The sequence below is a fragment of the Ischnura elegans genome, chromosome 4 (genome assembly GCF_921293095.1).
Source record: "Ischnura elegans chromosome 4, ioIscEleg1.1, whole genome shotgun sequence".
Lineage (NCBI taxonomy): Eukaryota > Metazoa > Arthropoda > Insecta > Odonata > Coenagrionidae > Ischnura > Ischnura elegans.
The window spans coordinates 30,212,222-30,284,310 of NC_060249.1; the positions used below are offsets into that span (position 1 = coordinate 30,212,222).

The 72,089-nt window shown below is 39.7% G+C and overlaps 2 protein-coding genes across 5 annotated transcripts; both read right to left on the reverse strand.

Moving 5' to 3' along the window:
* Positions 1 to 9,849: 9,849 nt before the first annotated feature.
* Positions 9,850 to 36,542, reverse strand: LOC124157225 (signaling mucin HKR1-like). Of its 4 annotated transcripts, XM_046531778.1 has the most exons (9): positions 36,316 to 36,542; positions 21,260 to 21,796; positions 19,635 to 20,342; positions 16,471 to 18,876; positions 15,739 to 16,290; positions 14,106 to 14,474; positions 12,776 to 13,270; positions 11,840 to 12,118; positions 9,850 to 11,309 (listed from the first exon to the last, which is right to left on the reverse strand). In XM_046531778.1, the coding sequence occupies exons 2-9, from the start codon at positions 21,743 to 21,745 to the stop codon at positions 10,770 to 10,772; spliced, it is 5,835 nt and encodes a 1,944-aa protein (XP_046387734.1). In that variant the 5' UTR covers positions 21,746 to 21,796; positions 36,316 to 36,542; the 3' UTR covers positions 9,850 to 10,769. The 4 variants fall into 4 exon arrangements, with proteins under 4 accessions (XP_046387734.1, XP_046387732.1, XP_046387733.1 ...); XM_046531776.1 differs by having other exon boundaries at positions 15,739 to 18,876; XM_046531777.1 differs by having other exon boundaries at positions 15,739 to 18,876; positions 36,312 to 36,542.
* A 2,817-nt stretch (positions 36,543 to 39,359) lies between these two features.
* LOC124157226 lies at positions 39,360 to 44,907 on the reverse strand. Its single transcript, XM_046531781.1, has 4 exons — positions 43,947 to 44,907; positions 43,672 to 43,861; positions 40,517 to 42,121; positions 39,360 to 40,409 (listed from the first exon to the last, which is right to left on the reverse strand). The coding sequence occupies exons 1-3, from the start codon at positions 44,314 to 44,316 to the stop codon at positions 40,522 to 40,524; spliced, it is 2,160 nt and encodes a 719-aa protein (XP_046387737.1). The 5' UTR covers positions 44,317 to 44,907; the 3' UTR covers positions 39,360 to 40,409; positions 40,517 to 40,521.
* Positions 44,908 to 72,089: the final 27,182 nt, after the last annotated feature.

A 72,089-nucleotide genomic window follows, 5' to 3' on the forward strand; every position in this document is an offset into this window, starting at 1 on the left:
CCACCCACCGCCGATTGACATCAGACATCAAATTTCTTTACTGCGTCATGAATGGGTCCTTCAGATGCATTGACCTCCTAACATTCTTTTCCCTCCGCATTCCAGCTCGCAAAACCCGCAATACTGAAGCTGTACAATAGCCCAATTTCCGTCTGGCAATATCTCATAGATCCTTCTTTTACCGCTTACATTCTATTTTCAATTCCATCTCAAATACTTATTATTCTCTTGACCGTTTTGCCTCCCGCACTAATTGTAATAACCCATTGAAAAGACTATCTTTTTGATACCCACCTTTTGTATGTATTGCATATGTTGAAAATGGTTGTTATTTATGAGATTATTTTTATACACGTTTTTTAATTATATTTACATAATCTATTTTGTTTATAAGCCCATTGTAAAGGCCTTAGTGCTGTTTTTGTTGTTAAATTAATAAATTACCCTTTATTTCCTCGTGAAACTCTGATCACTTTGTCCGTCAGCGACGCAAGTGGCGACTTTTGTAAACCCATTTAAATGCGCGGTGGTTAACAACACATTTAGAGGCTTGGGGATCTTCTTCTGTAATATTCGTGTCCCACCCGAAATTTTTCGTTAATCTAAAATCGACCAAAACCCGCCCTTACATTGGATTTAAACAATTAAATTGTTAATTTAAGGAATGAATGCATCAACTGACGTGAGGGCATTGGAATTTCAAATTCTTTGTTTAGACCTGGTTACCCGATGAATTAACTTGTACGAGTTAATGTTTAGTTACGTGAAGGATATTGGTGGACCAGAACGGAACATGATGGATATGAATGCTTGAACCAACTTGGAACAGATTCAATTTTTTGTAAATGCGTTCGCACATGCTACGTGGTTACACAGTGCATTTTGGCGTTCTTTCACGTTCATACATTTAGACATAAACTCATACGTGTTAATAAATCGTGTAACCAGGACTTCACACTTAGTCGAACTTCGCACCCGATAACGCCTCTCTCTTTGTTCATCTAATATGCAACATATTAATTCTTTTTCTTTCATCCCATCTACACAAGTATTTTCTACGATAGAATTATTAGCAGAATAATGTTTTCCCGGGTTTCAAGCCGGGTGATAGTGTCCACTTTCTCCGACGTTTCGAGGTCCGATATGTTCTTCGTGATCAGGAAAATATGACGAGGAACGTGCGAATCATCACTCTCTTAAGACGTGGAACTTGTCGGACATTGAAAATTCGGAGAAATTGGACATTATCACCCGGATGGAAACGCGAGAAAACCTTAATATGCCACTGACCTGAAGATATCCTGAAGCAGTGGAACAAGTTGTACTCCTTCTTAAAATGTTATGGACAATATCGAAGAGTGTGACACTCACTCACTCAGTGATTCAACCCGAAGGTTGGCTTGCATGTATGAAGGAAGAGCTCACCCCGAGCTTACCCACAGGAGTTGGAATTTTACACATTCAGGGTAGGATGGGGAGCCTGTTCCTTTCCCTGGGCCACCTCACACTTTGAGGATATTGTTCGTGGGGTGTCCAAAGGCTTAGCCAAGCATGTACAATACAGGGGCATATACATTTCCGCAGGGTGCATGATAATTTATATTAATGAGTACACTTTCCAATGTTTGAGATGCAAACGAGAAGCTTGAGCACGAATATTACGGAAAAGGATCCCTCAAGTCGGCCTCTTAAATGTGTTGTCACCCACCGCGCTTTTAAATAGATTTACAAAAGTCGCCACTTGTGTCGCTCACGGACAAATTGGTCCGAGTTTCAAGGGGAAATTACTTATAATTTAGGGGTTCCAACCGAAATGTACATTCATGATAATGTGATTTATCAAATTCATAACTTTTCACTGCTACTCCTGGCAATTACAAACATTATATTGGGTGCTTTCCATTCATGCTAATCACGAGTCGACTAGTGTCGACTCACGGTAACTGTTTATAACTCTCCAATTCCTGTGCGTAACCGTGTGTTGACTTGTGTCACAACAGTCGGCGACACATATAGAATGGAACACGAAAACCGCGACGCAAGTCGACTTGTGTTGACGTGTGTCGATGAATGGAAAGCACCCAATGCAAAATACTGGAAAAAATGGATCGCATTGCACTCATCACAGCGCCGCGGAAATTTTTGAAAACCGATTAAAATGCGACCGAAGTGGCAACAGCAATCAGCCGTCTGTGGGTTGTGACGTTAGTTTTGACCGTGAATGACGAATATTACAAAAGAGGATCCTCGAGTTGGCCTCTGAACGTGTTGTAAAATCTGCGCGCATTTAAATGGGTTTAAAATAATCGCCACTCGCGTCGCTGACGGACAAAATCATCCGAGTTTCTCGGGGAAACAAGTTATAATTATGGGTATTAACCGAAATTCATGTACATAATCATATGATCCATAACTTTTCAATGCTATTCCTCGCAATTTCAAACTTAATACGGCATAATTTGGAAAAAAAATTGGATCGAGGAGGGTGGTTTCCTATTTTTTTTTTTTGCCTAAATCAAAAGATTTTTACTCCTGAAGTACGAATTTCACGCTTTCAGATTTTTTAATGACGATAAATATTTGTCACGATTAAATGAAAAGTGAAAATTTTCAAGCGCGCGAAAACGCGACGGCTAAGTAAATGCTGGGAAAAGCCCGTATGACGTCATTCTGGTTTCAGATGCCGCCGTGTGAGGTGACCTTGGGGCGAGGATATATGCGACGTTGCGATGCAGGCTGCTAGCAGATAGCAGAGTACCCTGATAGCAGGTAGCGCTTGGCTTAAATTAGGATTGTCAACACCCTATCAAACGAAGGAAAATTTCCGATCATAGGGAGTTTTAATAGGTGATTAATAAGAGATGTTTCCCTGAGCTCTGTGTCTTATGCATGCATTGGTAATCTCAGACGATGTAAAACTCGTATCTACTCGTATAGCATCTGGTTCCCTGTGACGTCACGTGGAGTGGCATCGCATGGGCGCCAATATGGCATTTTTCAAATGCGGTAAAAATTGACCATTGCCATTCGTCTACACTGGAATTTCTAAAACCGAATAGTTTTTATATTATGAATACAGCAATGGTGGTTAGCGAATCGCAATCAATGCCTTTCGTTTTCTTTGATGAAGGAAACTACCCTATTGCACTCATCATCGCGCCGCGGACATTTTCTAAAACCGATTAAAATGCGACCGAAGTGGCAACAGAAATCAGCCTCCGGTGGTATGGAATTGGGCCTCCTCTATGCAGTCCCCTTGGGCTTGAATTAAAGTAACGGAAACGCGTGAAGGGTAATGTCGGCGGATGTAAATGAGGTAGGTATGTGTCAGCGTGGGAGAGGCGTCTCCTTCGGATCTTCGGATGCGCCGGGTGTTAATGGATGCATCCTGTGAATGGCCTTTCGTGTCGATGGATGAATGAATGGGGGGTTGCTCTATGGGGGTAGGGGGGAGTGAGGGGGGAGTGAGGGGAAAGGGGCTTTTAGACAGGGTTGAGGGTGTTCAAAGTGGCGGCACGTGAAAAATGGGGGGTTGTTGCTGGTGCTGGCAGCGTGGGTGTCCGCTCACAGACAAAAGCCGACCATCCTCCCACTCACGCGTTTCCAAGGCACGGCAGGTCCAGTGGTGGGCGTGATGCGAATGCATACACAGACGTGCATTCGTCTTGCAAATCATCTGGCCCTGAGAAACGCCGGACTCCAGACCTTAATGCTCCTTATAGCCTGTCTAAACACGGAAGGCGGGTAAGAGATTAAGGCACCGCTCGATAGCCCAAAACTAGCGGCTTACCCGAGGTCCGTCAAACAATACCCGGGGTCTGGGGCTCGATTGTGGTTCTTTCTGGCTATAGCCAACGAAATTTGTCTCGTTTTTGTCTTTTTTTCGTTAAAAATTTCGAAATTTCAGGACAAAATGGCGAACAGAAGATATTAACCGATTTTGAAAAAAAAAAATCATATCTGTAATACCCACCCAGGTACGCAACTTTTGCCGGGTATTACGATTCGCGCCTAAAAAAAAGTGGCAAAACGAGGCACCCTAATGAACAACAAAGGCGGAATAACAGCGTACTACATAACCTATGCTGCCTAGAGCTCTGGCGGACATGAACTTAAAGCCTAACAGTGAAATTCAGTGAGTCTTCATAAGAGCTGGGACATGATTTTAGTTCTTTCTGGATATAGCCAATGCGATTTGTCGAATAGATTGGCGAACGGTGACTGAATTCATATTCTCATTTTCATTCGCTAGCTATTTCGCCAGAAAAGCTTCACTTCGTCCATCTGGCGACGAAAAAGTAATTCTTGTTCTGTCTGCCGAGCATATAGCGGATGTAAACATTCGCCAAGCGAATTTCGCTCTAGCGGCTTGGCGAAAGAATTTATGAGAGAATGACTCGTGATTTAATTACAGCTATATACCATTATTATATCATATTTTTGATCCCAATGAGTTAATGATTATTAAAATGCTTGGCATACAGCCTGTGTGCTGTTTTACTCGTCTTGTCGTTCTATATAATTAAATAGATGGGATTAATAGTGGGTTTGCATTTGAATTAACCGGGAAGCTTTTGTCTGGCAAGCGTATTGTGTTATCGTGGGAGTGCTGTTATTCTGAGCATATAAATGTGTTGGATTGCTTGAGAAAACTTGTTGTTTCGGTTCTTATGCTCGTGAACGTCTCATCGGAAACAATAAGAAAGAGAATTACCGAAGTTTTGTGATACAAGAGCATGTCGTACATAATTCGAAGGAGTGGTTTAGTGGATAGAATGGCTCTCAACCAACATTAAGGTTATAAGGTCGATTCCTGCCATAGTCACTTCTTCTCTCCACATCAAGAAATAGGTTCGTATTCTATGCTTTTCATCTTCAGAGGCAAGTCACTTGAAGTTGTCCAAATATTTTCTATGAACCTATAGGGAAAACTCATCAGTTGTTCAGCTTTTATAAAAAACCACTAATTAGGCTTTACATTTATGTCCGGCAGAGCTCTAGGTGGCATATGATTTGTAGTACGCTGTTATACCGCCTATGGTATTCATCCAATATCAGCAAATTATGTTAATATGAGAATATTTGACTGTATTCCTTCCCTAAAATCTTATTATTGCCTAACAAAAGTTCCTTAGCGTACGATAAGCTGCTTGTCATATTCGTCCGTAATAAAAACACAAGAAACAGAAAAGTATCTCATTTTGTACTATCTGTGTTAGGTTAAAATTGAAAATGCCATCCCATAAGTGTCACTGGAGTGACGTTTGGACTCATTGTTTACATCTACGAAAAATATGAAAAACAAAGAGAATGGTTTTATGTTCAACTACGGATAACTAATAATGAATAAGCAATATTGTACAACAATACTTAATGTAGGAATTTGATAGTCTCACGCAATAAACAAAACGTAGCATAATACATTTAAGAAGTATGATTTGAACTTACGAACGTGCTTCGCGCTCTTCAATTGTTTCTGACTGCGGAGGCAGTGTGTTGATCGCTGAAATTATCTTGTGCCCATTGACTTATGAGTAGTTTGTCATTGCTTACGTCACAGTATTTCGCCAAGATAACGAAGTTATTCGAACTGAAACGATAGGCGGGGCGAAAAGAACGAGAATAATCGCGGAGAAAATTTGCGCTTCGCTTCGAGTTGCCGTGGCGAAGCGAAGACCCGGGCGAAAGAAGATGGAAAATCTCTCATCAGTACGGCATTGGCCTTGTTAAATAAGCAAAATATTAAAAGAAAAGACCAGTCGAGGAGGAGGTATGCCTCCTCTTAAACTTTATCCGGGCACCTTAAATTACTTACGTATTCAGGCAAACTGGGTCCCTCGGGCTCAAACTCCTTATTGCCATTTTCACCCTGAAATGTGGAGCCATTAATCGTTTTCTGATAATAAAGAATGCTAGTTTTTAATAAATAACTAAGTGGAGATGGTGGTGGTATTTGGAGGAGGAGGCCAATAGCTTATGTCATTTGCACCATAAGGGAAGGGTAAAGGAAGGGAGGGTGGCTAGAAAACCGGCGTCGGCATTAGCCTGCTCTTAAACGAAAGGCGCCAAGGGGACCACTGCTTAGCGTCCCATCCGACGGAAGGAGTGTTGCGCTTGAAATGCCCTCCACACAACATTCAAGCAAGAATCGGGCAGTCTCGAAAAATTCTCTGCCATCGCCGCGATTTGAACCCAAGCCCGCCGGGTGGGAAGCCAACACTCTGACCACCACATCAAATACGATACCCACTGACTAACTTTAAACAATGCGAGTTGTATGAAGGCCGTTTAACACGAGGCGCGTCATTGCGCAGGTTAGCCCTGAAAACATGAAGAAATTGCGAGAATTAGAGCTTGGAAATGGAGCAGGGGCTATTTTGCCGTCTCGCGTCCACGTATTCTCACATGCGTTCTAGCGATTCACCGCTTTACACGACGCACCTTTTTTGATTGCACCTTCGCACATACGTCGAATTGCGAAATGATGTACCCCGTGTAAAACGGTTTTGAGAGAATTAGCAATAGGCGCCTTTGTGATTGTTTTTCGCAGAAAAGTAGCAACTCTGGATACATGTTGCAGGAGTATTAGCGTCCATTAATTACATACGGTGATTTTTGGTATACCCCTACCCCTTGGTGAGATATTGTGAGATTTGGCTGGACCCCCTGTCCCCCTCCCTCTAATATCACGTAATATAGTTCAAAATGCGGATTTTCAGTGTAAATACGTTGATATATGCTTCATTGCGTTGGATTTGTTACAAAAATAAATTTATTTAATTATTTTTATTTTATATTAGCTAAGATTAGTATTTAAGATTACTGAGATCGCAATTCTATATTGTTTTTTGAGGAAAATAATTGCGTGATATTTGTCAGGACCTCAACGTGAGAGTGGGTGAGAATCGGCTCGCCCCACCCCCTAAAAGCCTCGCGTAATTAATGGATGCCTCCTTATGTGTTAGAAGAGGCTTGGAGGAAGGAAGTGGTGTTTTTTTTTTTGGAGTTCCGAAGGGCCGCCTGGTGTGAGGCTGTGAGTAGGGGTTGGGGGAAAGTACATGGAAAGGGCGTGGAAGGGAGGCGTGGAGGAGGTGGGGTCGCTCGACACCCACCGCGGGGGATGCCGGGAGGAAGAACAAAAGAGGGGCGCGCCCCGAAAGGGGAGGGTGGGGTGGCGGCGGTGGTTGGCGTGGAAAAAAATCGGAGGGGGAGAGATTGAGGGCGTGGTTATAAGCGTCCAACGTGCCGCTACTCGTCTGCGTGAACACCCGCCCCGCTAAATGATCGTAATGCGCCACCTGACAACGCTTCTATCCCCTCGGTTAATCAGTCAAACCGACCTATCTCCACCCATTGAAATCCATAGCTCCTCGATTCCTAATTAGAGGGATATCTTAGGGGTGCTTGGGGGTTTCAGCTCCCCCGAAATCTTTTGCGGTCACTTGTGGCGACTGCTTGCGATATATATAGTCTGTGGAGTCCCCTAGCCCAATGGAACCTTTCTTCTGAGAGTCAGTTTTTAAATACAGTTTATTTTTTGTAATGAATAAATTTTATATTTCCTGACACCTGATCTTTTAGAAGAAACATATCGAATACTATGGTCATAAAGAAAGGTTTTCGAAAAATGAGGCGGGATTGAACGACTATAGGGACTTCCATGATAACTACGCCCGTTCTAGAAATAAAAGCAACAGTAACCATAAACTTATGCACTATAAAAACGAATATTCATATCTTTTTTTAACGGAATGTATTCCGATGTGTGCAAATGGACAACAAATTATCAGCGTAGGTAAATCCCATACCACCCAAGCACCCTAAGAAGTTAATTTAAAACTACGTGCCGAAGTTATTCTCTCCGATTCACCGCGTTAACCAAGTATCTACTTGTTAATACCGTGTGTCTTGCTGTTAAAACCGCTTTTATTTACTGTCTATCGGTTCACCGATTTTTTTCAATGTTCCATCTTCCTTTATTTCCCTTTTTTATGGCTACCCCGGCCTATATTTGTAAACAGAACTCTGTCGTTGTATGTTTGTCCCAAATACTAGTTTTTGTTGTTGCTAAATTTTTGATTGCTATTTCGTCATTATTTTTTAGTTTTTCATAGAATGTTTTACAGTGCTCCCTTATTAGTAATTGCATGTTTTGAATCACAGCTTTTTTTATATATTCTTTCGTTGTCATTATCCTCTGTCCCCCATCTTATATCCAGTATTGAACGTAAGCATTTTCTTTCTGTTTTATGTATTTTTTCCCTGTCGAGTTTATTGGCTGATCCAATCCATGATGGCGTTGCGTATGTCATTGTAGGTCTTATATATAGGTCTACTTGTTAATGAATGGAATGGTATGGTATTTGGGGACGGCGACCGACAGCTGAGGTCATTTGCAACATGCGGGAATAATATAGAAGGAAGCCCGGCCTAGCTGCCGAGTTTATCTCCGCCCTTTCTTCTATATTCCCTAGCCTGCCCTAAATGAAAAGCGCCATGAGGAATACGACTTAACATCCGATCCGACGGACGGAGTGTTGTACTTGAAATTTTCTTAACCAAACATTTAAGCAGGGATCGGTAATACTCTGAAAATTCTGCGCCACCTTCGGGGATTGAATTCGAACCCACGGGGTGGGAAGCCAACACTCAAGATACCAGTGGTGTAACTTGGAATATGCTTTAGGGGGGGATGGGATGGCCTGAGATGGCGACCCCCCTCCAGGGTCCGGGAATTTTTTTGAAAAATTACACGCCCGAAATGCATTTTACATCATTTTGTCACTTAAAATTTGACTTAAAGCAGATGTAGTTATTATAAGTAAAAACTAGACAATATCTTTAAATATTTTTTTGTTTATCTGAGGCTTTGGGGGGGATCTATCCCCTTCATCCCCCCATAGTTACGCCACTGCAAGATACCACGTCTACCCTTCGGCAGTCAGTGATGGCTAAGTTAATGTAACTTAGCCTACTACTTTGCGGTTACGAATTACTTAGGGATTAACTCTTTCTTTCAAATTTTCAGATACTACCGTCGGGATTAGGGTTCACTTCCTTGCTAGGACCTTCGAACTCTCCTACAAAATTCCTTAGCCAAACTCTTGAAAATTTCTCAAGGTAAGTCTGAGGTTGGGGTCCACACTCGTGCATTGCAGATTATCTTCGGGTGAGAGCGCTAAGTGACTATTACTTAATTACTAAGTACCTAAGTTCTAATTACTTCGTGATAAAGTAATGCTGACCTAGTACATCCTGCTGCATATGTGAGGGGTTCTTTGCCGTAATTGGGTACCAATCGTGCTCCGCAATAATTACTGCGGAAATTAAGAAATCAGCAGTACTGCATCATCAAGTCAGTTGAATTTGTTTTTTTTTTATGGGTAGGAAAATTATAATTTGAGCCAATACGTTATTATGTATCACAGCTATTCATGCCTCAGCTCATCATTTTCGAACCTAAGAATCAAGCTGGCAACAATATTAATCAATTGCAACAACACGAAGCGCATTTGCTGCTGTAATGTGATGGGTCGCAAGGATTTTAAGTACAGGGATTGTGAGGTACTGAAAACGTGACGAATCATGTAATGGAAAACATGGATGATAACTATCATAATTTCCTCTCTGCCAAAACGTAATGATTTTTGAGAGCAATCATTTGAGATAGCTGTAAGTACTTGCCACAATCTCTGAATTTGTATGTTGAAAATAATCCTCGGGTGTTACATTGTCGTATCAGCAGCTGCTCAATGCATGCTAAGCTAAAAATCAATCTTTTAGGGTACATTAATCCTTGGAATAATTTTTCCATTGAAATTATGTCACTTTGTACTCAAATTACTTATTTATTATTTCAAAATTACTACAATTTTTTGTTGAATAAGGAAAGAAATAAATAAACAATTAAATTGAAACAAATACATATTTACACACTCGTTTCCTACCGAGTAACACATTGGTAACATATATTTTTAATTAAAATATAAACGATGAGCTCCATTGTGCGATTCAAGCTTTCACTCCTGCTTATGTGTTATATTTTGTATTAATGACTTTTTCCATAGGTTGACAAGAAGCCTTTGTAGCGACGGAGCATATTGCCTCTTTGGTGATGTAGTATTGAGACACTGCAGACCTGCTCTTGTGTCGGAAAGATTCGTAACGACCTTTGAATTACAAATTTTGTCGTTTTAAGGGTTGACGAACGCATGGTTGTCGCTTTGAGCTAATTTTCTAATTTCCTTTGTAGTAGACTCTTCACAATGGAAAAGCTATTTTTAATCTTATGTGGACGTAATGGGGTCACGCTCAACTAACTCTCATTAACAAATCCACTTGGAATGCGATTTGAAATCTGAACACCGTGAAAAACTTCGTCATTAATGCGGAAGGTGCTTAAAATTTAATCTGTTTACATTTTTATGTTGTATGGAGTGGAAAGAAAAACCAGAAAATGTGACCAACGATCAGATGATATTTAAAATTGAGTAGGTAAAATTCTCCCTCAGTCTACGATTCACTCACCGCTGATTTATAACGGAAGTGGAATGGCAAACCGTCGTTGGTGTCATTGGAAAAAGCTCAAAATATTTTTTCACCACCGATTGAAATTATTTCCGAGTTTGGCTAATCGGTTCCTCTGATTATGCGACAATTATTGACGCCGACGAGTTTGAAATTCTGAGCTGGAGTGCGCCGGATTAAAATAGCAGCACTAATAGCCCTTCTTTATGTAGCTAATTTTTTCTGCCACGCTTTGATCTGAATTAGAGGTGAGATATGAAATAAGGATATGAATTTGTGGGGGGACCAGGGGGTATTAGCCAGATCGGCCTTGGGCATAAGCTAAGAAGGGGTGGAGGATGTATTGGCAGGTGATTCACTGGTCCATTAGGCAGGAATATCGCTCTTGGGACTCCTCTCTTCTTCTTATTGCCACCTTTCTTACTTCGGTTGTGACTTAAGCGATTCAACTCGTTGGGCGTGGGGACTTTACGATTAGCGCTTGGATTCTTCCCCGTTGTCTGGTTTGAAGGAGACTCCGTCGGTGAGGATGGCGTTTCGGGAAGCTCTTGAGTAAGGCGGGAGACACTTGCGTAATTTCTTGATCCCGCCGAATCCCTCGGATCTCCAGCGCGAAGTCCGGGCGATTGCTTTGCCGGTGTAGGGAGCAGGGGTACCTTTGATACCTGGACAACTTGGCTCCTTTTCGAACTAAGAGGTCTGCCGGCGTTTGGATCTTCAACCTGATGATTTTTCTCCACCCCATTTCCAGAATCGGAAAATTCCATTTTAACGGTTACACCCTGTTTAAAAAAAACCGGAATAATATGGATTAGCAATAAGTTCCGTTCTCCGTCAATCAAATAATATTTCCGGAATTTCCAATTTATCAAATTTTCCAAATCCTCTCAAATAATATTTATTCCCCACATGTTATGCAAAATTTTTTGCGATAAATTGTTAATTTCATTATGAAGGAATATGTTAGGGTATATGTATTTTCATTCGGCATGGTGGGCTAGTCATTGTTATTTCTCCGATGGAATTAGCGCGAAAATAACATTTATGATGAAAATATACAAATTGTATTTAAATCACCAGCAATAGAAATGGCAATTAGATTTGTGATGCCGCTGTAAGGCTATTAAGTCTATGATTGTTTGATGAGAAATCGAGACATTTCATTTTCATAGTGTTTGATCGGTATCAGGCCATGGAAAGCGAGAAACAAAAAACCTCGGCATATCCTCCGGGCATGAACATAAGATGGTGGCATATTTTTTTGTTGAGAATTACCTGAGAATGAAATATATTAAAAGTGAGAGAAATTTACCTTTAGGGAATGTGAGTTTGCCTCTGGAACGACCAGTTTCTGATTCGGAAGGGAACCACTGTCTTCATTCGTGGAGCCCTCCACGTCTTTCTGATCCCTGGTACGAAGCAATGGCGTTTCCTCTGTTTTAATGAGTGCTAGTGATGGTTGTCCTGATTTATCTGTGCTGCTTCCCGAAGATGGAAGTCTGCCGTCGGCAAATTGCGAGTCCTCAGCTAGCGGATTATCATCCAAAACTTCCTCAGGAGTTGGGGGTGCCTCTATTTTGATGATGGGGTCCTATAAAAAATAATTATGACTATAAATTGTTACCCATTTTGCATTTTTCACATGAAGTGACATTTATATGGATTTAAATTACATTAAAATACCAAAACCATATCCAATGATATTTAGGTTTATTCATACGTGGCCTGTAGAGCCCTCTCTAGTAAACAAAAGGAGGTTTACATTGATCCGTTGCTCTGGAAACTGGAGAATTTGAAAAATTACGTAAACACCTTTATAACCGGAATATACCTGTATCAGTGGCGTAACTATGGGGGGATGAGGGGACAAAACCCCCCCAAAACCTCAGACAAATAAAAAATCTTAAAAACTATTGTCTAGCTTTCACATGTAATAACTACATCTGCTTGAAGTTAAATTTTAGGCGCCAAAATGATGTAAAATGTATTTCCAGGCATGTCATTTTTTTCCGGGACCACCTCAGCATCGGGGGGTGGGTTGCCCTCCAGGCCCCTCCTTACCCCCCTTCCCTCAAAAGCATATTCCTAGTTACGCCACCGCCTGGTATAATCACCCAAAAAGGTCTGGATTAGTACTGGCGTTGGCCTCTTACGGGAGTTACAGTATTTCATTCATATATCTGTATTGAGAAAAATTTTTTCAGCCCCAATTGAACGTCTTCACATATCGAATATGCATTGAAAATACCTTATGGAAATGTTGCATCGTCTCTTGAAACCTTGGTATTTTGGGGGACTCTGAACCCGCTTCCCTCTCATTGCCGCTTATAGAAGCTCTTCTTTCTTCAAGCGGGCAACTACTCATGCTGGTGTCTTCGAGTTGTTTGTATCCATGGATCTCTTCCATGAGGGATTCCAACGGCTCAACATGAGGATTGGAGTTTGGATTTTGCCCGCTTGTCTCATTTGGAGATGGCTCCTTCGACTGGGATGCAGAGGAAGAAGGTTCTTGGGCCATAAGGCAATCGTTTTTTCTCTTGGTTGAGCAAATCAGGTCTCTCGGATAAAAAGGGCGACGTGCTGACATTTGCTTTGTGGTACTGATAGTTAAAGATGATTGCATATCTGTTTGACTTGTGTCGCCGCTTTCCGGTGATGGTCCAGCGGCGATATGTTTTGGGTCTTGATCACTGTCCAAGCAATCTTCTGACGTTGAGAATTTCTCCAGTTTAACAGCGGGCCCCTAAAAATATTAATGGTGAAAATGAAATGATCCCAGGTCTTTGCAGGTAAATTTTGAAATCTTCTTATTAAGAATTGTATCCATTAAAATGTTTGCACTTTTTATTCTTGGTCTGGAGATTGTTATATGTGAATCATCAAAAATTTTGGATGGCCGAAAAAAATTGCCTTTTTATCAAAAGCGATACTACAGCTTTCAAAGTTATGGTGCTCATGTCATCATAGCACGATAGTGAAAGGTATAGTCAATGTCGTTTATTACTGATATAACTACTGAATTTTAAAGGAATTCATCTCTATGGGCTTGTTTTCCAAAAACAATGCCAGAATTCATACAAAATATGAACTACGGGCTCAGGCAGGCAATGTAGAGTGGATACAATCATATACTTTTGAGACATTTTGTATCCAAGCTCCGAAAAATCAGTACACAAAATTTTCGAAAACACCGAATTTGATTCCGGAAAACAAATTATTTCTCAGCAAACTAGTATTCCTGGATACCTGCGTAGCATAGACTTTGCACATCTGGCCATACAGTGCCTTAAATACTTGGCATCTATATCCCGATTCATACACAATTTTAAACTTATTTTGAGTATCGGAGTATTTGCATTATATATTAAACCACCCGAGAGCTCGTAGAAATTTGTGTATCCTCAGGTAAACCCCCGAAAACCGAGAACTACAAAAAATTATTAAAAAATATATAATTATAAAGAAATTATGAACAAAATTATATAAAAAATTATAAACAAATATATTAAGAAGCTGAACTTGATGATATGCGTTGGAAATTCTTCTAACCTTAGTGTTTTGGCGAACTCGCCACGTACCTGTCTTTCGTTCTGGTGGTTGATATCCCTTCCCTGCGGATTGTGATGGCAACGACCAATGTTGACGTCATAGCGTTCTCTTCGATTGCTACCACCTTCGCGCGTGAACTCTGGTGGCTCCGTCGAAGGGTCTGATGCCGGATTTTGTCCAGCCTCCTTACTTCTGGAATGTTCCATGGGTACTGATGAATCATCACCATGGCCTTCAGTGGATGGCAAGATGTGTCTTGCGGCAACGGAGTTTGTTAAGCCTCTCGTATCCCTGGCACTGAGAATGGACCCAGCCACCGTGCTGCAGCAGGTTATAGACGAATGAAGCTCTCGATTATCTGTGCCGTCACCCGGGATTGAAGGCACTTCGTGGATGGTCTGTGAGAGTGAAGAATCGAGATAGTCCATTCTATTATTATGGAAAGATCTCTCCGCCATGGAAACTTGCCTTTCTAAAAAAATATTAATTTGAATCTTTGAAAACAACTATTTTATAGATTCATAGCAGTCTATTTTTATAATCATCTTCAATTTTAAACACCTCTACATTTATTTAAAATTACAAACATGCAGGCGATACATCGAATCATCGAATCGAGGTATAAGGCAAAGGCAGGCAAAGGTAAATATTGTGTTGGGTGAAAATTTTAAAGGAAAATATTCTCTGGAAAATTCATTCCATCTTCTTGAAATTGTATATGCCTTGATTTTTTTATTCTACAATTTAAGGCTTTGACATCAGTGTGGATAAATTAGGTAGACAGAATGATAAAAAAGGTATTAAGATGAACCATAGCAGAACCTTGGTTGTTTACAACCAAGAAAACAAAATTAATCGTAAAATTGGTACATACCGATGGAAATAAATTAAATCAACACATTTCTCACAGTGGTAATTCGTTCGAGGTAAATGCCTAAGTTGTTAATTAATATGAATAAAAATTATTTGTCAGAGGAAGATTAAATGAGTACCTTCAGAATAATTAAGATAAAAGTGAGGATAAGAAACAAGTCTTATGTTGTGAAAATCTTCGGTTTAGATAAATCTTTTGTCGGGATCTTAAGTGATAGTGTCCCATTACATGCTACTGAAACGCTCTCTTATGAAAAATGGTACGAATAGAATTCAGACGTTTGAGATGTGAGAAATATGAAAAAGTTGAGAATTTAAGTAAATATGGATAAAATATTACGTACTCGACATCGTCAATTGAGAGAGAAAACTTATGGCACAGAAATATTAATTGGCGTTATGGACGAATAAATGGCATGGCCAGTTGTGGATGGATAATATATGGAAAAATGCTTGTATAGCGGGAAAAGGTACAAGGTGAAAAGTTTGGGTGAAAGGTATAACACATACCTAATTTAATAAAAATATATTGGGGGTCGCAGAAGAAGTTATCAAAGGAAAAAAAGTGTTGTTCAGTTTACCGGAACTATCATAAGTTATGATCGATATAAATTAACAACTGCTGACTATGACTATAGAAGGATTAATTTCCTGATTATCATTCATGAATTGACCAAGGATGCATTGAATTGTCAATAGGAGAGTGCTGTTCCTATCTGACAGAGGAGGATAGAATCACATCAAAATATCAAAGCAATGAAAGAGATATATTAAATTAACTTAACTTACCTCCTGGAGTGATGGAATTATTTGATGGGATCCTGTTGTTTTATTCTCCTCCTCCATTCTTCTAAGAGCTGCCATCCTCCTCTTTTTCCTGTTGATGTTTTTCTTTATTTTGTTTACTAAACGGGTAGGCAATCCACTGTAGTCCATGTCAGTTCGGTAGTCATAATATTCCTGTGAGGGCTGCGGTGGCTCCAAGGAAAGGTTAGGGGTTGAACTCCGTCGGGCGGAGGCGTTAGAGGAAAACGGTGGCAGGTCGATGGGCACGAGCTTCCATGGCATAGTTGGAGTGTTGAAGGTTGTAATGTGTTCGGTTGTTGGCTTTGGGTAAGAATTCGATGATAGATCAACAAACGCGGATTTTGATGACCCTGTGCAAGGATTCACTCCTGTTGCGGATATTTTGTAAGGCTGGTGCGGTAAAGTGAAATAAGAGAACTGAGATGGCTCTGAAGAATAATTACCGCTTAAGGGCCGTTCGTTGGAGAACCTCGAGGTATGTTCCAACGGAACTGACATAGAAGAGAGTGGCCATCGATTCTCAAGAGGGATGAAGTCCGGCTGCGTTTCAATCGTCTGCATTGATGAAATATTGGATGGAAATCTGTTGCTTGAGAACTCAAATGACGCCGTAGAGGAGTGAGAGACTCCGTTTGTGGCTCGTGGGAAAGAATTACTTGGCAGTTCGATTGAGGATAACTTAGATACCTCTGAAAGAGGGCTAAGAGGAATGAAGTCCGGCTGCGTTTCAATCGTCTGCATTGATGAAATATTGGATGGAAATCTGTTGCTTGAGAACTCAAATGACGCCGTAGCGGAGTGAGAGACTCCGTTTGTGGCTCGTGGTAAAGTATTATTTGGCAGTTCGATTGAGGATAACTTAGATGCCTCTGAAAGAGGGCTGGATGAAGTATTTTCTGACGGAGTGAGAATTGGCACTATCTTTGATGACACTTCGTTTGTTGAGACCTTTGATGACTCTCTCGAAAAAAAATAGGCTGCATTTTTTCTATTTTGGCAGTTTGCGCTAGGCATCACGGGCCCTCTCATGATCGAAGACTTAGATGCCTCTGAAAGAGCATTTGGAACAGGATTCTGCCCCGCTGTGATCCTTGGTTCATCCTTCAATTGGCCTTTGCTGTGTAAGGACTTTGTCGACTTCGGCGATGGGATAAAAGCTGAATACGTCCCGTTTATTGCTTTTGGGGGAGGATTCAGTGGCATCTCGGTTAACGATGACGCAGACACTTCTGGAAGGTTGGTGGTAGAATTATTTCCTCCTGCAAACTTTGGTACATCTTTCAATGGCAAAATGTTGTGGGAGAGCTTTGCCGTCTCTCTGGAACGCTTGAAGTTTGGTCTCTCTCCAGGGGTGATTGCCTTTTGACCGTTATCTGTGCTGAACTTTGACGACTCTGTAGTAGTGTTCGGTTTTGAATTACTTCCAGTTACGTCCATCGGCACAAACTTTGATGGAACATCGTTGGACAAAAAATTTGACGAACCTGTGGAAGGCTTTGAGTTTGAATTTTCACTGGTGGTGAATTTCATGCCAACCTTCATCGGAACTTTCGGATTGGACCGAAACTGTAGTGACTCTTTCGGGTGCTTGGGCGTTGGATTCTGCCCTTTTGTGAACTTTTTCACGAAATTGGACGGCTTTCGGACGGCCGAGGGCCTTTGTGCACAATTTGATGGTGCTCCGTCATTAAAGAACTTTGATGGGTCTTGTTTGTGTTGAAGGGTGTTGAAGGTGGCATTCTCTTTTACTGCAAGTTTTGACTCTTCTTTTGAAGAGAACTTGGAGACTCTCGTGGAAGATTTCGAGTTTTGGTTGCCCGAATGAGTAGTTTGCGGCGCAAATTGCGATTGGAATTTCCTTGCTAAAAACTTTGACTTCATTAGAGAAATATCAGAGGTTGAATTACTTACTGTTGTGAATTTTGGTGAAAGTTCCACTCCATCTGCGACCAACGTGACGTTTGATGATTCTGTAGAATGAAAAGAGTTGTGCAATGGTTCCTTTTCTATTTTCGCCGATAATTTTGACGGTTCGTCTGTGAAGGAACGTTTCCGTGATTTTGTAGTAGTTTTAGAGGTTATTTGGCATCCTGCTGTTTGCTTTGGTAAATCCATTAATGGTGATTCATATGCCGAGGACTTCAACGACTCCAAAGGAATTTCAGAGGCTGAATTTTTACCAATTCTAAACTTTTGACCAACTTTCAATGGCTCTTCGTTTGATGATGACTTAAATGAGCCCATACAGTGGTCAGTGATCGTATTTTCTCTGGCTATCCGTTTCGGAATTCTCTTCATTGGTACTTTTATTGGTAAATCACCTGATGCCTCTGGTAATGAGCTATTGCTTGGTTTTCGTTCGGTTATTAGATTTCTCTCATGCTTAAATTGCAATTCTTTGGACGAGGACTTCGATGGCACTGATGACGAAATGAATGCTTCTTTTTTTCTAGTTGTGAGTTTTGATACAAATTTACGTGACCTTTCGGCCGATGGGGACCTCGATGAATTTAATGAAGGGTTAAGGTTCGAAGTCTCTCTCGAAGGTTCTCTAGTTGTGCGTGAATTGACTTTCATTGGGGCTTCAGTTGATGAACTTTTGGATATCTGTCCAAGTGGGCTACACGTTGTCTCCTGTTCGGATGTGGACTTTCGCTTGAACTTAAATTTCACTTCGATGCAATCTAATGACTCCATAATTGGGATAGGGTTTGAGCCTTCTATGTTTCGGAGACTTTGGAAAAATTCAGTTGGTATTTCGATAGATGTGGCCTTGTGTTCCTCTGCAACATTTACAGTCAGTCCGGTTGTGAGATTCGACGTAAACATCATCTTTAAGGCTGAACTTAGGTCGTGAGGCGATGAGAAACTATCCTTCCTAATACTTGAACAGCTCGAGCCTTTAGAACTACTGGACTTAGGTCTCATACCCACGTTCACTGATTGGCTGTAGGTACTTTCAACTGGGTTGTTGACTGGGGATTCCTGTGGATCATCGATGGTGGTGGTACTCTCCGGCAATGTAGGTCGTTCAGCGATGCATTGCTTGGTGAAGTCATCTGAGCAATTATTTCTGTCGTTCCTTTGGTTTGCATGCTTCTCCGATTTATTTTTAGGACCCTGATGAAAAAAATATTGAAGGATACCAACTTTTTAAATCATTTTATCATCAGGAATAATTATTTAGAATATCTCAATATTCAATACCCGTATCTTATCATACATTCAATAAGTGCATCACCTTAGCAAACGAAAATTCTCAAAATACAATTTTTTATAGGTTCAAGAATATTGAAAATAATGTGGGGAATCATAATTCAATGCTTATAACTCCATATGTATGGGACATTAATTGCTTTTCAACAAGGATTACACTGGTGTGCAAGTACATTTTAACTAATAACTCACCTATTTTCCATCTTCGATAAATAGATGAATAAATTATTAAATATTGTTATCATATATTGAAACTATTAATAATGTCTTTTTTAATTTATTAATAAATCATTGGTACTTTTTTTGGCTGAATAGAAAGGTGCCCGTGACTACTTATCTGAAAAGATTTTGGTACTTTAAGTGCGATAACGGAAATCATGCACAACTGTTTAGTGCTTAAAATACAAGGCACTACTTTTTGATAAAGAATCAGGGGAAAATAAATGCAATTTTTAAGGAATTTGTTCTAAGGATTAAAGGACTTTGTTTTAAGGAATTTACTTTGTTTTCTGCAATATGACATCGGATGTTATAATCTAGCTGACGATCCATCTCTAAAATCAATCAACGATTATATCTACAAAAGGACTTTTCGTTTCCTGTTAGTGATTGCTGGACCACAAAGAACTATGACTTAAGATTGAGGTTAACGGTTAACCTACCTTTGAATGATGTAAAGCCTTTTTTTGGAGTCCAGCTGTTCCCACGGGTCGCGAAAACTCTTTTTGAGCTGCCCCCGTCTTCATGTTGTTTATTGCCCTCTTCTTTTGGTTCTGCAGGTAGCAACGCTTCCTGACGTTACTTAGTCCACTTCGGTTAGAATCTCCTTTGAGCTGGGACGTTAATGGCTTTGTAGACGAATTAGACGCGAACTTCCCCTTGATATTAGAAAAGCCCTTGGCTGTGTTTTTGTTATCAATACGCTGGCGATGAGCTGAAACGTCATCCTCATCGATGAAACCTCCCACCTCTCTGGAACGGAACCTCTTTTGTCTTGACCCCAATTGCTTTACAAAATTAGTTGTACTTTTCGTTGTTCTGCAGGTTAGACTCCGTCCGGTGATGGAGGTTGGATGAAGCCTTTCAGGCGAAACTGGATCTGCAACATTGTTTTCCAATTCTGATAAATCTTCCTCAATGTCGGGGTCCTCTGAGTCCAAAGATTCGTTGTCTTCATGCCTCGGGCCCAACAGCTCTGAATGGCTAGACGTACTGTCCACAGTGTTGCACATTACCGATGGTTCAGAGGTAGCTTCGTCACTTGCCGGTGACATTGGCTGATCAAAGATTGGAAGTGGGCTAATAGCACTGCGATGATTATGCGTGTGGTCCCTCGGAGCTCGAAATTTATGTGGTACAGATACAGGACCCTATTAGGAAGTAAATGATAAATAAATAAAAATAGAGGTTCTCATTATATTTTAAGTACCAAAAAGAATTTATTTGATAACTTTCCTAATATTTAGCCGCTCATCATCTACATCGAGATGGAAGAAAAATGGTAGTACCGATAATGGAAACACAAAAATTATGGCAACCAAATATGGCAGCGATTATGATGCCTTTTCGTTAGTCACTGCTGATGGATTACGATGACACTTTTGCTACTACTTCTGGCTTTACGAGATTGAGATTTTCCTTGGATTTTGTGTGAAAAAATTCATATTTATATGAAACGCACTTTCCCGCGCACAAATCAGGAGAGAGCACTAAAGAATATTACTATCGTAACTCATTAACGATTAAAAATAATTCTGAAATGGTTATAAGATTTTACGAAATAAAAATTAAGTTCTGATAAATATGGAGAAAAAATATACATCACTGGAAAGAATAAAATTGCATTTTGATGTACTATCTTAAAAGAAGGTTACATATTCATAGAACGATAGAACATTTAATACTTTCCGTTGAAGGAGCTAAGCGATTTATTTCTGGTTTTCAACTGGGTAAGTTGTTCAAGGATAACAGACCGAGCGAAGCACGAGTTTTTTCTCGCCTGCTGGATATATAAAGAAAAAATTTAAACTCTATCTCAAGTTACCATTAGATATTAATGCATCGGCTATTTTAGATAATCTCACCAGAAGAAAAAAATGTAAAAATTTCTTCTACGGACTGAAATTACTACAATTATAGCTAAACATTAAGGAATACGAGTTCTAAGAATACGAGAGAATAAAGAGAATACGAGAATAAGGCTCGTAATTTGACTCTTTAATGGCATTAAATACTCATTTTGTTGGAATAAGAAAGCGGAGACAGTTAAAATAAATAATTTAATTACCTTAGCAAACGATGTGCTGATTTCTTGTGATTTTTTATCGGAATAGCGCTTCTCGATCAGCCTTTGGGCCGAAATGCGTCTTTTGTGCATCTCTCTTCTTATTCCGTTGTGTCGGCAGTGAACCCTGCTGATCCTTCGTTGCTTCTTTTGGTTGCAATCTGACTTGAGCATAGACGTGGAAGCTCCGACCGGGTGGTGACGGTTTTGGTTCTGTCCGATTTCCTGTTTTGAAGGAAACTCTTTGGAATTCATTGGAGCGTCCTTGAGCTCTTGCAGCCAATCCACGACGGTGTTCGTGTCAATGTCAATATCAATTTCGGAGTCCGCCAAATCTTCAGAATCGCTGGCGATGTGCACCGATGCGCTTCGTGTGGCATTGTGGCTTGAATGCGGTGGCGATTCTCCGCCAATTGCAATCCTGTTCCTCGGAGGCTGAGGTCGTCCGTGGATAGGCCGAGGATTCGCTCCGCGAGAATAATTATTCATGCCGTCCGATCCTTTGAATTCGGAGATTTTGCAGGATTTGAAAATGGTTTCCTATAGAAAATCGTAAATAGAGAATAAAAAAGCTGTCAAATACATCAAACATTAGAATTTTCATTTTATATATTTTATTCCTATATCTCAATTACCCCCGAATAAGGTCTTTACATTTTCAACAATTAACCATAAAATAGGTGATCACACATTTCCAGGGATCCATTCACATCACAGGGATACATTCCCTGGATAGAGGCAACCTATTCAGGTCTTGAATGTGTGATTGAACCAGCTACCTTCAGTGCGGCAGGCGAGGACCTAACACTGCCGTCACCGACTTTTATGAAGCTTTGAAAAAGTCAGCAATTTTTTTATTTCACTTTTTTGTTTTAAAGGAGTGCACCCCCGTATATTAAAGACATAATTTTACAGTGGCTAACAAGTGGAGTGTCCGAAAACCGCGTCTCAGATTTCAATCAAACTTTATAGTCTTGTAGTCCATCGGGAGCGGTCCACGAATTACCCCCCATATGGGTTTATATAACCAATATTTTTAACAAAAATCGAAGTTAAACATTTCCAGTTCTAAAATATTCCTTTAGAAATACCACACGATTCAAAGGGAGTGGTAGAATGGTAGTTACGGTGCTCGTATCTTATCCGGAGATCATAGGTTCGATTCTCGCATGCAATACTTTTTCTCATAATTTGTTTCTACTTTTCATTACAAAAGCCTGCTAGTCATCATTATTTCCATGATTTCACTGAAATTTTTTTGTCTCCCTCGCGAAAATCTTTTTCTTCAATGCAGTAGCGTCAGACGTTTTCCCATTTTTTCACTCGGAAGCCTAGTTTCAAATATTATATTAAGTACACCAAAGGATGAAGTTCGCCATGAAAAAATATTTGACCCCAAATCTCCCGATTACCGGTCAGGTGTGTTAGCCAGATACACACCAAGCCATTTTCTCCAAGCAAACTTAGGGGTGGGTTTAAGTGAACAAGGTGTTGACGTCAGAAGTCGACACAGTGGCACATGTGGCGGAGATCGTGCTTTCTAAGCCTTTGTCGGAGTAAAAATCCCCTATTCTGATGGGCGACGAAGAATTTCATTATTTTTAAAAATCATTATGTTATACAACACAACAAAGTTTGATTGAAGTCTGAGACCCGGTTTTTGGACACTCCTCTTGAAAGTAAGCGAAGGTAATTTTTGAGAAACACACAAGCAATTTCACAATTAAAATTAAGAGTAATAATAAACAGGAGCGTAGCTGGCGTGATATGTTCTATTTAAGTAAAAGATTCAAAAAGGCAAGGGTGATGGAACTATTGATTTGAATTAAAATGGGATAAATTCGACTTTGGGGCTTTCAGCCGACGCTATCGCGATGAAAGGAATCATAGAATCATCAATAGCATGAATCATAAACAAATGAGCTACGGTTTTGGCAGATGCTTATTTTGAGCTACATTAACCATAATAAATGTTTTTGGTCGTAAGAAGGCTGTCAAATCACCCTAATCAAATTAATATGATAATGATCAAGTACAAAAGAGCATGAAGCATCATACGCTGTGTAAGTTCTATTAAGAGTTAATTGTCGAACACAAAAACATTTACTCACGCTTATCAAACGTAAACAATTTCTCCATCTTGTAAAATGATTTTTAAAACTCCACGAATGTGACATACGTTTAAGTTTACGGACGATGGTGATATTTACGAGTACAATTTAATGAAGGCGTGAAGTGTATTCGTCGATGTGACTTTCAACGAGCCAGTACCGCTACCACATTTAGATACTCTACACTTCATTTACATCGTTTTTAAAGTATGATTAGATGATGACAAAAATAATCTTGGTCGTCTGATAGGTTTACTCAGGTGACCAATTCCACTTTGTTTACGCTACATCAGGAAGGTCGGACAGGAAGAGTGGAAGAAGTCTTAATCAGCTAATGCCCCCTTAAAAGCCTATCATTAAAAACATAACATTTCACGATACTCTTCCAAATACGTTTCGTTTGGCGATAATGCAACACCTTAATCTATAACAGATAACCTTCTAACTTTTAAGCACATGTTCGTCTATTTATGATTTTCCCGAATAACATATAACGTTTATTACCGGCATAATTTTAACTAAATGCCAAATCTTATGAGTTGTTTCTCAACTGAACGGAACAAAATGGCAAATAGTTTTATGTGATATGCTCCCTGATGAGATACACTTATCCAACTAAATGATCGATGGATTTTTCTTCTCATAGAAAAATCTGCAAATTTCTTTGGTAAATCAAGTAATGGTCTCGCTAGTAGCGGGCCCCGTTGTCCCCACGGCAACGCAGGTTTGTCCCTATCCCCTACCCTCCACACCTATCCTCTCCCCGAAGGCATCGACGGGCTCCTATCGCGGCGGCGCACAGTGGGCGGAAATCGGAAAAAGCCGAACAAAATTACAAAATGGCTTTTTTTATGTTATAAACTTGAAACTTCGCAGGTATACTTAAAAATGATTAAAATGTATGGATATATACTTCATTTGACATAGATCCACCAGTTACTGAGATACAGAGGCTCAAACATGAGCAAATTTCCATAAAACGTCCGTCTTCAATTTTCTCTGAAAATCTTCCTAAGTACGTAGATGATGAAGTTTTAGGTGGATTCTTGCGGAATAAAAAACCACATAATCTGTTGGCATAGGGTTTTTTCTTTAATTTACCGTAATCCTAAAGAATATCATCGATAAATTGTTACCGTGCAGTTACAAAATGGCGGACACTGTTTTTCGACAAAGTTTTACATTTAGGTAGAGTTTCAAATGAGTTTTCGGCAAAGTCACGCGGAGTAACTTATATGAAAGCATTTTTTGAAGATTTATTGAGGTGTGTATGCAGTTATCTTTTAAATAAATTTGCGACGCCGGAAATAACATTGATTTTTCGATCGCGCGGCAGGGTTCGTCTCCGCGCGTCGAGGCTTGGATTAGACGCGACGCGGTAAGATTATTGAAACTATGGGTTTTAACGCTCAGTATTCACCGTTTTTATGTTTTGCTTCAAGACACCGATTCTCAAATAGTCTATGATGAAGACAGTGGAGGATTTTCAGGCAATGTAAGTGTACGTTTCATTGAAGTTCATATCGTTTTCTTTGGATACGCTCGAAGAACATGCTTCTATTAAAAGCGTTCAAAACTCGAAAAAGTGAGTTGTTTTCCCGGGACTCATACAAAAAGACCCACCAGAGAGACACCAGCTGAGATTTTTATACCTTTTTTTACTCTCCGATCCCTGACCCCCAGGATTCTACTGCGAAAACGGTCTTTTCATGACACCGCGGAGCGTAGCCTTTGACAGAATTAAGGGGCATTTCCACGGGAACTTCTAGCTTTTTTAAAATGTGCATCATACCCTCAGTTCTACTTTTACTGTGGTGAAGGAAAGTTAAGTTCAACAAGTGTGGAAGTTACAGCGTGATAATACTTGACAAGGCCTCATACACCACCAAATGTGACAATTGGTTGGAGGATACCTCATTTGTGATTCTTTCCCGTGATCCAACAGATAAATTCCAAAAAAGTGTTAAAATAGCTCTATCTTCCTACTCTAATTTATTCAGTGACAGTGAGAAAAGGAAGTTACTTCAAATGCGTCCTCTACCTCCAAGATTTAATGGCCTTCCTAAGATTCATAAAGATGGAACGCCTGTTCGTCCAGTAGTGTCGTGCATATGCTCACCGTCCTATAAGCTGTCCTCCAAACTAAATATCATTTGTAGGCAATTATCTGGCTTTTCTCCAAAATATAGCATTAAGAACTCCACCATTTTGTCACAGAAACTTCAACACCCTACGTTACCTCCAAACGCCAAGCTAGTTTCATTTGATGTAAAAAATTTATTTCTGTACCTGTACAAAAAACCTTGTTACTTACGAGAGACTTGCTGGAAGACTGCAACATCGACAATAGTGTGTATAGGGAACTTCACCGTCTCATGGAACTATGTGCGAACCAAAATTATTTTCTATATAATAAGAATTTTTATCAACAAACAGACGGCCTTGCCATGGGTTCCCCTCTTTCACCTGTGTTAGCTGAAATATATATGGACAATTTAGAATGCCAGTTATTTGATTCCGGGCATCCACTTTTATCCAACATGCTACATATCCAGATACTGGTACCATTATGTTGACGACATCATCTGCTGATGGACCGGAAGTGTAAGATAATTAGATAACTTTCTGAATCTTTTAAATACCCAACATCCTAACATTACTTTCACAGAGGAAATAGAATCCTATAAGCAAATAAACTTTCTTGATCTCTCCATATCCATAGTTGGTGACAAAAATGAATTTGGTGTGTATAGAAAACCCTGCTATAGCGATACAATCATTCCAAGTGACTCATGCCATCCAACCTCCCAAAAATTATCCTCATTTCATTCCATGTTGCATAGATTGGTTAATCTACCGTTAAATGCTGTGAATTTCAATTGTGAACTTTTCAATATTAAATCAACTGCAGTTTCAAATGGCTATAGTGTAAATATTACCAAAATGCTTCAGAGAAAGTTGAAAACGCGAGCCATTTCACAGCTTTGCTCCCTTCCCCTCATCACAGATGAATCTAAAAAATCGTGCCGGCTATTGTTTGTGGGGAATCTTTCAAATAGGCTTGCTCGCAATTTCCCCAAAAATAAATTCAATGTTTCTTTCTACAGCCCCTACACTCTCGGTAAGGTTTTGTGTCGTAACAAAGACAAAATAGATTCCATACATCAATCTGGCATTTACAAAGTCAATTGTGAATCATGCAACATGTGTTACATCGGTTAAACAGGCAGAAGTTTCATTACCAGAATGAAAGAACAGAAGGAGCTGGAAAAATGGGGATGAAACGTCACTTCTCGCCAAACACTTACTACAGACTTTGCATCGTTGTCATTTTCAACCTGTAATTCTACATTTAGAAAATAAGGGCACAAGACTTGATGTTTTAGAGCTATTCGAAATTGTACAGAGTGATATGAATAAGCTCATGAATGAGCAAGTGTTTTTCACCCACTCTCCTCTCCTAAAGATACCATTCCCGAAAACAAATGGTGAAATTCTTTCTTCACCCACGCCTTAAGTAACCCCAAAATCCACGGGGTGTTTTACCGTCCGCCCACCCTCTCTCCGTATTGTGTTTGACCATTTTCTTTTCCTGGCAATTTTTTCCCTTGTACCCCCGCTAACTTTCACTCCTCAGATAACCCAAAGGGACTCCTCACCCCCGCCTCTTTTCCTGCGTAGCTACTTACTCCTCTCCCTTTCTAAAGACACGCGGCCTCTCTTTTTACCCTAACCTTTTGTCACTCTTCTCAACACCCCCCCTCCTCCCGTTTTGCTATGGTTTTTCCCCACGTGTCGTCATTTTACAGCTATGACTAGAGCCCTCCTTCCAACATGGGTTCTCCACATCCCGTAGTTGTATATTTTCCCACTGTCTCTACTCTGTGTCTGTACGCCCGTTCCCATCACCTTCCTCAAAGATGTCAAATCCTCTCCTACTCCTTTCTCAAGGGTATAAAAGGGATTCTCAAATGTTTTGTAGTGTCTTGTACGGTCAGTTGATGACTCAGTGAGCCGAAACGCGTAGTACGCATCAAAAATTCTTGTGAAAAAGTGCTACGATCTTTTATTTATTTAAATAAGAAAGTTAAGTTCATTTGAGTACGCAGATTTTGTAAAAGTTATTTGAATTAGTTTGTGGAGGGTAGTAATTTCAAACTTCCACGTGCCTGAAGTACGTTTTTGAATAAATCCCTGAACATCTTTTTCAAAATAGTCATTTTAATTTATAATACCAATTTTAACTTAAAAATTTCTTATCATTCCTTTCTAAACTTAAAATAAATTAAAGCTTAATTTATCACATGCCACTGTTTAAAGTCCAATCGTTACTATATATTCAATATGCATTCAAAAAAATCATACGTAGGCAGTGCAGCGTAGTAGACAAACCAAAGAAATATTTATCGATATCAGGTGTAAGATATTTTACATCTCCTGAGCGATTCATATCCGACGCTCTTGCTCCGCAGATGGAGGTCATGAGGTCGAATCCTCTCATGGTCACTTTTTTCTCTCTCCACCGCAAGACAAACGTTCGCATACTATGCTTACATCTTCACCAGCAAGTCTCGTGAAGTCGTTAAACATTTTCTACTTAAAGGAAAATATATTATCAGTTGTTCCGGGCGGTGATTCTCGTTCTCCTTTCGCCCGTGTTCTCGCTTCGCCACGGCGGCGACTCGAAGCGAAGCGAAAATTTTCTCCGCGATTATTCTCGTTCTTTTCGCCCCCGCTAATCGCTTCAGTTCGGGTGAATTCGTTCTCTTGGCGAAATAATGTGACGTAGGTAATGACTGATACCCGTAAGTCAATGGGGACGAGATAATTTCTGCGATCAACACACTGCCTCCGGAGTCCGAAACAATTGAAGAGCGCGAAGCACGTTCGTAAGTTCATATCATATTTCTTTAATATATTATGCCATATTTATTGCGTGAGAATATCAAATTGCTAAATTAAGTATTGTTGGATAATATTGCTTATTCATTAGTCGTTTTCCATCGTGAACATAAAACCGATCGTGAACATAAGATCTCTTTGTTTTTCATCATTTTCGTAGATGTAAACGATGAGTCCAAAAGTCACTCCGGTGAAAGTTATGGGTTAATATTTTCAATTTTAACCTAACCCAGATGGCACATAAGAGAGATATCTGTTTCTTATGGTTTACTTACGGAAGAAAATGATAAGCACCTTTTCGTACGCTAAGGAAATTATGTAAGGCAAGGATAAGATTTTAGGGAAGAATAGTAAGAAATACAGTCAAATATTCTCATATAGACATAATTTACTGGTATTGGATGAACACCAAAGACGGCATAGCAGCGTACTACACATTCTATGATGCCTAAAGCTCTGCCAGACATAAATTTAAAGACTAATTGTGAAATGCAGTGTGTCTTTATAAGAGCTGAACAACTGATGATAGATTTTCCTGTACATAGAAAATATTTTGACAAATTGAAGTGACTTTCCTTTGAAAATGAAAAGCTTAATGTACGAACCTTTTTCTTGTGGTGGAGAGAAAAAAAATACCATGGCAGGAATCGACCTAACAGCCATGATAATGGTAGCTAGCCGAGCTATCTACTACACCACTACTTTATTTACCAAATTATATGCTCTTATACGAGAAAGCTCCGGTCAGTCTCTTTATTATTATTTCCGATGAAGCGTTCCTGAGCATAAGAACCGAAACAACAAGTTTTCTCAAGCAATCCAACACATCTACATGCTCAGAATAATAGCACCCCCACGATAACACAATTGGCTTCCAAAACAAAAGCTTTGCGGTTCATTCAAATGCAAACCGACTTTTAATCCCATCTATTGAATTTCGTAGAACGATAAGACGAGTAAAACAACAGGTTGTATGCCAAGCATCTGAATAACAATTAAACTAATTGGGATCAAAAATATAACATAATAATGGTATATACCTGTAATTAAATCACGAGTCGTTCTCTCATCAATTCTTTCGCCAAGCCGCTAGATCGACTTCACTGTCGCCGTTAGCGAAATTCGCTCTTGGCGAATGTTTACATTCGCTATATGCTCGCCAGACAGAGCGAGAATAACTTTTTCGTCGCCAGAGGGACGAAGCGAAGCTTTTCTGGCCAAATAGCTAGCGAATGAAAACGAAAATACGAATTCAGTCACCGTTCGCCAATCTTTTCCACAAATCGCATTGGTTATATCCAGAAAGAACCAGAATCATGCCCCAGCTCTTATGAAGACTCACTGAATTTCACTATCAGGCTTAAAATTCATGTCCGGCAGAGCTCTAGGCAGCATAGGTTTTGTAGTACGTCTATGGTGTTCATCCAACATAAGAAAATTGTGTTAATATGAGAATATTTTACTGCATTCCTTACCTATTCTTCCCTAAAATCTTATTCTTGCCTTTAATAAGTTCCTTAGCGTATGATACTCTTCTAAATATTTTCTTTCGTAAGAAAACCATAATAAACAGAAAAATCTCTTATTTTGTACTATCTGGGTTAGGTTACAATTGAAAATGCTATCCCATAAGTTTCACCAGAATGACTTTTGGACTCATCGTTTACATCTGAGAAAAAGATGAAAAAAAGAGAATGGTTTTATGTTCAACTGCGGAAAACGACTTATGAATTGGCAATATTTTACAGCCATACTAAATGTGGCAAAATGATAGTTTCACGCAATAAAAATAACATGACATAATATATTTTAGAAGCATGATTTGAACTTACCAAGGGCCTCGCGCTATTCAATCGTTTCGGACTGAGGAGGTTAAGTGGGTTGATCGCTGAAATTATATTATACTCATTGACTTAAGGGAAATTCGTCATTGCTTACGTCAAAATATTTCGCCAAGAGAACGTAGTCACCGGAACTGAAGCGAAAGGCGAAAAGAACGAGAAAAATCGGGTCGAAACTTTTCGCTTCACTTGGAGTTGACTTGGCGAAGCGAAGACCCGGGCGAAAGGAGAACGAGAATAGACGGCCTGGAGATAAGTGCTAGTGGCTTATAAAGAGCTTATTCACGAGTGGCTTATGCACGTAAGCCAGGGAACTGAAGTGATCGCCCTGAGAAAGTAAAGCCTGAATCATACGACCATTTTTTCCTTCCCAATTTAGCCCCACCGATCGCTCCAGTGGTGGCGGACACTTGACCTTTTTACGCGATAATCTTCCGCGATGGCTCTATGTTACGATAATTCAGATAACATTACTAAAATGAAAGAGATAGACTGTAAAACGGACGGATTCAGGATGTTTTTTTCCACGAGCAATAAGAGATTACAGCGGCAGCGTTAGAATTCACAAATAAATTGGATGACTTGTAGTGTAGCCTATTAACTTATGTATAATTTAATGCATATTTTTGAATTTTATTATTATTTCTAACAGCATGTGTTACTATAATTTGTTAGTATGCGTTAGTTTTTTGGACCGTTTGGTGTGCATGTGGGACTCCAATTGCATGCTGCATGCTGATGATTGATCACCCCCTGCCAAGCACCTTAGAGGTGGCTCGTAGGGTATTATATAGATGTTTATGGAATGGGAATCCCATCCTTTTTCCAACGCTCAGCATGACTCCTAGGCCGTCGCTCAAACCACCACTGGCAAAGTCTTTCTGCCAACGAGAACGCACGATCGCCAACCGGAATTGTCACGCCACGTTTGCCTTTTGATGGAATGGCAGCAGTAAACAGTGACCACTACGAAAAAAGCGATGGAAAAAGGGAAGGTGGAATGAGCGGGTGATTCAGAAAATGATGGGTAGTGTCAGTGGCGGATACATATGTGGAGGCGCCCCTCCCCTTGCGGAGCTGTCCGAATTGCCGAACATTGCAGAACCACAATTGTAACTTTTTTATACCACAAGATAGTCTTGTATATGCGGTATATGTATAATAGATTTAAATAAAACCATCTTAAATTTAGCTTATAACTTGATTATTATTCATTACGAAAAAAGAATTGGTACTCAAAGTATCTTTTGCGCCCCCCTCCCCTTAACTCTTTTCTGTATCCGTTATTGGTTCTAGAGCGATCTCTCTTTTTGTCCCTGAAAAGCTATCGCTAAAGCTATCACACAAAGGGACGGAGTAAAGGAACGTGCAATTCAGGCTCGGCAAAAAGATGAAATGTGCAAAGGAAAGAATCATCTCTACGGAGATATGCAATGAGGTTGAAATACTTGTGCATATTCATTTGTGCGTAGGTACCCCCTGCCAAATAAGAGTACCTACCTAATAGTAGTATCATATTAATTTGCCTTTTGAAATATCTTAATATTTTTTGTTTGGTCTTTCCTTCTTTGCATTCCCTTGACAACGGTATGATAATGATGAAACCACATGATGAGTAAAGAAATATAAGAGAGGAATGTTACGAAGTTTCACATTCTGGCTACTCGAGACTCAAATCACCGATAGCGGCGCTGAATGCAGTGACGCAATTTGCCAACATGGCCGACGCATCGGGGATATTGTTGTGATAATTAGGGTCATAGAGTTGTAGAGTATTTATGATTAGGGTATTCGAGAATCCAGACCAGCAACACGCCAACTATCGGCCGAATTCGGAAGTAAAGCTCCGAGGCAATTCCCTAAGGTTGACAAATCATTGGTATTTCTGGGGATTGACTGATTTTTCTAATATATGTTTGGTATTAAGCTGTCATAACGTGTTAAGTAATATATTTTATGCATTCATATTCATGCAAAATTTCTTTTAGTTGCCAATAATTTCTATAATTCATCATTTACTGGGACGGCTGATTGGATATCGTGTGTTTATAGGGGATTGACGTGACATGCTGAGGAGAAGCGCGATGGCTCAAAAGCGACCCGCCGAGGAATTTCTTGATACACCCCCACCCACTCAGAGAACGAGACGCGACGTCGGAGGTTCCTCTGGCGGCACTGGAAATTCGGGACAGCACGGCATTGCCGAAGGCGAGAGTGAGTCTCCACTTGAAAGACCACTACCTTTCAACCAAGTGACTTTTACCTTCAGGTGTGTCGTCGAATAAAATAGGATGAGTCGTCGAACCATTGCGAAAATTAAAGTAGAAACCATGAAGGAAGGCTTTTATCGACTTTGAGGAGGTATTTCGATTCCTACGGGAACAAATAGCAGTTAAGACTAAAGTATTAATAATTTTTTGCTGAAATATCCTCTACTATCTCACGGTGATTACTCAAAGGGTTCCTAATGACCATAAATACGTGAATCCGATGAAAAATTATTCTTAGCAGGTTAGAAAAGAGGAAGTGCAACACGTCGGATACCCCAAGTGCATTAAACAAACAAACCACCGCACCGCCCCAGTAAATGATGAATTATAGAAATTATTGGCAACTAAAAGAAATTTTGCATGAATATGAATGCATAAAATATATTACTTAACACGTTATGACAGCTTAATACCAAACATATATTAGAAAAATCAGTCAATCCCCAGAAATGCCAATGATTTGTCAGCGTGGTTTCCTTAGGGAATTGCCTCAGAGCTTTACTTCCGAATTCGGCCGATAGTTGGCGTATTGCTTGTCTGGATTCTCGAATATCCTATTTCATAAAAGTTGGAGTCAATTATTTCTGTGGCACGTAGCATCGCTTCGGTTTTATTTGCAGCCGAACAGCCTAAAGAGCTATTATTCCGCCACCACTTTCTAATATGGCTATTGTCAATACATACACCCCGGCACCACACTCGCCTTTGCTTCTGCGTGGAAGTTAGGCGAAATGAGGAAACGCCACTCCTGCTCTCCAAAAAAAAAATTTCCCAGGGTCATGATGCGTAAAACGGGGAAACATCTCCAAAACCATTGGTATTTACTCAATATTTATCGTGTCATAGAAAACAATTAAATTACGATCATATCGTGGTATTGTAACAGGAAAATGACAATAAACACGCAAATGAAATTGCAAAACAAGCTATTAAACCGATCGTGGCCAATACAAACCTGATATGAAGCGCGTGCGTGTGATGTTAATGTGAGGATAATTTGTTTTCGACGGATAACGAAGGTGAATCGAAAACGCGCCGTGGCGATTGGAACTTCCATGTGCAGTGGCGTAGCCAGGAATTTCGTTCGGGGGGTCCAAAATCAGGGGGGAAATTTTTGAAAAACAGGGTACTAAATATTGGGTTTTAAACTAATTTTAATCCTTTTTATAATCGAAAAACTTAATTTGTTAAAGAAGTATTTTTTAAATTCACGATTTTTCAATATTTTGTTTTCTAATAAAAAATCAACCGATTTAGGCGTTACTTGGTGGAACGATGAGATATTCATGGTTAAATAAAAACACAGTACTATTCCACAACCTTATATTTTTGCAGTCTACTAGTTTCAACGTTACAACGTCATTATCAAGACTAACCAAGAGTTAGTCTTGATAATGACGTTGTAACGTTGAAACTAGTAGACTGCAAAAATATAAGGTTGTGGAATAGTACTGTGTTTTTATTTAACCATGAATTTTGTTTTCTTTTATGAAGGAAAATAATTGTGTTTTTAAATTTGGGGGGGGGGGTCCGGTCCAGGGGGGGTTCCGGCCCCTCCCTGGCTACGCCACTGTTCGTGTGTGTATAAAGAAACTTTAGTCTTCACGAAAAAGGACAAAATACAACTGGTCGAGAGTAGGGACGGATTCGGCATCAAATTGGGGGGGGGGGGGGGGTTCATGACCTGGCTCCGGGAAGTAAGGAATACCCCCCGAGAGAGAGGGGCGTTTTTACAGTGGGGAGCACAACGCTTTATGACAAATACAACTTCTCTCCCTTTTGGAACTTGCAGCTATGCATTTGCATTTACACGCCCATTTAGATTGAAAAATAGACTAAATCTTTTAGATAAATTCAAGAGCCGTGGCCTCTCTGACGAAGTTAACACTATCTTACGAACGCCAATATACTGCGGTAGATCAGATCTGGTAATTAAAATAAGAGAGATAGACTGTAGAACAGACAGATTCAGAATGTTTCAACTAGACAAAAGTTTTTAAATAACTTTTTTATTTCCCTGAGGCTTTCAGGAGGGGGGGGGATCTATCCCCTCATCCCCCTCATAGCTACGCCACTGCTCATTACACTGACGGTAGAGCAATGCGAAGTTCACTGAGTAGTACACTACAAGTAGAGGTGATGGCCACAATTTGCATCCGAGGTGATCGGATCCAACGGATGCACCTCTTTTTCAATTCTGTCCATTGCGAGTTCTAACACTCCACTGTAAAAATTGGGAGTAAACATCGCCCTGCGCTTACCACCGTGTTGCGGACAATTTTGAAAACAGATTTCGAATGGAGCGAAATGGAAGCAAATTCAAGACTCTACATGACGGAGTGGGGCCTTCGTTATGGAGAATGAGCATTGCACAGACCTGTCAACCCTAGGTGGTCCTTGAATGCGCAGCACTCGAGTGAGTGGAGGGGAAAGTGGTTGTGGTGGGGGAACTTCGGAGGGAGGGGGGGCGAAGCGCTTCCGACCGACAATGAGTCAAGCACGGACCTTGAATGAAGTCAAGTTTTAAGAAATATGGAATTTTTCTAACATAGGTATACGGTACGTGTGGGACGGTAGTTACTTCTTCCAAATGGATTCTTTAAGCCTAAAATCGACGTCCGCGCAGGGGCCACCAATTTTTAAACAGACCGGAGTATCCTCGACTCGAGCACAGGTTAAAAATAATTAATTATCTGTAGCTTTCCCGGCGAATACACTGAATCCATGGTGAAGCAAAAAACCCAGTACTGTTCCACAAACTTTTATTTGCAGCAATTATACTAGTTTCGACGGCTATAGCGTCATTATCAAGATAAACAGAAGGAGCACTTATAATGTCGAGCCTTGTATATCCGACAACAGTTGAAGGCGGACCAGATGAGGGAAGGGGGGACAGGTTAGAGTGAGGGTCCAAACATTGAAGTATAAAAATCTGGGGAGGGAGAGGCGGATAGAAGGGCAGGTGGTGATGTGGTTTATGTGGGGTGGAAGTGGGGTTGACACGGAAGAAGTCAGATTTTAAAACAGTTGGCAAGAAATGGTAACACTTGAAATCAATCATGTAATTTAAAATTGTGGCATTAGGTGCAAGAGTGCAGTTAGTGATATCGAGAATAGAATGAATAATTTTTTTCTCGGGTTTTCAGCTGGGTGAAACGGGTCATTCCCTGACGACGAGGAACGAGTCGGGCCTCGAAAATTTGGAGAAAATAGACAAATTCACCCGGATGCAAACCCGAGAGCACCATACTCAATCAAGTACAGGTTGTCAGTGGAGCAAACGGGAACCGCTTACTTGGCGGTAAGAATGTGCCGTCGTGGGTTTAAAACGTAGAATCCATCGTCCTCTCTTTAGCTAAGGGTCTGTGGGTCGACACATGGGGGCACACCGGGAGCAAGATGGGGAAGAATCCGTCAAACATCGGCTTAGACGAGCACGGTTAAGGCACCAGTGAGAATTACCCAAGCGGACCACACCATGTCGACTTATACCCGAGTTAAGGGTCCGTAGGTAGATCGGTGGACTGTTGTAGTCTTGATTAAGATATTAATACCACTAATGGTAGATAACTTTATTACCTCTGATGTGCAATTAATCATATATATTTTTCACAGCTATATGCTTTAAGATAGGAACAACACCAATTCATCTATGATCCACAAGAGTGGCGTATGAGTTATCTTGATTTCACTCCATTATGTACATGATACGATAATAAATCACCATTTCTAATAGGAAAGCCATCCTGGCGATCCTAATCAAAACTTGACGTGGATGAAAACGCGTGGAAACTCATAAAACAGCATTCTTCGGAATATCTACTTGCGCATTTTCACTGACGTGATCAACCAAGCAAATGATTCCGCTGTTAGGTAATGTAATGAAAGCCTTTGACTTGACTTAAGATGATAATAGATAAATAATACTTACATACCTGCTAACAGTCACGCTGTCACGACGCTATCGTTCAGTCCACTGCGGCTGGGAAAACACGATTAAGGCTTTGCAAGTCGTAGTTAAGTATTCCGGCGGTCGACTTCATTTATCGCAGGCCCGATACAGGAGAGCAACTAGCCTTTGCAAGTCCAGATGTCCAGAGTTCGCAGACAAGGCACGAATAGACCTGTTCCCTCGGTCCACGACTTCCACACTAGTGCTGGCTCCAGGTAGGGCAAGGGTTTATATACTGCTGAGGAGGTGCGGGTTCAGCGTTGGCCACCCCTTGGAGCGAGAGTCTTTCAAGGCTTGGGGTTTGAGGCCATTGTGACTGGAGGGGTGTAAAACCCGATTTTTTTTCTCTCACCCTGCCACCGTCGGGCTCCGAGCGCGTCAGCGACCTCCCTTGAAGCACGACTGTAAAGATGGGCCCAGGCCCGGGTGGAAGAAAGCAGGAAGGAGGGTGGGGCCCTTTCTTCCGTATGCCTGCACTTGGAAGTCGCGTGATGAAAAGACTTCTGAGGTATTGTGTGTTTGGCCGCAAGTAAAATAGACAGAGCCATTAATTTGTACGTAGCAGAGTGCGAGAATGCTTCGAAATAAAAGCGTTTTAATATAGGCTCCTTTAGATCCAATTTATCGGTGAAAAGGAATGATTTGACCCGAAGTACAGGAAATTACATTATTTGAGATTTATTTTCTAGTCGCAGCACAAAGAATACGCTTTAAGGTAGTTTGAGCGAAAAATCAATCATTATAGAATTCTGAGATTTCTATCTCAATGCAAAGAAAAAGTCTTGCTCTTTCCAATGATATCATAATATACACCCCTTACCGGGCTAAATTCAGAGATATTTGTGAGTAAAGAGAAGCTGATTTACATGGCATAGATGGGAGGCATGCGCTTCGACGGCAGAATTTATTTAAATAGAATTATTTCTCGTACATAGAAATCGACAAAAAACTAACTGAGTGTAGTTAACTTCATTTATGAATTTTTGGTCACATTAAATTCATAGGTCACCGGTAGTATAATTAAAATATTTGAAAAAAACTTTTCGTCGAACAGGCATTTCCTGCAGACGACCGGATGCCGAAAGATTCGGTTTGGCAACGCCGCATAAGATTAAATGTAAGCAAACATGATCGCAGACGACAGCATACCAGAAATAAACATAAATGGAGATAATTGATTGCGTACGAGTTTAGTTTACTGATTTTCCATATTGTCGCAGTAAATTCCATGTACAAAAACTACTTCGTGGTGGACATTTGGAAGTGAATCATGAGATTCGCGATTCCTGATACTATTTGGGTTGCTGTAAACTTCGAGTGAAGAGATTTCTTATGTGTATATAAATATGATTTGGTGGAAGGATGTAACCGATTTGACGCACACTTCAGTTTTCTGCGTATTTAATTGTCAAAGTAAGATTCTCCATCCGCATTAATGAACTTGCCATCTGTGACGAAAGCGAGTGGTTCAAACCATCTTACAGGTATGAGCCGTGCGGGAAACCTATTGAACACCGTGAGCAGGTTGTTATCTTCAGGTAATTTTCATATATTTAAGCCAACGCAGTCCGAACCTTACATGAAAATGAACGGACATAATTATTAGCGAGATACGAATGTAGTCATGCGTTTACACGCAAGTTAAACAACAGCACATTACGTATACGGAAAAATGTTTTTGAATCATCTCCCCCAGGGAAATCAGAATTCATCTTACAATGCATAAAACCTACTAAACTTGTTGCCTTAACCGAAATTGAGGAACCTTTCTAAAAAATTAATGTATAACCAGCCCTCCGAAATATTAGCATTGCTTGGCATCGACTTTAAATAACTTTCCTTCCACGTAGTGCAAAATTACAAGACTTGCCCCGATGGGAAGTTCTTGCTCCAATAACTGTAGACTTTCACGTCATGAATGCTGAATTCACTACCAACAATTCAATGAATCCAATCTTTAGATAACGCATAACCGACGTATAAATTAATCTACCATTAATAGTATTATGGGGTCTCAAAGGATGTTCATCTTGCAATTTCCTTACAACAATCCCTTAGGAACAAGAACTTCACACCAAATATACTTTTGCTTACATCATTACAAAAATACTAAGTCAAAGCTAAAATATCCACCATGATCATAAAACTATTCTAAATTAAGCTTGCCATTCATCTCTATGCCTATTGTAGTGCCCCCTTACCTTTAGTTAAACTGGATACGATTTCAACGTTCTGCTTTTCATCTCAAGGCCCTATTTTGGAAATGTATGCACTTAGTTACCAATTTTGGGTGCGTAGGAAGGAAGTAGACAGAAAGTGAAATATGACTACACTCTTGGTATACATATTCATTATTATTACATAACAAAAATTACAAAATATTTTTTAGAAAACCACTCTACATACAATGTCACATAAATTTAGCAATATACATTTCATTTTCACAAAGTGTTGGCCAAGAACATAAGATAGGATAGCCAGGGCTCACAAGATACATTAAATTGGCTACTACATACTTTGCTTCTCTCCATGAGATATTTTTCAACAATTTTATTATTCAAGCTAGCATGTGATTAATAATGAAATATGATTTTTCCTGGAGTATAGGTCATTTATACAAAAGTTAGCAGCCAACAACGTTTCGATTTATTTTCTTAAATCATCTTCAGGGCTATGTTAGAAAAATTGTGAAACAGTATAAAATACAGAGAATAAGTCTTATTAGTCTTACTCTCTGTATTTTATACTGTTTCACAATTTTTCTAACATAGCCCTGAAGATGATTTAAGAAAATAAATCGAAACGTTGGCTGCTAACTTTTGTATATATGACCTATACTCCAGGAAAAACCATATTATATATTAAATAAGGTCAAGAAACAGAAAAAAATAATATTTAATAATGAAAGATCTTCAACAGGCTAATAAAAATCTTTTTTCTATTTTATTACCGGTTTCAGCTACTACACCATTAGTATTTGATAATGATATTATAGATGAAACTGGTAATAAAATAGAAAAAAATTTAACCTGTGGAAGAAACTAAGTGTCTTTCATTATTAATATGGAGTCCTCCCACCACGTATGTGCTCCAAGTTTCAATCTAGTTTGTGATGACTGTTTCCTCAGAATTCCAGCCTAGTGGGATTTTGTCCATTAATTCAGTTACAAAAATTCTGTTCAGGGTGACACAGTACATTCTGCAGAAATGGGCAGAGGTTAATAAGACAAAGAATAATTTCTTTGTTAGTATTCAGCCCTACCTATGCCATGTGTAGACAGAAGCAAAAAAGGGCCATCCTGGCTGTCAAAAACATTGGAGTGGCAGCTCAAAAGCTATGGAGCCACATACTGCAGCAAAATTAATATCCTGCGATGAAGATTTTTTGAGTGACAGCTCTCACAGGAGGGGACCTCATCGCAGGTACAAACAAAATACTGTGTTGGTATGCTGGAATGGGAAGATTCTCAGCAGTGACCAAACCCCAGCCTCTCCACCGGAAACCCTTCACAATCACTCGCTCAACTCTGAAGGAACCTTTGTAAGGGTTTGGGGGCCTAACTAAGGCTGCTTCCGTTGAGTAAACAAACACACAACCACTCATTGTAATAACAACACACAATCACTCATAGTAATAACAACACACATCACTCACCCACACAATCACTCAAACACACAATCACTCACAAAACTTACTCCGTGGGCTAAACTCCGGGAGAAATGCTCAAAATTGAGCAATGGTAATGTCAGGGTACCATGAATTACCAATGAAATCCTTGCTACCCTTGTAACAATGGAATAGCATAATTTTCTTGCCCATCAAAGTGTGCAAAGACATTGATCAGACCTATGGACAAAATCCCACTAACAATTCAGGAGGAAATATCTAGAGTCAATCTTACCCAAAGGCGTTGATGCATTAACCAGAATAAAAGAGAATCACCCAAAAGAAATACATGGATAGATTGCCCAATGTTATATCAGGCAAACCTTAATACCCATACAGTAAACCTGAAGATACTGGTTTAAACACTGGGGAGACATCTGTCATCACAAACCAGACGATATGGGGGGAATCTGAAAAATTTTTTTAAAAATCTCTATTAGACTTTATGTTACAACCATTTCTACCATATACATTTAAATTATGCTACACATTAAGCATAAGATAATGCCAGTCTTACCCTTTTTATTCAAGCTTTCTCAACTCCTCTAGGTGTTCACTAATAGCCTGAATTATTCTCCTTCTGGTCGTAACTCGTGGCTTCCCATTGATACTCTCACCTAAGAGTAATCTAATTCCCTCAGTACCAGATATATTGAATATTTCCACCAGCTTCTCCAAATCAATACCAGCTGTGGCCATTTTGGAAATCATTGAGCTTGAAATAACTCTCCCTAGGGTTTGTAATGTTGCCACCTTCTGCGCCTTCCTTACAGCTTGCAATTTCCTGTTATTCAGTTCCTGTAAAGATAAAGAATTAGTAAGGAGTACTTCATTACTTATCTCAAAATGTCTTATGAGTCCATCTAGTAATTGGCAATCAATCATTGCATTATGGGTTCCACTCTTAATTCGTTGCCATTCCTCCCCTTGCAGATATACTGATGCAAGCTCTTCAAGTTTTCTGCAACTACCCTGACTAATGAGCTTCAATGAGTCAGTAACCCCATACACACTTTTCAAAAGATCGTCGCTCAGGTCCAACTTCTGCAGCCATGATAAAATGCGAGGAGCATCAAATCGGACAATGTTGTGCCCAACTAACACCACCCTTGACTCAAAACTGGATAAGAAACTGATGAATTTCTCACCAACAACCCTTGGAGGGGTTGTTTCAACTCTCTGGTTGTATAGGAAAAGTTCTCCATTAACAACCCTTAACCCTGTCTTCTCTGCTGCAATTGGATGAAATGTTTTGCTGGGCATCATGTAATAATTAAATTCACATTGCCCACTTTTACATGCAAGCTGCACAATATCTGCAGTGGAGGCAAATCCAGTGGTCTCAATGTCCACAATTACAAATGTCACCTCATTTAGAGGTGGTGGCAATTCTCTTGTCGTCTCCTCTAATAAAGCACAGCCTAGATCAGCTTCCATAGCAGATTGGTAACATATTCCCTCTCTACTTTCATGTGATGATATCTTTTGCTTCTGCAATGATTTCAGAAACAACCTACGTCGCTTCACAGGGACTGTTACTTGCCTCCTTACTTTGGCCTTTATTTTCTCTTCCATTCTGCTGGAATAGGACTTAGTGAGACTACCAGGGGAGAGGTCCAGCTTCCTGTTTATGCCAATAACATGTTTGGGGCCTAAATTCTTCTGGCAGGCAGCAGCAGCCACTCTTATATTCAAGGCAGCAGATGAACCATAGTGGCGGTTCTTAGGAGCCCTTATTGCTACCATTTGGTTGAAAGACTCATTTGCCTGTGAAGAACCACCAGGAGCAATTTTACTAGATTCTGCTGCAAAGCTTTCCAATATCTTTTCTAGGGCTGATTTAAGGGCACGCCCTTCAAGTGGTTTCCCACGGGGCAAACTTTTGTGAGAGTAATTGTCAGTGTCCCCTTTACACCACTCTCCACACCCTTGGTGATCCCCAAAAGCATGATTGGCAATATTAATGATTGCCCTTCTTGTTCCCTCTTCATCTCCCCTGTTTTGGTCCACAGCATATGAGAAACATCTCTTCAAATATGGTATAACATTTCTGCCCAAGAGCTGCCGATGACTTGCCCCATCACTGCCATGCATAGGAGACTCTTCACTCAGAGTCGTGGCACTGAAATAAATTATGTAGACTGAATGAGATGCCACATATTAGCCAAAGAACTACATTCAGAATTCTGTGACTGGGTAGAATTGTTACTAAGGAATGGAAATAGTATAATGACAATGAAGGTAATCTACCACTTCACTTATGATGTTACTGATTCAACATTAGAAAGGAATATTGGTTATGTGTAAGACTTTTATACTCTATCATTGGTTAATATAACACCAAAATACATTCTGCTACTTTGGAACTCGTTAGTCTAACAAAAGCATTAATCACCATAGTGAAACAGGTTGTAATTATAATAAATTCAAGAAAGCAATCACAATCAGGACTGCAGCATCAAGAACAACAGGGAGATGATGCCGACAAATAGGAACATTTTCTTGCAATAATGTTTAATAAGGAATTTGAAATGAAGAAGGGTTTGTGCTTGGGATATCCAGCCTTGACTTTAAAAAAATTGACAATAGGAAAAACATTCCTTTTCTGCTGTTTTCCATCCCAGCTGTTGGAGGAGTCAGTTAATGCCTTTAAGTAATCAAGAAAGTTTTTGATCCGCTAAAAGCATTGAAAGTCTTGAATGAATAAGTATTACATAGAACAATAGTTGAGACACTGAGCATGAGCATTAGAGGAAACTAACCTAGGTTTCCAGTTGAAAGTACCCAATGTTCCATACCAGTAAATTGGCTGTGCTGATTACTTTGACCTCTTTAACGAACAATGACTAAGGAATAATAAGCAGGAAGAAATTAGTTTGTCTTTAATTGCTGAAATGCTTAAGACATGGATACTATAATTGAAAATGTATGTTATATAGACTTCTAACCAAATCACCTGATAGCATATCACCATGATCAATCAAGCAGTGGCACTTGTAAGTTATGCCAGAATGTGCATGAATGCATTTTATTTAAAATTAAAGATTTACCACGATTTCATTAACCATGGTTCCTTTGTATTCAGCAGGTATGTATTTCTTTATTTATTACCCTGAGGCCTGACCCTGCATTGTTCAAAGGTTAATAACTTTATAATGGTTCAGTTCAGATCTTAGAAAGTGATCATTTTTCATCATAAGGATACTGCTTTCACACACATAACTTTTAGGAAAATCAGTGATGGTCACCTGACATGATTTTTGCACTATCTGCCTGATTTGAGATGAAAAGCCCCTCCAGTCAACAGCCACTTATTCAACTATGGCCTCATCCTTAGTAACCGATAACAAGTAATACCGAAGGACAGTGATAATAATAATGTGAAGCAAAGGTAAAATTACACTTGAACATAGTAATCATAAAAGAAGCCACTGAAGTTCCTCAATTGTAGTTCATATATTGGACGTGACCACTACTGGTAATGTTCTTGGAAGGTAATGTACATTGAAATAAAAATCACACCGCCGAAATATTCCCAAGTACTATGACAGAACCAAATGAGACCACAAGAGGCACATTTTTGAAAAATGAACATTCTATTTTGGTTTCGCTGGACTAAAAACACTAATATGAACAGCATAATCATAAATAAACTGATACGATGAAACTTACGGTGTTGAGGTCAAAGTGAGAAGCTTCTCCTCCTCCACAGCCTTCTGGCACGACTCTCGCGCCGTCTCTTCAACCGCAGGCCCCACAGATCGCTCGTACCTTTTCCAAGTGGAATTAGCGACAGGCGGAATATTTAGGGTTGCCAAAACCCTATTCATTTGCTCGTGCCCAACACCTGACACGACGCAAGCTGAAAATGGAACAAAAATATATTTTCAGCTAATCAACTTCTTCTATTCCCAAATATGAATTAAGGTATTTACTCGAGCACTTACCTATGGCGGCCTTACAATTCACTGCGTACTGAGCGTACGAGGACTTTGCACAATGCACTGCCGTAGATGTAGCAACTTTTTTCAATTGCTCACAAAAAGAGCAGCGCACCGTCCAAATGGAAGCTAATCCACGCCGCAACTCGCCTTCAATATTTGCAAAGGAAAGAGGTTTTAGGCAGGAATCGCAGTTCATCTGCTTAGCCAACAGATTTACGTCCACGATTCGCCGACCCTCCAACGTGAAACGTGGATTCGCTTCAATTTTGGGCGACGATTCCCTCTTCACCTTCGCCCGGGAAGAAGCTTTCTGCCTCTTCTCAAACTCCTTCTTCCGCACAAACCTTCCGTCTTTACTCCTGGATGGCTTCATCGTAAAAGCAGAGAAGGCTGAAATACTTGCGTATCTCACTAAAAAATTAGAGAAATACTCGACTCTCAAAAATATTTCAACACCGAAATCTCTGCACCCTTCCTACGATTCAAGCTACTTCCAGCTAGTCACGTGTTTTTCTGAATTCCCGGGTTCCCAGGCTAGTTGAAAGTGTCACTGGTGTCACCAACCTAAGAAATTTCACGTTGTTGCCAAGTCGAGCGTCTCTTGGGCATATGTAATTTCTTTCGATAAAATGCTTCGAAATTGTTTTCTAATATGAGTAATCATTACATCTTTATGTTTTAACATTTAAAATTCCAGTAATCCGTACCCCAAGTCGGAGTTAAGGCAAAACTATACTAGGAAAACTTAGTAAGATATTACTAAATTTACCGTTGGTACCTTTGAAAATAAGTCAAGATTAAGTTTAAATTACGTAAAGTTCGTTCATAACTGAGAAAAATAAGTAACGCAAACGAAGATTTTCCGCATAAAATATTGTGAAATTGTGTCAAACGCCTTAATAACTGTTTATAATTGTAAATTTTATTAAAATTTAATCGCTTTTTTGACTTCGGAACTATCTCGCTCAAACCACCTTAAAGATGCTAAAGATTCGCACTGGGCCGGGCGGATGTAGAAGGGTGGTTTCCTTTCTTCCGTATGCCTGCACTTGGTTCTCCGTGATGAAAAGACGGCTAGGGTGTTGAGAGTTTAGCAGTAAGTAAACTAGACTAAGCCATAGCAAAGACAGGTAAAATAGACCAAGTAATTTGCTTGTGCGTGGCAGAGCTCGAGGATGCTTCGAAATAAAAACGGCTCTAAACGGGCTCCTTTAGATCCAATTCGTCGGTGAAACGTAATGATTTTTCCCGAAAAACTGGAAATTACTTTTTTTAAGGCTATACAAAGCATACGCTCTCTTTGATGTTTTTCCGTTTCGTGATGAGTTGTTACGACAAAAAATGCAGCGTTTCCAATATGTTAGAGAGGTAAGGATGGGTAGGAAGCGGAAGAGCGGAGAGGAAATAACATAATTAATTTACATGGTAAATCCGGAGAAGGTTTTTTTCTCAGACGACATGAAATATAGCCCTCGTTTACCGTCGCACCAGTGGCGTAACTAGAAATATGCTTTGGGGGGATATGGGGGCTTTGGAAGGGGATTAGGGGGATTTTGGGGGCAACCCCCCCCCCCCCCCAGGAATCGGGGAGTTCAGGAAAACTTTTGAAAAATGACATGCCTGAAAATGAATTTTGCATCATTTTGGCGCTTATAATTTAACTTTAAGCAGTGGCAGTTATTATGTATTAAATCCAGACAAGATTTTAAAATAATTTTTTTATTTCTCTGAGGCTTTGGGGGGGGGGGGGGGACTGCGTCGCTCTATAGTAGACGTGATCAGGGGCGCAGCTAGGAATTAAGGCTGGAGGGGGTGGGGGGGTTAGGTGCAACTACCACCGGGGTGTGTGGGGGTATGGAGTACCCACCACGATAAGCGGTAAGTGCGAGATTAATAAATTGCGGAATTTTAAAGATAAATGGTTCAAAATGGTGATTTTTACGGCGTTCTGAGGGACATTTTATTCATCCTTACACTATTCTATTAGTAGATAATATCAATCCAATTAAGTGAAATGGATGAAACTTAAAAATTTCTCTGGGCTCTAGGGGGAATGGGGGTTATCCCCCAAAACCCCCGCCCCTAGCTACGCCACTGGACGTGATCATGAAAGGAAAATAATGGGCATAGACTGCAAAGCAGAGAGAGTGTCTCCATTTTCTCGCACTATTAAGGATACCAACGTTGCCTTGATTTATAGATGAATGGAATCACTCGCTAGGTCGATTCATTGAATGGTTTTATTTTTTGATTATTCTAATCTTGCATGGATTTCCTATCGGAGTTACTATCCGTTGGCAATTTTTGCCTTCTCATGAATGTTCACGAAGTTTTTCTCGATATGCGTAATATTTAATGACCGTGTGGTGCGTATGTGGCTGTTTCTTGCATGCTGAAAGTTGGTCATTGATCACCCCCAGCCAAAAACACTAGAAGTGGCTCGCTATCATTTAAGTTAGGGATCAGAATTTTAATGCTTTGTTCTACAGTATCCATGAATACGTCTTCGAGTATGGGTGAAAGCGAAGAGCCCAAAACGATGCCATGTTCCAATTTCTGGTAGTTTCAGTTTAGATCCTGTACTATTAACAATGCCGCCAGTTGTTTGAAATCATCAGCGGTATTTTCTTCCATCTAAGACCCCACCGAGCTGGGAACTTGTGACACTAAGCAGGAATGGGCGCAAATTACGATTTGAACGATATGAGTTTCGAGTTTGAAATGGATTTGTATCATCCGATTCGTTGGTGAGGTTATAGATCCATTTGATCCTACGAGTTGAGCTCATCAGGTACTAGAGGCTGTTGCCGTAACCAAGCAACCAGTCATATCTATCATTTCCAGTTCGCTCAAGACCAACGAAATAGTTGCATCCTATCTTATTCTTAATCGCGTCAAAATTCTTATTCTCCGTATCTTATTTCTTCCTCACCAACAACTTCCACTTAGACTATTTTGAAATATAGTCGGGGAAAATTCTACAGAAGTGTATTTTACTTCTCCAATAAATAATGATACGAGGAAAAGTTTGATATAGATGCTCGAACGCGTGGGATTTTTAATCCAGGAAGTGGGATTTGCTAGGTTAACTGTATGGCTACTGACTGCGTTAATATGAATAGATTTTTAATGCATGCAACCCACTTTTACTCACTCGTATCAGGAACTAAGATTTGAAGACAGTGATGCAAGAACGCGACCAAAATAATTTTCGGAAATTCCCAGGTACGTAAATTGAGATAAGCTTCATGAAATAAGATAGAATTTTCCCTACTTGCCTCTCAGATCGATTCCATATGTGATTGTGGTACTTCCTAGAGGAGAATTTTGTTTCGTTCAGCGCAAGAAATTGCTGTGTACCTACATAGCGGTTGGGATTGAAAATGCTGATAGCGTTTCAAGTATTTTTTTCTCCTTTCAATTAATCGAATCACCTTCTCAAAATGTAACTCACTTAGTGAATCAACCCAAAGGTTGGTTTGAATAAGTGAGGGTAGAGCTCACCCCAAATTAAGTGAAACTAGTGAATGAATTACACTCATTCAAGGCATAGGGAGGAGGCAGTTTCTTTCCTTACAAAAATTTACTCGTTGCATTGTAGTTATACTCATATCAGTAATGATAAGGATTTAAATAATATTTATTGTTACTCGTTCATGAATCTTCCACCTTCTACTATCACTTTTGTATGAAAGAAAGAGAAATATTGGCGATGAACATACAATGGAGTGCTCTCATAAAATTAAAAAGGTAATTTTTTTACAAGTTTTGATAAGGAAGTTAAAGTTATTAATGTATGCAAAATATGACTTCATAATTCTCAATATTCTTGTTGCGAGAGAGCTTCAAAGTTCGCAAAAATTACTAAATTCTTTCGCGCTTCAAAAACGCCCTGTGACGTCAGAATGCGAGTAAGCAGACTCGCTCCATGGCAATAACAAAACAATAACGACGATAACAAACGTCTACGACGATACTGATTCATAACGTGAAGGGTGTGTGAAAAACAGATGTGAATAGTTTTAAAAGTTTTTACGGTACTTTGTATTGCGCAATGGTTCACTCCGACTTCGTAAAGACGCATTCTGGGAACATTCAGAAGGTAGAGTAATTCATGGCCGCTTATTTCTTCTCCAGTAATGAAGATTTCTCGGCGCGGAGTTGAAAAGCCACGAAATTGAAATGCAACATAAATTAAATAAATAATCTCGTTCGCTAGTAATCTAAAGCTTAGTTTTTCTCTCGTTCAACTACTGTCATTTGCTCATTGCTTTTAATGTGTACTTGGTGCAATATTGGAACCTGTGAAGTTAACGTTTTGGATAAATACAACGGATCAGATTTTACGCCGATTTACAAAGCATTCATAAGGTCTGGATGAGATACATCCTGTGTTTCAGCTGTTTGTTAGGCTCAACTGTTCATAAATTTGAGCGTTTGCACTGTTGGGGCTAAGGTGACACCAGAACAATAATATCACACAGTGGAAATTGCCGTGGATGAGGAGGATGAAAAAGTAATAAACGCTATTTGTCAAGATTGCGCTGGATCTTTCAGTATGCATACATTATTTAAGCCGGTCAATTATTCAGGATAAATATTTCACATGACTGATGATGGAATTAGATATAAAAAAATTAATTGTATAGAGAGATACCTAGGTTTTTCTAAAACTGAGACAAATAGTCTACTGGCACCACGTAAACCTATTGTTTACTGGACTCTGACGTCACGCTCAGCCAACATGGCGATGGGTCGTTTTGAGCGCAAGATTGATATACAAATTTCAAATTGGAATTTTACGAAAAATACGCAGGTTAGAGAAGAACTGCTTACACTGTAATTTTCTGCGCGAATGATATTTTTTTATCACATAATCATCCATTTTCAGTAGAGTTCCCCATTAGAAATGTCTAAAATGAACATACAATTATGAAGGTTGCTTCAAGACAGGTTCGAGGCAACCCATTTTTCTCTATCTCTCATTGCAATAAATTCAGTCTTTTGTTTTGTTCCGTTGAAAGCAATACATTTACTTTGCTATACCTATCATTGCGGTTATTCAGAAAGCTTTTGATATCTTTTTACTCTTTTCAATATATTGACTCTCTTTCTCCAAATGTTCACCAACTCTTTTAGTGAATCAACACGAATATTGGTTCGGATGCGTGACAGTGGAGCTCATTCCGAACTTAAGTCACTGGTGTATGAGTGTCACTCGATGAGTGTATGGGAGCTGTTCCTTTCCCTAAGCCATCCCAAAGTTTCATAAGTATATTGCACTCCTAGGCATTTTTTGGGATGTTCAAGGACTTCGCCCTGGATTCGAACCCGGACCCCTCGATCAGCCAACCGCTCTACCCACTAGACTACCACGCTCCCCACACGCTTGAAATTACTATAAATAAAATCAGCGAAGCGAATCTCACAGTTTGCTATTTTCTAAGCGATATTCCACCGTGATAAACTCCTGGCATTCCTAAAGATTAGTTGATACGGCCGTCGTGACGTAACGGTAGAATAATAAATCGGGTTTGACCCTAGAGTACATTTGTTTGTGGATATGACGTACAACTTGATATGGTAGTGGAAGAAAAGTACCCGGGGCTTGGTTGATTTTGAATTTACGTGCCAATTTTCAAGCGCGCAGTGTCGTTGCAGTATATTTCATAAGCTTCTCAGCCGTGTTATGTTAGCTTAAACCGTGAATAGCGATTAACAGTATAGAGGATTCATAAGTCGACCTCTTTAACCGCCTAAGTCGACCGCGCATTTAAATGGGTTTATATATGTCGCCACCCGCGTCGCTGACGGGCAGAGCGATCCATATTTCACAGAAAAATAAGCTATAATTATCGCAAAATGAAGAAGCAGGAGCAATTTCCACTATTTTAAATTTATTGGTGCTACCGCTTTCGCTTACAGCATCATCAGGCACCGTACTGTAAGCGAAACCGGTAGTACCAATAAATTTAAAATTGTGGAAATTGCTCCTGCTTCTTCATTATGTTCCGTTTCCACTCCATATCGCCTGAAACCTCAGATTATATATATAATTAGCGCGGTTCACCGAAATATATATTCAAGATGTTATGATCTATCGATTCATAACACATCAATGCTATTTCTCTGTATTGGAAAATATTTATAGCAAATATTAAAATTATAATGGATCACTCTTCGTAGATTCCTTATACAACCTTTCGTGGGTGCAAGGGGCGTAAGGATTCTCGAAAAGAGATTAGAAGAAGGAGTGATGATGCCTTGAGTCATGGGCCCAAGGGTGGCTGGGCCAAACGGTGGCTCAATCCTACGCATTTCTCGGAACTTGAGGAAACACTTATCACAACAATGTGTCGCAGTAGACCGCCGTAGCAATAAGGTCCGAAGCGATAACTCACTGCTATATGCAAGGTTTAAAGCAGATATATCTTTTTTTAAATCACTTCTCTGATGCACAGCCTAAGAAGTTTGCTTCATACTTTTGCCAAATCACTGCCTCTCACTGAAAAAGAATTATTTTCTCACCCCTGGGATAATAACCTTCCCGCGAAACCCAAGCACTTGGTCCCCAAAACCACCTTACCCTACTCATTACCCCACCCACCTTACCACCTTATCATATCCATTCCCCTTCATCTACCAGTCTGATATGCCATGCGTAGGCCTTTTAGTTTGAAACTAAATCAAATGAAACAAGTAGTAGGCAGTCAATGACTGGTAATTACTATGAATAATGAAAGTAAAATACGTTGCGTGCCTGCGTGCCGGCAGCAGAAAACTATGCAATAGGCCGTCATTTATACACCATAGACATTGCACATTCAACTCCCTTTGAAGCGCTGTTTCCTTCGTAAATCATTATGAGTTGAATATCCACGCATATTATTTTAGGTGCATCAATAGGCATGATAAAGACATTTTTATTTTCAAAATTCTGGTGATTGTGTATTAAGAGTTTTAATCTTTTTTTTAATGCTCTCGTTTTTCCATTGCGCAATTCTTGTGGCAGGAAAAAACCAAAAATCCAACATGTAACCAACAAACGAAATATGTATATACATCACTAAAGAGGCGTTAATGAAGTTTCTTGATGCTATCATGAATCATTGCAAGTGCCATATTCCCGCTAAATTTACAAATTGAGGCAAAACTGCGATGCATTCCCAAAAAAATCCATTTTAAATTAAATCTCATTTCATAACTGACGTATGGGAATTAAAATTAAGTTTTCCGACGAAAATTAACGAATCAAGTCTCACTATACCGGACTCACGTATTTCATTTTAACTAATTCTTTTATTTAATTGACAATGCTGTAAAATTACTTGCATTCTAAGCAACTGATAAAACTTTGCTTAAATTCTCGATTGGTTAGTTTAAGCTAAATATTGTTACAGTTGCGATCATTAAAAGCGATAGAGAAGTATAATAAAATTATTCCTACTTAACTAATTTAATGCATCAATTGATAAATGACAACATAAATATTTACTTGGGAATGATCTAAGGTAGTTGTTAGAGATTAGCTATCTGTATTATTAAATAATAAAAGCAGATACTACCGTGTAGAAAAATTCTACATCACGCATCGAGCTGACGAATTCAAATATATTCATTATTACCGGCCTCGATGGGGTTAAGTCCTCGACTGCCAATCCGTAGGTCGCGGGTTCGAATCCCGCCGGGGTTCCCTATCCAGGGCATGGCTGTTTGTGATGTTCTACTGTTAATGCTGAAACACCCCTTGTAAAAGGCCGTTCTGAGCTGTTTACGGGGAGGTGGGAAATAAATAAAATAAAATGCTCCCATAGGTGTTTCATTTAAGGGGGCGCCCTAGCGTTTGAATTTCCCAATTTAACGGCTCACGAAGGCCTCTAGCCGCAGCGCCGGGATATGGAGACGGAAGCCGAAGCGCCTCGAGGGAGAGAAAGGGGGGGAAAGGCAACTCCCCTCCCAACTTCACCCGCGACGACTCCGAGGAGAAATTTGATACTCAGGATAAACTTGATACGGGTCGTTGCAACAGGGTTCGCAGTCGGGGTTGATATGTGACACCTAAGTGGCGGCGAGCCAATTAAAAATATTAGAAGCCAACTTCTGGTTCCTCTCTCATGCGCTGAAAAAATAGGCCTGTGAATGCGAAGGTCCTTTTGAGTTAATGCCTTTTCCGAAATTGTTGGCGTTGTTATCTTCATTACGTGAACAGTCATGTCGTCAACATAACACCGCCGACCTCGGTGTCGGCTAGGTAATGTCCTCGCCAGCCAAACAAGAAATCGCGGGTTCGAGTCCCGCCTGGGTAGGTTTCCCCTATCCAGGGCTTGGTTGTTTGTGTAAATAATTGTTAAACTTTTTGAATACTCAATACAAAATGGCTCAATTTGAGCTGTATTCGGTGGTTTTGGAATTAAAAAATTAAAAAAATAAAATTTCAACATTGAATTGTGGTTTATGATGTTATTTTAACGGAATGTAGAGTCATTTTACGTAATGAAGACATCATCCCTCGCAGTTTTCGAAACGGAAGGGAAAAACGGGTGGCAAACGAAAAGTGGAGAGGTTTCTCATTTGATATATATTGACGTGAAATATATTCAACTAACATAATTAATTTTTAATAAAATGTAACAATATATGTCGGCTACCTTGCTTGAAAATCACAATTGGATGCGAAAAGCAATGGTTACTTAAGTTAGAACTAGAAATATTTTTTTATTAACACCGATGAAAAGAAGCAATAAAACAGAATATGAAAAAAAACTCCGAGGGAGAGCCAAAACCTGCATTTCAAGACAAAAGTAGTACTTAATTAATACTTAGTTGAACTTTGTGTGATCATTTTTTCTGATGTAGCATTCATCGGAAATCACCTCGCAAACATTTTATATTTTGAAAATGCAATGGAAAACATGAAATTAAATTTTAACCATTATAAATTAACAGAAGTATTTACATTAGAAAACATCAAGAATAAGTTCACCAGCTCCACAACTAGTTTTCATTTGCATTCAAGGGAAAAGTTGACCCCGTAATCATCACTGAATTTTGGCATTGATGCCATGATGGGCGAGGCTGTGTGGTTCAGAAGCCCTTGAAGGTCCACTTTAAATTTTTTTCTTCCACTGATGTCCCCTCTGGGTATGAAGATTTTTTTTTCGTCTAGCCCTTTCATAACTATGATAAAGCTGATACCCACGGATCTTGGCAGTCTTACGAATAATTTTGGATAGAAATTTTGTTAAATTGCCATATACAATCAGCGAAATAGCTTCTTCTGGCGTCAGTTCATTTTGAATTGTAGGTATTTTCCTCCATTTCTGTAATATCCGTTTCCCTTGGGTGGGGGTGGTCGTGGTCATTTCTGTGATTATCTTCGCTGCCGCATCATGCCCTTGCGAGCGCAGTGTCACAGATGTGGCTAGCGATAGCTCAGCTGCTGTTGCTTTCTCAAACCAGTCACTTTTCTGCTCTTATTGTTAGACCTATCACTAGACCTCTTAAAGTCTTTCTTAGGCCTTTATTTGCTCTTTTACCCAGAAAAACCAGGATTTAGATGGCAATAGTGACATAAAATCGCCTAGGAGGAAAGTAAAGCCAATACGAATACGTTAAACAATAATAGGTTACAAACTGTGCAAGGAATTTCAAGGAGATTATTATGCATGTCAGATGGGTATACCCTTCTCTAACCAACATCGACGTTTTATTTCAAACCTGTCGCTGGTTCTCTTGCATCCGTCCCATTTCTGGAAATACTTATTGAAAAAGTATTTGTTCATGACATTCTGCATTACTTCCTTCGTCTTCACTTCCTGCTCCCAGTTAAACTTATTGAGAAGATATTGAACGGCAAATTTACGTTTTGAGGACAACGAATTTCCACTTCCATTAACAATAAATAACGTCATGTATTTCTTTTCGTGTTACTTTCATTCGATCAATTTTTCGTATCCGAAATATCAACAATAATAATAATAATAATAATAATAATAATAATAATAAATACAATCAGAATCATCAAAGATGAAAATCGAAATTAGAATATAATACCCTGCATAATACAACACACGAAATCAGCGAGATATTTATCTTGGAAAATATAGGAACCTTTTTATCGTTGCGAGATATCCTCCAGTAGTGGTAGTTCGTCCTAAATGCTGAAATCTCACGCTCCAGGGAAAATAGACCTTGGTTCCTCGTTTCCGTAGCACGATCACTGATGTTCTTTGACACTTACTAGTAAAAGTTGACTAATTTTCTCGGTAAAATAGCGAAAGGAATGTTTTTCAATCAATGGGGAAGAATCATTTGTGGAAAACTCCGGGCGAGCCACCTCGTAGAAATTACCTGTATCGAAGATGAGCGATCCTCAAAATGGCAAAAACCCTTCATATAACGAGGTAATAAAGCAGTTAGCGGCATTTCTACAAACGGACAGCTATGCTTTTAGTATAAAACTTTTTAAACGTTAGATAAAAATCGTAAGACTGAGGTAGGGTTTACGGTCACAATAGGGGTTACCGCGGTGGGCAGGGTAGTGCCCGCCGCCACTCTTGGGCCCTTTCCAATGTTTGAGCTGATAGGAGCTATGAAAGACCTAGGAGAATGTGGTTAGCAAAATGCGGGTGCATTGCGGTAAGATATGGGTTCTCCAAGAATAAGAAACTATTTCCTTGCAGCCGCGCCCTATCCGAGACAAGCTTATGACTTGCCAGCGCAATCGTCGAGTTCGTAACATATATCACATGAATAATATCGTAATTTGTGCATTAAAAAATCAAAAAATAACACATATGGAATTTATAATGTATGCAAATGTAGAAAACTGTAATGTCGTCTCATCTTTAGCGAAATATCCTCAACTATAACGAATGCTGAACAAATTTCCGCATCTAATCATCGCGTCGGGTGGTTGGACACTCAGACACATAACTTGATAGGAGAGGTGGGGTGGCAGGTTGGTGCAAGATTTCTCTTTTGAGAATCAAAGTTGATAATTTTTTTGTTATGCGGTGTAAGATCTTATGCGTAGCAATGTGAATAACCATGAAGTTTTTCTCTCACCATGTTATCACGACGTGATAAATAAAACATTTTCATCGTTTCATAAAAAATAATAGAAACTATCAATAGAACAGAAATTTTCACTACTACGGAATCTAACCATATTCATTCTTGCTATGGCATCCTTAAAAATTACTCATTTTAAAACAAAACGCAACTGTAGACTTACACTTCTGATAATTTTATCAAAAGATAAGAAAACATTATTGAGATCAATTAATGTTAATTTGACAGAAGTCTCTGTTTGTTGCACGTCCTCCTTTTCCAAGGCTTCCATTCCTTTCGACGGCGTCGTTTCCCTTGGGGCTTACTAGACACTTTCATCGTTCCACAAAAAGAAATACGCAAAACGAAAGAACGACGATGCGACCTCAAAATCAAGCAGCTAAGAAAACGGGCCGCCTGCCGGTGTTGCTGATGAGGGGATGGCCAGGAGGGGAGGCAAAGAAGTGAAGGATGACTCGCGGAAGGAGGAAAGGTGTTTAGGATAACTCGAAACGACTGCGCGTTATCGAAAAACTGGCTGCAAGGTCTCACAATTTTCCAAATTGTAGCTTTGATCTGCGACGTGTGGCATACGTGCAGTCTTTGCTTGTAGTTGAAGGATTATATTATGCTTTGGCTGGTTGGATTTTCTTTACGCGATTTAGCGACGTGGTGATAGTCATTGAAAAAAATCGAAATTCGTGAAATTAAGCGTCAAGTATCTCCAGTAGGAAACCTGGTAAAAGACCCGTCTTTGTCTCAAGGCACAGATTTAAGCTTTGAAATATTCTGAGTCAAGAAACCGCTATGTACCTATAATGAGCGAAGCACAAACTGGTTAATAGAAAGGGTCTGCATCGTCTTCCGCGACCGTGCTGTAACACTTTTGTAATTCTGCTGCATCAAATAATTCCGCGGGCTGAAAAAAATGGCGCAAATCGTCACAACCTGATACTTTCGATCCAAGAGCTTTGCACGGGTTTTTTTACTATTGAGGTTGGAAGCGAATAGAGGCTCGGGGGCTTCGTGCTAGGCTCAGAATGATTGAATTGCTAAGAGCATAAAATCTTTCAGAGCGAGTCGCAAAAATATCATATGATATCATATATATCATGTATTAGAGCCACACTTTGTTATTATTAGGTCCTAATGAAACAATAAAACAAGAGGATAGGTAGAGGAATTGGTTTTGATCTGATTTGGAACAATTAAGGGCTTTGAAAAATGCTATTTCGAACTTAGTCAAATCTTTTAAAATTTTTTTCTAAATTTTTGGTATTCCGGTAAAAATCAACGGCTGGCGTCACAACAAATCCCTCTGGACGACTAATAAGGGGGATTGAGGATAGTATTAGATATAACATCTACATGTACATAATGCCCTTCGAGCTACCTCTAAGGCATTTGGCAGAGGATGATCGATCAGCAGAATGCAGCAAATAAATTATACTACCACATTTATGCAAAGGCAAAACATGCCTCATTAAGGTTATCTGCCAATAAAGCTAGTACACACAAAACATGCCTTTAGAAATAATAAGAAAATTCAGAAACATGCATTAAGGTATACATAAGTTAGGTTACACATAAGTAGATGCATATGTTACAAATGACCATAACTTATAACGATTGCCTTATCCACATTCCACGTTGAAAGAAACGTTTGAGCAAGTATACTTACGTCTAAAGAGTTTGATGGCAATATCTCGTGGAAATTCCTCACAATCGTCATCATCATCACCGTAAGTCAATAATCGTAGGATTGGACTGACACAGCTCTCCACTCCACTATCCCATCAGCTAACCTTATTTTAATAACGTATCCTATTTAGCTCGTCCACGGTCGCCCCTTGCCCTTTTTCCCGCCCGCCTGTCCATCGACGATTGTCTTCATAAGACCAACATGTTCATTATGTAACCGACAAAGTTGTCCCGTCTTCTTCTTAGAATTTATAGAAGAATTCTCTTTTCTCCCGCTCTTCTCAGCACTTCCTCACTACTAACTTGGCAGGAAATCACTCATATTATTACATTTTCCATTAAAAGCTTTATAACACGACCGGTTTTACGGGTAATACCTTTTGCCGAGGTGGTACAAAATATATCGAAACAGGTTGTGAAATAAAACTTTTTTTGGATACTTGAGAATAATTTTGTTTTTATCACTGCTCGCATGCTTTTTTCTGCTGCAGGTCTACACCACAGCCAACTCTAGACCTCTTATCTCAACAAACCCTCCGTTAAGAGTCCTCCCACCGCCTAAACTTCCTCAGCACACTTGAAACAAACGACCCTTGGAATGGGGGAGTTTTAAAGGGAGGGTTCGCCACTCCAAATCGCCCACCTTCTCACGAACTTTTCTCGGAATCGCAGTGAGGGAGCTAGCCAGAGGGATGGGGAGGAATGCAGTGCGCCCCGTCTCGGGTTCTGCCGCTAAGCTACCCGACCGCGGTCCCTCTTTCCCTCTTTCCCATTGAGAAGATTGCTTTCATGAGACCGCAATCTCCTCCGCTTCCGCTCCGAGGATGCGAGCGGTGCAGTGATAACGTCAGATAACATGGGGTGGGAACGGACTGGGGGACATGCCGGTAAAACTAGTGCCGATACAATCATTGCTTAAAATATGGTAAAGCCTAAAACGATGGATGGAACTTACGGATAAAAAACATTCAAATATACAGGGTGGAGATAAACATTCACGAGATTTTAATCCTGGATAGCTGATGCAAGTTGTAACCAAAATTTCAGAAGATGCTTCAGTCGAAAACGCACTTATGTTTAACTGCAGAAACTTTTAGCAAAACTCTCCGATTGGCTAAAAGTTTCTCATATAACGACTTCTTTTTCAATCGTCTAGTGTACTGAATTCCGTGCATGTTTTTTGTGATTTTTGCAATGTGGACAAAAAATTCCTAAAAAATAAAACGGTAGCTAATAAAAATCAGGAGTTGATATCAGAAGAAGGGAAATCTGATCAGGTGGATAGTAATTTGGTCATACCGAAAGAATGTATTTCCAAAGCATTCTGTTATGGAAGGTTAAACCACTTGACCTCTTACTTGTTGAGTCGTAGTAATTTTAATTATGCAGGGTGGAGAGAAATTGTGCCTCGAAATTTTAACCCTGGATAGCTGACGCAAGTAGTAAACCAAATTTCAGATGAAGAAATATTTCGTGCTTTCCCGGCAAATAGACTGAGTGAAGAGTTCTCGGGATCGCCACCGGGTCAGGAACTGCATAACTGCCGACGTTTCGATGCCCAACTCGGCCATCGTCCTCTCAGCCCTTAGGAAGATGGCCGATCGGGCATCGAAACGTCTGCAGTTATGCAGTTCCTGACCCGGTGGCGATCCCGAGAACTCTTCACTAAAATTTCAGATGATGCTGAGGTCAAAAACGCACCATTTTTTTTAACTACAGAAAATTTTAGCCAAGCGCTCGAATTGGCCTGGGAAGTCTGCCCAGTTACCGGATGCCTTGGATACATCGCAATCTCCGACAAGCAAAGCCAAGAATGTTACAAAAGAGGATCCTCATGTCGGCCTCTAAATGTGTTGTCACACACCGCGCATTCAAATGTGTTTACAGAAGTCGCCACTCGTGTCGCTGATGGACAAAGTGATCCGAGTTTCAGGGGGATATGAGGTATTATCAGTTGTTTTAACCGTAGTTTATATTCATGATGATGTGATCTATCAAACTCATAAAAGCTCAATGCTATTCCTCGCAATTACCAACAATGTGCTGAAAAATATTGGGAAAAAACTGGATCGCATTGCACTCATCACCGTGCCGAGGACATTTTTGAAAACCGATTATAATGCAACCGAAGTTGCAACAAAAATCACCCTTCTATGGGATGGAATTGGACCATCTCTATGCAGTCCCCTTGAGCAAAGCATTCGAAGTCATGAGTTGTCCAGAACATCCGGCAACAGGGCAAACCAGGATGATTCGGAGCGCTTGGCTCAAAGTCTCTATAGTTTAAAAATGGTGCGTTTTCGACCAAACACCATTTTTTATTTTGGTTCTATTGGCATCTGCTATCTAGAATAAAACTTTCGTGGCAAAATATTTCTCCACTCTGCATATTTTAAAAAACGACCCTGCCTACATTCGAATTTAGATTCTCCGTATCTTCACTCAGAAGCTTTATCCGTTGCACCACATCCCCTATTCTTTAGTCACGAGAGAATTTTAACGTTAAAAGTTTTACTGCAGCTGATCGATCACAACAGTTGTTAAATGTCGAAAGTTGCGGTTCACACGGCCTCTAAAGCACTATAAATGGCCCAAGAATGCATTGAGATCTGGTTCCGAACTGTACCATAATTTTAAGCAGCTACCTAATCGGGGAATGCGTTAAATTTGAGCTACAAGATTTTCCCCGGAACGAAAAACAAACAGACGAGAAAGTGACTTTCTAAAAATGTGGATTTAAGCGATAAATTAAATATCTATTACTTCATAAAATATTAGTTAACCCTAGATTACTAAACCCTGCTCAGAGTCACGTGGTCACTAAACCTTCGTTATTTTGTCGCCGCTATTTTTTACCTTCCAATACGGTTATTTTTTCGCTGAAAGCCAATTACTTCAAGTTTTATTATTATCAAATTTTTTCATTAATTTTGTTAAATATCATTATTTAAAAGGTTAACTTATATGTCTTTCATCGAAAATATTTTTAATTACTCTTTTTACTATAATTTACATCAAAAATTTTAATGCAAAATGCTGGGGAAAATATATAAAATTCCATACGTGAAATATGCAATTTTCGATAATAAAATGCAGATTCCAAAACTTTGGTATTTTATTTTGGTGCGTCGTAAAAATTACGAAAGTTTATTGATCCAGGGCTAATGGCTACAGAGCTTTCATTAAGAAAAAACTGTCGCTTACTAAGGGCCATCAGTCACTCCACTAAGAACTGAGAGCAAATATCGCACGCACTGCAACTATTCCAAATGAGATGAGTTACTACTTTGTAAGCTACATTGATACGGTTTCCAGAGTTTATTTATCTATTCCATGCTTATACCCATGTTAATTTTCACTTGAGGATTTCTTTTTCCATAATCCGAGGACTTCGTAGAGGGACACCAGTTCGTCCCGTTGACACTTGATTTTTGTTAGCACTGCCGGCACATTTGAATTGGTTTTCTGAAATGACCGCAGCACGTCGATAACGCGAGAGCGATCCATTTATTATTCATTTTATTATTAATATTTACTATTATTACAACTCTCCAAATATGGGAATATCTAGCTTCCCAGCATCAAATCAAATAATGTAATTGAGATGCTTCAAATTATTTAATATCCCACCATTTTTATTGTTAAAGAATCCATTTTGCTTTCTTTTACTAATAATGTAAATTAAGGAGCAGTTTGTTACTATGCTCACTAATCGGGGAGTTGATTAGGCATTATTTTCCCCCCAAATGGATAGGTAGATTCTTTCAGTGAAACATTAGCTAGATGGTAGCTTTCTTCAGACTTAAGTATTATAACTTATTTTATTTTTAGAGATGGCAAGTAATTTACGAAAACTACTTTGCATTGACATATCATATCATCACGAATATAAATTTCAGTAGAAATTCATAATAATGGCTTATTTCTCTGTGAAATCCGGATCTGGTAAATATCGCCGTCAGCTAGCGGATCTGTGGGATTCACATTAAAAGTGAAAAGCCGCTAGTGCAGTTGCTGTTGATGGCTTAAAACATTGTTTGTATGCAAGCAACATGTCATACATTGGTGTGAGTCGTGACGTTTTTAAACGTGTGCTAAATGTTGAAGTTAGAGAGTTGTGTGAATAGATGTTGAAACAGAAGAAAAGGCGATGGTGGGTTAGATACTTGATATTAAAAAGAAACGATCTGGGGGTATCAGCAAGACTTTTTAAGAAACGAAAATTGAACCATAGAACCACTGAACCATATTCATGTTATACACAAAATTTCACCTGCCGCTAGTGAGCTACTAGGGGTTCGAATTGGCTGGCTGGCGCCAGCGAGGAAATCACGTGACTGCCAGCGGAGGGTAGGCAGCAAACGTGTTCAACACCTGATTGCGGGTAGCAAACACCGGCGCGCCAGCGCCGCGGCGGCCCGCCAGCAAACACCAGCCGCTAGTTATGGATCTGACTAGGCTGTTTTCTGGCAATATTACCGGCGGCTAGTTTAGAAGCTGCTGCTAAACAGCCAAGTGTGACTGCGGCTCAACGATACCCTATAATAATACTTGTTATTCACGGTTTGAGCAAACAAAACAAGAATGAAAAGCGTATGACATATATTGCGACGACACTGCGCGCTTGTAATTTTCACGCAAACTCAAAATCAGCCAAACTCCGCGCTACATTTTCTGTTATTTATCCCATGTGCACGCTAATTTTTTTCTGCGAGCCCTACAAATGACCTAAGGGTAAAAGAATCTTAAGGTACGTTTACACTGTGTAACATGTTATATACAGCAATTTACATGTAACATGTTTTATGAAATAGTTACAATACGGTGTAACATTGTGTTATAAAACTAAATATCGTGTTATACAACAAGATTTTGGTTTCCCGCATCACATTACACAGTGTAAACGCACCTTTAGACAAAGTGCTCCCCACGCTTAATTTATGACTGTTTTTTCATGAACTTGCCTTAATACTGTTTTTGCGGCATTTATAGAAGAATGATAAACTAACGCCCGATCGAGATCACAACGAACAGTCACTGCATTGGCATGCGTATAGTGACTGGTATAGTTAACTTTCGCAAATGATCTCTTTGGATTGTTTTTGTCGATAATAGGCAGGCATGATTCGTCCCTGATTAAATACTCAAACTCGAAGCCAAAAATTTATCAAACAAAATTAGCATGTCGACGCAGATGACACACATGAACACTCTAATAATAAGAAAGGACCATGTCAAATTCTCGCTCAAAGCTCTCGATTGATTGAGCTCTAAGGTTGATTGCTCCTCTGAACGATACGACAAGTGGACTCTGTATTTTTTATATGCGCCGGGAGTACCTCACTCTCTAAATCACCACTCACCTGAATGTTGAGCTCTCGTCGATGGCTTCCTCAGCGTCGGCTCAATACCCTTCCAACACGACAATCACCAATCGTCCGTTCACGGCCAACAACCACGATAACAAATACTTTCAACAATCACACCATCGCCCACACGGGTGCGCAACAAGCAACAAACAAATGAGTGGCGATTATAGCGTAGGACTTATGGCGCGAAGAGTTGCAAACAATTATAATAATCGTACATTTTTGTCAAGCCTTCATTACTAAGTGTCCTTAGTAATCCAGAGATTTAAATAAAATGTCGGAATGGCTGAATACCCAAGAAAGTACTCTTTCATTATAACTGCAAAGAACATCCAAAATGTTTGCGTTGCCACAGCTAACTCTCTGTAACTAAAGAGTTGCAACAGCATTTTTATGGACAAAACACGCTTAAAATTGTCTCCCCTACCCAAGGAAATTGAATATCTGGATGCGCTGTTTCCGAGTTTTTGGCGAGGTCAAAATTCCGCCATCTTGGTTTAACAAGTTTTGGACTCAGTTTCTGACTGATATTTTGAGGTGGCTAAGATTTTTTCTAAAAATGAACCAAATTAAGTGAAAAATGCTACCTTAATCATTAGCATTTCGCCGGTGATTGTCATCGACTTTTTTCCCATAATTCGCGATACTTCTTTTAATGTATAAACTCTGCGTCTGTTGGCCACTTTACTAGTGGGGATATCCTTGAAAATATACTTTATTACTGCATTTGTAATTTCCGTTGGCTTTAATAAAATTAAAAACCTGTTTATATGCAGATAAATGACTATTTACTCTCGTAAAATTTTATTTTCAGCTGAGCTGGTTGTAGAACGTAACAGTGGTGATTGATGATAATTTTTCCCCGGGAAAAGTAATTTGAGTCATAACTTCGCGAAGCCGACCAGCAAAGTTAAAAAAGGTGTAAATGCGCGTTCCATTGTTTATTTCAATGTATTGACGAGTTTTGACCAAAAATTTCACCAAATAGTGAGCATTGACCCTTATGGGATTGTCAATGTTTTGGTCAAAGTGGGCGTGGCTCCTCCTACCCAAGCACCCCCATTCCTGCCACACTTCGCTCCACGCTTGAAACCAGTGGTGCCCCCTTCAGTTATTTTTTACAACCTCCTTACCCCTACCACCTGTATTGAAGTTTTGAATATTTCTGCTAAAACACCCTGTATAAATGACCTCTGCTTCCGAAGAATCCGTAAATAGAACTCTAATTTTATGACGATGCTGTCATCTATTGTGAAATTATTGGACAAAGACTTTGGCATTCTATCATCGTATTTAAACAACGTTCATGCATGAGCCATGTGTGTGGACTGGAACTTATCCTGTACTGCGGCACATTTCTTGCGCAGGTCGCAGAAATTACCCCATGTATACCTTGTGGACGGTGTTAGCACAAAGGAGACAGATGAATTAAAATATCAGGAAGTTTAAATTGTGAACTTATAGTGGATAACCTTGAACCTATCGTGAAGAACACATATAAGTATATTTGTGATTAACCCAGCGAAGCTAGTATTCGTCAAGTGTGTTGTGGGAAGATTTTCGGATGAAAATTTCAAAAAGGGGGTGCTATTTCGCACTTGTTCGGCCATTCCTTGAATATAGGATCCTAGGCAGAAGAACTTAACCCGTGAACGAAATAAAGGAAAAAGGAAAACCACGTGATTTTTCAAAAACTGCTGCGCGCGTAAGGAGAGTAGGAAGAGTAACCCAAACAAATTAGGCTGGAAGCCGTAAGAGACTCGAAGGCTACACGTAAGACTGATTGAGCAACTATGCATAGATTTCTCTCAGAGCGACATGGAAAACATCGTATTAGAACCCCACGAATTTTTCAGGTCCGTCAGAAACGATAATTTAAGAGAGAAAATTTGCCGAACGGATAGATATAGGAAGTTTTTTTCCTGAACAATAAAGTACTTTAGTAAGTGCTTCGAGGAACTTCATCCGCGCATTTCCTTTTCACGTGTTGACGGCTGGTATCTTAGCACCCCTCGCCACACGCCTATTGGGGTAGCTTGCGGGGTGGTTAGTAAAGGTAGAGGTATGAAAGCCAATTGCATAACATAAGGTGTTGAAATTGAGCTGAGCTCTTTTTTTTTGTCGCATCGAGTATGAGTTTACTTCTCCAACTCTTACTATACATTCACGTCATACATTACGTTTCTTTCAGGGGTGTGTTCTTCCGCGATTCAAGGCAAGGGCACTACATAGAGGAGGCTCAATTTTATCCCTTTGAAGGGTGATTTCTGTTGCCACTTCGGTCGCATTAGAATCAGTTTTCAAAAATGTCCGCGGCGCGGTAATGAGTGCAATTCGATCCACTTTTTTTTACAACTTTTGCGGAATAATGTTTGTAATTACAGAGAATACTATTGAAAAGTTTTGAATTTGATGGACCACATCATTATGTACATGAATTTTGGTTAACATCCCTAATTATAACTTATTCCCCCGGGATACTCTGATTATTTTGTTGGTTAGCGACGCGAGTGGCGACTTTTGTAAACCCATTTCAATGCGCGGTGTTTAACAACACATTCAGAGGCCGAGTTGAGGATCCTCTTTTGTAATATTCGTGATTCACGGTCAGAACTAACAAAACATGGTGGCGAATCGCACGAAAAAAATTGAATACGACACAGCGCGAACCAAAGTTTCACGCTAACTTTTCCGTTAATTTAAAATCGATGAAACCACTCGCAAAAATTGGATTCCGTTCTAAGTTCCGTGCTAATCGTTTCTATGAATGCCGCTATTGACGTAAGGGTACTGAAATCTCGCACCCTGATTGTTAGTGGTGCTGCAGATTTCTTATCTGTCGCGAAGTTCGTAAGGAACTGTAGTCCGACTGAAACGGCGTTGGCCAAAGCACAGGTTAGAGAGGTCGGATGAATATTAAAGACTGGATTACGGTAGTTTATATGATCTATATTAACCTGAATTTGTTTTTCTTGAATGCTCTGATATTACAGGCAGTCCAAGAAGGATATTTTAGAAATGGCGTGTCGGATTTGCTGATTCCCTGGTGCTGCATTTTCGTAATAATGTTTTTATTTCTTTTTTTAAAGCTCAATAATGGTTTTCTCTAAATGAATCTCTCAGAACCATGAACATTTAGATGGCTTAACTTTTCATTTTTCATTTTTAATCGGCAGAGTTTGAGGTATTTCGGGCGGATTTATTTTGGCTTGGGAGGAAACAATTTTCATTTCGCAGATACTATTACGTTCATGATAAGGTATCTTTTAGAAAATGGATCTCCGTCTAAGAAAGCACGTATCATTGTCTTCACCATTGCATTCATCTATAAAAGATCTTTTCTCATCAGGAACGGCAGTTTCAGGAGTTGTGTCATTGAGATAAGTTGGAAATACTGTCGTAAAAGGAGCAATTGAATTCTCACCAACTTATTGCTAGGGGTTGATAGCGATATTTGGTGCAACTGTGTAATATGAATCATAATCATAGATACATTATAAATGCATGTTCCACAACATTTTTTTAGACAGACACCATTGAGAATGACATAGTGTAGAGTGTCCAAACTTGGGTCAGAGTAATAAAAATTTTGTGGAAGATACAGCGATAGTGTATCTGTGATTATGTTATAAGTTGACTACTTAGCTTTGCTTACCACACTTAGGGGATAAGATTGCCGAAGGGAGAGCAATAAGTTATAAATAATATTGGAGAAAAATAGTGCAAGAATTAGCCTTTATTAATTATCGAATTACTACGAGCACATGCAACTAAGGGAAGTTACTTCATCTACATACTACTCCTCAAGCCGCATACAAGGCATATGGCAGGGGGTGTTAAGGCAGCAGCCGTTTACACATAATAAAGAAGTGATTATGACAAGCATTTATTAAAGTCCTTTATGGTTTGGGGGTAAAAACGAATTCCCATATCGGTTCGGCAAAATGTCTCTCTTAATTTTTGGTTCTATCGAAGCTGAAAATATAGTGGGTCTCTGATATGATGTTCTCCGTGTCGCTCCTAAAGATATCTATCCTCAAATGTTCTAGCAATCTAAGCCTAAAATGTTGAGGCCAGCGATACTTGAGGTTAGCGATGAGGTAACGTTTTAGACTTGAGGTTAGCGTGCCCGGTGACGAGGTGGACGGGGGAAAGCGACTTACGTTCCGGCGAGGAGCGAAACGCGGCGGCTGCGAGTACGGGGTTCGTAGTCCGCGACGGTCTCCGGAGGTGATAGACGTTCGGGGTCCCAAGGAGTCCCCGGAGGCAGCAGGAGGTTCGAAGTCCAAAGAAGTCCTCGAAGGAGGCGTCGAGTTTCGAAGTCCTAATAATTTCCGGAGGCGGTGTCGAGGTCCAGAGTCGTCTCCGAATGTGTGCGAGTGAATGATGACAAAGTACTCGACCAGGGTCAGATTTTTTGCCCTCTTATAGTGGCAGGGAGGGAGACAGAAACGCAGAGGTAGAGAGTTCCGACCACTCACTAGACTCGTTTAAGGATCAAAACTCAACTGATTCCAGGCAACATACATCGTCCAATGCTTCTTCACTCGTGTTAAGCTTGCAGATTAGCCTTGAAAGGCTATCGTGCCCGTATGAACACAGCTGCCATGGCCCAAAGAATGACGTATAAATTCCGGCCCAAACATTGTAGAGTATGCTGTCTCCGCCATGAGTGATAACAATGTATCACTTTATACGGTTTGTGCCTCACGATAGGTATATCACCGCGCCGAAGACGTGTACACTTTAACCGTTCCGTGAGTCCTTTCTCACCTCAACCAGTGAGATTACAAGTTACAAAGAAATGACATGCCGCATATGAACTGTTGGCGTTTGTGGTGTTGTGTGAAAATGAAACTTAAAAAGTAATTAATAAGAAGTTGATTAAAATGAACATTCCAAGATTTCATTGGCATTTGTAGATTAGAAAGACATCATTTTTTCAGTAATACTTGATGACAATGTATCACTTTAAACGGTTCGTGTGTCTACCACCAGAATTTATATCAGCAGTTGATAGTGACACGATAGGTATTCTTACTCGCTCTGCTCCAGGCGGCGAAAGAGGAAAAATGGCGAAGGTAATTACGTATTTTTTCGTTTTCATTTTTGACACTCCGCTATGCAGTTAATCTTATCCTTATAACGAATGTTGCCAAATTCGGTTTCTTTTGCCTGCATATATCGTATTAAACTACCAAATTAGGATTAGGATTTTGTATTTATTTTTGGGTGGTCCAGTTGGGGCACGGTAGCCGTTAGCCGAGAGTGCCTTATCGCAAGTTCATTGCAACAAACTTCGTTATGGGTCTGTTATCACGTAACATCTATGTAAAACGAATAGTCGCTGTCAATATTTCAATATTCCGATTTAGACGCATCCAGCAATCAGGGGCATGGTGGAGGGGGGTAGGATGTTTAGATTAGTGATTGGCACTGTGCGAGTGAGTCAGATCAAATATTGACCTAGAGACGTCACTAATTGTCCGCGCGTATACTTATGCTGTACCGGTAAGAACAAAACTCACCACAACCAGCCAGTTTACAAAAGAATTTAAATAAATTGGCGCATGTGTATCGTTGTCTGTGTAAAGTGTTCTTTGTGTAGAAAAGGAAAGATAATGAAACATTGACATATTGAATATATGCATATATATATATGTTTTTTAGCAATTAAAAAAATTAGATTAAGTATATCAGTTTTTCTTTTGTTTAGAGAATACAAATATGCTTTACAAGCACTAAAGAAATATATTGTTATAAATTTTTTGTCCCTTTTGAAATTCCATTTACAAAGTAATTGAATAAAAATTGCCTCGAAAAAGCAAGGACAGTTTAAAACCTGTGATTTTTAAGAAGGTAAGACATACGAAAGACACATAGTCGTGAGTAATAATTAAGGAAGAGTAATTTGTATTTGGTTAAATGTCTGTAACAGTTTTAATTATGCCCTGTATGCCTGGACAATTATTGGGAATGGATAATGAGAAGTTTGGATAGTAGAAAAGATTTTTTCCGGCTACTGATGTTAGAGAGGATAAATGTGAATTAATACCTAAGAACCACGAAAAGAGGTCTTGGTTTTCGTTGGCGGAAGGAACAGAGGAAGTTTGTTTGGTTGGAAGGGAAGGAGAGGAGTCGGGGTGAGGCAAGAGAATCTTATTTGGTGAGACTCGACTCCCTCTGCGCACACTGTGCGCTGAAGTTGTGCGAGGGGAAGTCAGACACCCGGCTCTCACGACATACTGCGTATTGGAGTAATGAGCGGCGGAAGTCGGACTCCATGCGCACACGGTTCCCTCCACATACATTGAACGTGTGAGACTCATCGCACGTTTGGCTAGAAAACATTGTATCCTCGCATTGTATCATTGAGTGTGCAGTAGAGACTCGGATAACGACCACAATCCGTTCCAGAAAGCTGTTCGCTATCCGAAAGAGTTTTCTCCATAAGAAATAAAGGTAATAGGAATAATTGGTTCCTAGCTCCTATTGACTCGCTATTATATGAAAGTTACAGGCTATATAGGTATTGTATTACATTGTATTACTTGTAGACTTACTATTGTTGACATTACTATTGTAGTACATTGTATTACTTTGTATCCATTTGGGATCGCACAACACCGAGCACAAACATGGCCGCCGCACATCCGTTCGCTAACCGAAATTTTGTTCGCTATTCGAGGTTAATTTTTAGCGAAGTTTTTGGTCGTTATCCGAATTGTTCGTTATCAGAGGCGTTCGCTAACCGAGGTTTCACTGTATTTTGTGTTGTAAAATCGGTGCCCATGGAGGTTATACATATGCGAAGGCGCTGGTTCCGAGTTTTTAGCGTCGTAGAAGGTCTGCCATTTGGTATCACAAATTTTGGACTTACAGTTCGTCTCCGACTGACATTTTGATGTGGCTAAGATTTGTTCTGAAAATGAACTACATTAAGTGAAAAATGCTGCCATAATCATTACTATTTCGCCGATGATTGTCATCGGATTTTTCCCATCATTCGCGATACTTTTTTTTATGTATAATCTCTGTCATTATGATTACAAACTTTTGGGCTATATCGCCGCGTCAATTCTTGGGTGGCCCCAACGTTTCCCGACCGATGCTGGTCGCTTTTTCAAGGGATTATCCAGGTTTTTTGGTTCAATTGAATTCAGCATCGGTCGGGAAACGTTGGGGCCGCCCAAGAATTGACGCGGCGACATAGCCCAAAAGTTTTTAATCATAATGACGAGCACCCGCGAAAGTTTTAACGAAGAATATAAACTCTGTGTCTGTTGTCCTCTTTACTGGTGGGAAAATCCTTGAAAATAGACTTTATTATTGTAATTGTTAGATTTCCGTTGGCTACAATGAAATTAAATGCTGGTATAAGTGCAGGTAAATGACTAGTTACTCTCGTAAAATTTTATTTTCAGCTGAGCTGGTTTTAGAACGTAACCGTGTTGATAGATGATAATTTTTCCCTGGGAAAAGATTCTTGAGTCATAACTAACGCCCGACACCAGTGGTGCACCCTCCAGATATTTGCAACCTCTTTGTCGATACCCCTAGAAGCTAAAGAAAACATTGTATCGCGAACCAAATGTCGACACATTCATTAAAAATAAAAAATATAAAAAATTGTAGTGATTGATTAAAATTATTAAGCAAAAAGATCATTACACCTATAAATTATTATTTTTTATTTTGTCAATGTGGTGGTAAAGTGACGTGGAGTAATGTGGCCCTCCGGATGACGTGAATTTGAGTTTTTGCAATTTCATTAAAAAATGGTTGAAGACCCCTGATAAAAAGAATCTCATATGACCCATATCGTAATTCTCTTTCCTGCCATTTCCTTGCATGGTGAGTGAGCAAAAAGGTAGAAGATATTCATGTAAAAAATTTCGTGATCGGCAAATTTATGAAAATGAAACAGGAGAGAAATGAAAATTCGGTCTAGGACAAACAGCTGAGGTTAAACAAGGATAATAATTATGGATCGTTAACATAATCATGTAGTTTCGGAGAGAATATTTTGACACAACGGAATTTTTAAAATTGACGTCATCTCTAATCACAGGAGACGAAATATATTCCATGAAAGAGGTAACGTATCGGCTGAAATATAATATGTGATTAGTGTCAAATAAATACCTATTGTCGCGTGGTTGGCGGTCGCAACATTATTGGTGGGGAGCGTATTCTCAATAACTAGACAGTGAATTAATTCATGGGTTTTTAATAGTCAGATACACTGGACGATCAGGCACAGCGGATAAGGGGGAAATGAGGACTCACATGAATTCAGCGGCAGGCGAGACCTGTGACGGACGGCGACTCGGGTGCGGACGGTACGACGGCTCCTGGCGAGGCTGGGAAGGCAGGAAGGAAGTCCGGAGGAGGTCGGACAGCGACCCGCGACCGAGTAAGGGAGGATGCTCGGAGGAGGTCGGACAGCGACCCGCGACCGAGGAAGGGAAGGAAGGAACAAGGTACCAGCCGGAGGACGGCGCCTCAATATAAGTCAATCCTGAGGAGCAAAGGTTGCAGGTACCGCTCGGATTGATAGGAAGGTCATTGCCCGGGGTGGGGGAGGGGTTGAGTGGGTGACTAGTCGGCCTCGTCACATGGGGAGGAGAATAGCTGGCTCGCGATAATGGTGATACCCTTTTCCGCGAAACCGAAGTTCCGCGAGTCAATCCGACACTATTTCAAATAGTGATCTAGGAAATTTTTTATTTTAAATGTTCACTAAAAATACCCCGCTGACCACCATCCCCTCCCTTTCTTTATCCACCGAACGTCTTTTTCCCAACCCTTCCTCAAACTTGTCAAACCCTCCCTCATCCCTTCCGCCGTCCAGGCCATCCCGTCCTCCCGCAAAGCATATCCCTAGTCACGCCACTAATGCCTTGTACCAGAATATGGTTGTGAGCCGAAACGCATCGTGCGAATTAAATTACTGTGGAAAAGTGCACCCACCTTTCATTTCAATACAGAAAATATTTATCAAGATTGATTATTTAAATTTATTTCCATCAAAAGCTTTTCTCCCATGTAATTTTATGTGCCATTCATTTCTCTGTGCGTTTGAATACTGCAATGTTCTCAATTTCCTTAGTAATTAGGTTGAAAAACACAACTGACCATGTACAACGATAAACCATGAACAACGTAAAATATTTTCTCCAATGCATATGATTTTCGTTCAATATGTATTTGTAACTGCGTAATATAACCATATACTGTAAATTTGACAACAAATATTTTCATAGAAACCTACCATATGAGCATTTGCTAGTACTGTTTTGAACATTAACTACTTAAGGTCGGATTAATTCATTCTATTTGCTGACATTCCCCGTTGGTATCGATTTATCGTTTCGCCTTCTTCCTTCTAGTGACTTAGGTTACTCTCTCTTTTTAGATAATTTTCAAAGGTTCTATCCGCGATAACTTTATTATTTACATCCTGGTCTTCCACATGTAAGTATAATTTCCCATGACTTGTACTTTCTAATGGTGGGAAAGAATAATGGATATACTCATTCATTTTGGTGGTAGAGATGTTCCTAGTTGAGTTGATACTCATGTATTTCCGTTTGTTATTAAAACAACCAGGGCTGGACAGTATTTCAATTACAAGTTTTTTAAAAATACGTATTAGAAATATATTTGTTATTTGTATTCGGCATTCAAAATACACGACCTGAATGTGTCTTGCATTTTGTATTTTGTATTTTAAATACAGATTAATTGTATTTTCCCGGTCGAATATATAAAAAACATTTGTAAAATACTTTTGAAGTACTTAGCTCTGATAATAATTTGTAACATTGTGCTTCAGGGATTACCTCATTTCCGTTAGAATCCTTTTCTTCATGTTTGCAACTATCCATAACGTGACAACGCAGGTTACATTTTTTAAAGATATCTTAGTTTTCATGAAAATGTATTTTGTATTTTAAAAGATATGCAAAACAATATTTTGCGGTTTGTTTTTCAAATGCACAATTCAGAGGTATTTTGTATT

What these genes read in the sequence shown, in the direction of transcription:
- LOC124157226 (XM_046531781.1), bottom strand. Translation starts at nt 44,316, where the DNA reads ATGAAGCCATCCAGGAGTAAAGACGGAAGGTTTGTGCGGAAGAAGGAG. An exon ending in GAATTGTAAGGCCGCCATAG is followed by an intron (nt 43,862 to 43,946) that starts GTAAGTGCTCGA and finishes TTCCATTTTCAG; the next exon opens with CTTGCGTCGTGTCAGGTGTT. An exon ending in CTCACTTTGACCTCAACACC is followed by an intron (nt 42,122 to 43,671) that starts GTAAGTTTCATC and finishes AATTTATTTCAG; the next exon opens with TGCCACGACTCTGAGTGAAG.
- LOC124157225 (XM_046531776.1), bottom strand. Translation starts at nt 21,745, where the DNA reads ATGAATAATTATTCTCGCGGAGCGAATCCTCGGCCTATCCACGGACGA. An exon ending in ACCACCAGAACGAAAGACAG is followed by an intron (nt 13,271 to 14,105) that starts GTACGTGGCGAG and finishes TAATATTTTTAG; the next exon opens with GGGCCCGCTGTTAAACTGGA. An exon ending in CAAACTCACATTCCCTAAAG is followed by an intron (nt 11,310 to 11,839) that starts GTAAATTTCTCT and finishes TTTTTTAAACAG; the next exon opens with GGTGTAACCGTTAAAATGGA.